The 60,857-nt window shown below is 32.8% G+C and overlaps 1 protein-coding gene across 1 annotated transcript; it reads left to right on the top strand.

Moving 5' to 3' along the window:
* Nucleotides 1-36,032: 36,032 nt before the first annotated feature.
* On the top strand, nt 36,033-36,692 carry LOC130900529 (craniofacial development protein 2-like). Its single transcript, XM_057811223.1, has one exon. It carries the CDS (start codon nt 36,033-36,035, stop codon nt 36,690-36,692), a length of 660 nt encoding a protein of 219 aa, XP_057667206.1.
* The last annotated feature ends 24,165 nt before the right edge of the window (nt 36,693-60,857 follow it).

The following is a 60,857-nucleotide window of genomic DNA, read 5'->3' as shown; positions in this document are numbered from 1 at the left end:
AAAAAATAATTGAGAATGTTTAGTTGAATTTGGTGATGGTAGAAGAGAATGAGGAAATTTGTTCATAGTAAGGGAATAGAATTTTTTAAAATGGAGCTATAAATTGACGTGGATAAGTATAATTGAAAATAAGGAGAAATGTAAGTCAATAAAGATGTAATTACATGCAATTACAGGAATAAGTATGGTCGCCGACTGAAAGAGTAGAAAGAAAATGTTAGGCTGTGAAAAAAATCGTTACATCATGAAGATGCAAACAAGAAAGAAGAGAAATAGTGAGAAAATTGAGAAGGATTCTCACGCTATCAAATACAATTACACTTGCTAGTTCAATACATCCTAGATAAAGGTGCTTCTTAAAATAATTCTAGCCTACTAACACCATTGTACAAAATATTTTATTTCAACTGATTATTCAACCGAAATTATCTATTCAATTTTAGCTACCTTAAATAGAATGTAATTCATACACAATGATCATCCATTAGAGAGAAATGGCGACGGGTGGAATGTAGACACAGTGGCTAGGTTCAGAGCATCCTGTAGCAGAATGGATAAGGACCACCCTACCAAACATAAGGAATGCAAGTTATCATATCCAGCAGAAGTTAAATTTATTTTTCTCATACATGAAACAATGATGTATTCAATGATGGACAAATGAGTGTTTTCGAAACACAATCATTTTATAAAGGTCAATGCTGAGGATGAAGCACGTTTCATACCCAATTCCTATGTTGGTCGGAACATAAGCTGTAGCACTGGCGATTTACAAAATCATATGCATTTTGAAAATTACAAAACATCTGTAACTGTAAAATCAATACCTAATTTACAAACCGAAAGTTCAGGTACGGCCGATCAGAACAAATTGAACGAAAGAATTCATCCACTGCAATAAGAAAATTAATTTTGGATAAATATTTAAGGTCCCGTACATTACCATTATACGAAGAAATATACAAACAAACATAAAAGTACAAAAATCTAGATATAAGACTTGATCATCTTTTTACCTCGCAAAGTCACAGCGGACTAAGATTTCCCTCTTATCAACCCACTTTGAATATTATTGAATTACTATTATTAGCAAGTATAGAATATGTTGTAAAATTCAAAAAATGTTTCTAATACAAATTCAGACACCGATAGCAGTGGAAAATATGATTATTTTGATTTATCGGTTATTGAAAAATTTAATGACAAAAATTAAACATCTACAAGCTGAGAGAGAAATTAAAAATTGGCATAAGCTGAGGTTATATTGAATTTGTAAATTTTGGTTTCAAAAATTCGAAATCGAGTGATAATCATTGTAAACAATTTAAATTTATTTTATTCTCAATTATTTGCACTTAGGTACCATTTTTTGGTCTAATTCTACTTATCTATTTTTTTAGTCTCTGCTCCCATTTCTCTCTCTCAATTATTTTAAGATTTTCTCCACAATCCACTTGTTTGTATACAGTAAAACTTCATATATCGCCAAGAAAATGCAATGTTCAATAAGAACTTTCTGTTAAGAAAAACGACTAGACGGTTTCATAGAAATGGAAATAACTACCACAAGACTGCAAAGAGCAACAAGGGCCATGAAATCATGCTCAAAGCTGCATTAGAATTGAGTCTAATTCTCTCACCTCTCCATATAGTACTGGAAAACGTGACATTAAAAACATCACTAAGAATGTTCAGAGAAGAGAAAGCACACAAATATGTAGTACTAAAAACAGAAAACAGCCCAAGAGCAAATTTATGCAAATTATCAAATTGTGTCAGTGGAAGACTCTTATAAAATTCCAACAAAGATGAGTTTTGATATTTGTTCTTAATTATATCACTGCACTGTAGATCAATCATTTCCATTTGAAGTTCCGGGGCTAGGGTTTCAATGTCAGTATCAAAAGGATTTTGAAATTTGATTCGCAATGGCATCAATGTCCGAGAATCGAGTATCAAAATTTATTTTTAAAGCACTCAAAGTTTCGATTGCAAAATCGATAGGAAACTCAGTCTCAGTGTTGTGGCTGAATATTTCACATGTTTTAAAATGTGAAAAACATTTAGGAGTACTTCGTAGTTGTGATTGAAACAGTATCAATTTCTTCCGGAATGATTTGATATTAGTGTATAAATCAGGAAGATGCTGGTTTTCTCCTTGCAATCTCAAATTCAGTTCGTTCACATGTTTTGTCAAATCAACATAGAATGCTAACTTCCACAGCCATGCGTTGTTTTGTAATTCAGTTAGTGGGCGATGTTTTTCATTCAAAAAAATTCAAAATTAAAAAAAGCGCTGAAGGACTTTCCCACAACTAAACCAACATACGGCAGTATGATAAGGTAAGTCATTATCTGCAATCTCTTCAATAAATTGTCGGTGATTCAGCCCAAAAGATCTGATAAAATTAGCAGTTGATATGACTGGTTTCAGAACTTCAGACATATCCAAACATTTTCCGCACAAAGACTATTGATGAATGATACAATGTAAGACTAATGGTTAGGTTATTTTCTACAGCCTTTGACACAAGAGCGACCACTACTTTATCTTTCCCACTCTTGTTTTCGCCTCCATCAGTTATAATACATTTCAAGTTTTTCCATCGAGGGTTCTTTTGATTGATGGCCATCAACTTTATAAATATCTGTACCAGTAGTTGTACCATGAATACTATACATATCAAGAAGTTCTTCATGCACTTCATAGCTTTTATCTAATTCTTGGAAATAAATCAACACCTGAGCAGTATCTGACACATCCGTTGACTCATCCAATGCCAAAGAAAACCACTCAACATGTCCATCTTTGTCGAACAGTTGAGAGGATATATTTTCATCGATGTTTGCTGACATTCTGACAGTTTTTAATAAATTTACCTTTTCATTTCTTCGGCTACTGCAATTATGCATTCTTTGATCATTTCTCCATCAGTGAATGGTTTTCCACGTTTTTCAATTTCAAGAGCCACAAGAAAGCTGGTACGAGTTGCAGCCTCTGGTTTAGTTTTGAGTTTTGTAAATGAAGATTGCTGCGACTTCAATCCGCGTTTCATAGCTTCGAATTTTTCTATCCGCAAATTTCTTTTATATTTTGAGTAATTTTGAAAATGTTTTGTTTCATAATGACGTTTAATGTTATATTCTTTGAGAACAGCTATGCTTTCATTGCCTCTTGATACTGGACTCAATTACGAAATACTGAATGTTCCACTGATCTTTGAATTTTCTGCATTCATTATCAATTTTTCGCTTCTTTTCCATACTAATAAATCACACACAAAAGTAACAATTCAAATCAAAATACTGTTACAAAGATGTCTTAAACTTAAACACGCACAAACACGTTTTAAGGAGGTACGCACTATTTTATTTCACAACAGTGTCATAGGAACTGACTTGTGGTTGCGCCACTAGCCTTCTTAAATATTCTAATTACTGCCATCTAGAACTGAGTGGAAGACACCAAAACTTTCTGGAACCAACGAGATTATTCTGTACGTGCTATTAGCGCCATCTGTTAGCGATATAAGGTACTACCTATTTCCGCTTGTGTCCACCAGATGTCGAGTCACGTAACTCCTCATGGCTCGTACTCTAAGACTAATCTAGAAATTACAAATAATGACAGGAAAAAAATAATATGTAGTGTTGCCGTTTTGCGTACTTTTTCGGACTTAATTTTTCATCAGTGGACTATTTCACTTTTTACCACCGGCAACAATGATAATATGGTTTTGGCCCTCGGAACTTACTGGAGTAATCAGTATGGCCCTAAGGCTGGAAAGTTTTGAGACCCCTGTTTTAGGGTATTGGTTGATAAAGAATTAATGTGATTTGAAAACCAGCCAATTAATTGTCTCCCTCGAAAATAAGTATATATAACTTCATATATTTTTAAATTTTTTCCAAGTGCCAAAATACTAGGGTCCCTTCTTTTTCCAACCTCTGATTGCTCTGTGCAGACGCTACGCGGGCAGAAAAAAGTAGTCGGCGTTGTACTACACCCACGTAAACATGTCCACCATTATTGTTGCTCCGGCAAGTGTGAATTGCGAAGAATGTTGTGCGTGATTTGTGTCGTAAGTTTAAAGATGGCTCTAATGATGTGCATGATGAAGAGGGCCAAGGACGAAAATCTGTCGTTTCAGATGATCTGATTCATCGAGTTGACAGAATGGTTAAAGAAAACCGCAGATTCACTATTACTGCTTTGTTTATGGTATTTCCAGAAGTTTCAAGGTCTGTTTTGTACTCTACTTGAATTAATTGGCGGCAACTTTATTTGAAGAGGGTATTGGTAAGCTTGTCCACATATAAGACAAATGTCTTAATCTCTTCGGTGATTATGTCGAAAAGTAACTGTAAGTGTACCAATCTTTTGGTGATAAAATTATTATATATATATATATATATATATATATATATATATATATATATATATATATATATTATAGCCTATCTGGAAAAAACGTATATTTCAATTCTGCATCCTGCATAAAAAGACTACATACAGCAGTTCAGGCATTTCAATATGACGAATGATCTCTATAAGAAGATAAAGCAACAAAATTCATGTACTAAATGCATATTAGATTATTGATATTCATGTAGAATCAAAACTAATGTCTATCATATTTTTGAAATTGGACCGCGAGATATCCAGTGCCAAATTTCCAAAACGAAAGATTTTCCTCATCCACACATAATACATTTTTAAATAAATATGCTCAGAATTCTTATATTCCTTTCATGTAACTCATTTCTTATCTTACGGCTTTCTTTGTGCCTTTTACTGTAATATCAAAATTTATCAGCTGATATATCTGTGCTAACATTACGTAATATGAAGTAATTTTTTTGTTTGTCTTGTACGTAAGTGCTTAACACCTCTGTAAGAAATATATTCATGTAACAATTTTATAGCTTTATTTTGAAACATTCTATTTGTAGGAACCACTTGTGACTAGTACGATAATTTGTTGATTTATGAGTTGATTCTCTTGATTTAAATTATGAGAAAATTCAACAATATTATACACTAGATTTGAACTAAGGGGTTGTACCCAGCTTATCTTATCAAATTAACAACTTAAAATTACTTTTTGAAATATAAACGAAATGATTTACAGTTTTTTTCGTGATTATGGAGAGGTTCTTTTAGGAAAGGACGTTGTGCTTTAATAGACTTTATTAAATATTAAAAACAGTCAACTATGAACTGATTTTCCAAATTGTCATTTGAAATTGGCAGTTTGAAATCACTATGAAATTATGACTTTTCTCTTTTCCATTTCCATTGACACTTAAACAGAAAACAAGTCAATTTTGGTGAAAAATCTATAAAAAAACCTAAGAAGGCTTCAATATATTCCTCGAAATTTAACTCCAAAAAGTGAATATAACGTCGTGGAAAAGGATGAACAATTGAACAAAACATTTATAAACGCATTACTTGCTAAGTATATAGCTAAAAGTTACATTTCAGAAAAACCTGAAGCCTTATACAAGAACTCAATGATATATTTATCGTGATTCACATCCTCTTTTCATAAGTATTTTTGTAGTCTATAAATTATTAACTTTTTATATTGAGTCTTGATCCAGAAATTTATTGTTAAATATGAAAAAGATGAGGTCGCTTAACTTCACTCGATAAATATTTTTTTCTTAAATTTTCTGACTATTAGCTTGTTTATAATGGACTTGAGAAAAAAAATAATAACTATAATCGACGCTGCAAAAGTATGTGATAAATTGTTTTTTTTTTTTTTGGATGTCGATAGGTCGATAGAAATCAGCAGTGAAATTGCTTTTGAGAGCTTAAGCAATGAACTGAACTGTCATCCGCTTCATGTTCGACGGCAATCGATTACAACTCGATCGACTTACAACCAAAGATTATATACTGGATAAATCTTCCACTCTGTATAAATATGAACTTGATTTCAATTTAAATATTTTTATGTTGATAAATAGTAAATATTACTCTAATCTTATCGCTTGCTTATTCGTGCATCCTGGTACACAGCAGGCCTTTACTCGTTAAGTAAGCACGACAGCACAATTCGCAACAAATAATAACTTTTAAATGCAACTTAGTTTCAGAATCCATATTGACAGAGATTCAAAAATAAAACACCAAAAAGTAAGCTTTTAGATGTGAGCCAGTAACAGAGATGGCGTTGAAAATCGTCCTGAACTCCTCCTATTCCAGTTCACAAGCCCTGCTTACAACCTTTTAGCATTACGAATAATTCAAACTGTCCTATTACCAATAATATGAATAAATGAAAAGAAACAAGATTTGGATGCCGATTTTCAAAAAAATAATCATATTTTTCAGCTGTGAAACTAAACACTGTACTCATTTCCCGAGGTATTTTTGAATCTAGGCAATTTCGAAAAAAATATAATATGTAACACGGCACTAGTCTCTATTTGTTCTCTCGTCTAGTTCGTTGCATTGGCTAAACGCCTCGGCAACTAATCTCCAGCCTCGTGACAAAAAGTATAACTTTAATGCCTTGATATGTAAATGACTATTGTTGAGTTGTCCACGATTTCGTTTTGTGATATTCCACTATGTCCTGTGGTACATACTATGTTTACCTCCTTACTAAGGTTTGTCATAGGCCAACATCAACTTCAGTTTTCTTCAACAACATTTTTTTAATATTCTATATCTATAACATTTGCTCATGTTAAATAAGAATTGTGTAGCAGAAAGATATCTTATATCCAATATTTTGTCTGTTGTTATAGCTTCCTATTATGATAGGTAACTTTTTCATTTCTCAATATTTAAGTTAGCAAACTTTTCCTTGCAATATCTTTGAATAAGTATATCTCTTCTTATGTCTAATACTTCTAATGGTTCTGTACATTCAAATTCCAGTACGTTTATCAGTGCTATTTAAAACATCAGTACGCATCAGATCCAAAACGATACTATACTACTCCGATACTAAGTCAAGTTACGAATGATTTGCATCGAAAATCTAATTTTTCTTGCCTGATACTGAAGACTTGACTTGGATTATTGTTCCATCAATTCATCAGTTATTCGTACGTCTATGTAAAGTTCAATTGTCTTAGCATATGTTTGAAATTTCTAGCTTCTTCATCTTTAATTTCATTGTTAGTTCACATAGAAATTATTGGGTTGATTTATCTACTCTGAAGCTATTGTGATTTTGCTAGTAGTTAATTTTTCAATTTTTCACACATTAATATTACAATTATAATGTAATATTCCCATTTTGTCGGTATTAATCAATTGGAATTTCGTTAAATATCCCTAATAGTTTTTCTCTACCAACTTTACATAATTGATGCAGCATTTTATAGTGTATATTATCTTTACCTGGACAGGAATTGATGTTCCGTTAGAGAGCTATATTTAATTCATTGAGTTTGAATTGTTCAGTTGATAATTAAGGTAATAGCGTGTTATTTCACAAAGAAAATCTGATACCCAATCTACAAAAGAATATATTACTCAGTTCTCATCTGTATTTCTAAATTCATTTATTTATTCTCAGATTTTTTCCATTGAACCATTTCCATTTAATTATAAACAATATGTTTCCCAATCCCCTTCTTTATGTTTTTTTGAACGGTGCATCAGCATTTTTGTGATCAATCAAATTTCCTCAATTAGTGTATTGTTCATATCTACTTAGTGATTCTTTTCGAAAGGAAACTAACCTTTTTTACTTTTCATTTCACCAAGTTTCACCTTTTATTCTGTTGTTTTCATATCACTCTTATTAGATTTGTCATCAGCTTATCTGATAATTTCATTACATGAATTTTGGTATTAGTATTCAATAATAGATATTCAATATTACTTATATTTGAAACTGCTACATTTTCGAAATATTTATTCTTGAATTTTTCAATTTTTCTCAATTTTCAATTTCAGTTTTGTGCTTAATTTAGTATTACCCTTGTTTACACAACACTGCTGGTTTAGCGTTAGGCATAAACTCTTTGTTCATTTAATAATACGATGTGGTTAATATACTACCAGGAAATTTTATTTGTGATAATATGGTTTTACGCTTTAACCACAAATTATTTTCATAATTCGCTAATAGAAAGGTGTTTCTCTCTATTGTGTAATGGTTTGATGAGGTGGATGCTCCTTTAAATTATATCTTGTAGTTTTAAATCGATTTTGTTTTCATGTTCATTTATTGCTTGTGGATTTATTGATGATGTGGAGAAGCTATTAAAAAATCCCAATTTATTTCATTATTTCACTTAAACTGTTCAGCTTTATTTGCATCGATATATGAACCATTTATATGTGACATATAATTTTTAATTTCAATTTGTTTTTTTTTTCGAGGCAAATTTTACTTTATACCTGAAAAATTTTACTTCTTCCATTTTTTCGTATTCTTAACGTACCGTTACAGTTGTAGTAAAATAAAACTTTTTGGTGATAAACTTCGACCTCAAACAAACATGCACTTAAAAGACACAAACAATTTTTTATATATTCTCAACGAATTTACCTTCACTGTCATAATCACAAGTATTATTTTAAAAATGTTTCTAATGCATATTGCATTTCTTAATATTCTTTATATTCTCAACCTATAAACCAAAAATTTAGGTATGTAAACCGCTAAATTATTTTTTCCCTCGAAAATAGATTCCATTACATTTCAACTCTGTTCCGTCCTATTGATTCAATTTGTTTTATTTTATTATTGATGTCTTTGTGATATGACTTCAACTACTTTTATTGGACTTAGTTTGAGTCCAGTTTATTATTCTCAACATAAACCTAAAATGAGTTTATATATGTTGCTTAATATGCTATTGTTAATCTATATTTTTGGTAGGCTCAATTTATGTTGGTCGTTGTTGCTTTTTTCATAATCACATTGTCACTTATCTTATTTTACTTCTAAAGGTCATTTCACTGTCTTGGCTCCATTTTTCTCGTTTCTTTTTCTTTTTTTATACAATAATAAGATGTGATTTAGATTTTCATTTATGAAAGAATAAGATCAAATTGGGCAATTTGCGAATGATGTTAAAAACCAGTAGTGTATTTAATTCATAGATATATTTAGAAAGTTTCGTCATGGATTGTCAAAACTCTTTGAATTGTAAGTAAAATCTAAACGCCAATAATTGTTCCGATCCCGATTTTTTGTAGTTACTGCTGGTGACATCAATAAATTTTTGTTAAATCATTTGAAACTGCAGGTTTACTTTTCACCTTTTGAAAATCGACATGATGAACACACTATAGATGTACGAAATTTTTATATAATATTAATCACTTATACACTTGTCTTTCCTCAATTTATCTTAGTTGATTTTTAAAATTCGATTCAATTGTGAGTTTTAGTGTATTAGTGTATTTAGTGTGTGTTAGTAGAAAAAATCTTTATGACTAATATTCCTTTTACGAATTGGTAATAAGAAAGAAATTTAACTCTTTTAACTGTTTTTATTTTATGTATATGGTTTACAATAACATATTTGACCGAAATCTTTTGATAAAAATATTGATCTACAGCAGGGGTGCTCAAACGGTCGATCGCGAATGCTTTTTGAGTAGATCTCGAGAGGAAAAAAATTTTTAATAAGTAGGTAGGTAACTAAACTACAAAAATGTATTACATAATAAAATAACACTGCTTGCGGCAAAAGGCGGCTTTATCAAAGGAACGCGCGTCAAAGAAAAGCCGCGTTGTTTCTAGACTAGACTGTACTGTCTAGTTTCGGGCGGCGCGTTTGACGGGAACATTCGAGACTTTCTTTCACGCCGATACAAATGTTGCGCCTGCATGAATTGGAGTCATTCTGAATTGTAACTTGATAGTGATACTACGTCGATAAAAAGTTTATTATTAAATAGTGGAAAATGAGTCCAGTGAAGAAATCTAAAACGTATCATTTTAATAAGGATTGGGAGGAAGAATTTTTCTTTTGTATGGTGAAGGATAAGTGCATTTGTGTTATTTGTCGTGCGTCAGTTGCAATACCTAAGCGTGGTAACTTAGAGAGGCATCATAAAACGGTTCATAAAAACTATCAAAAGGATTTTACGCTACAGAGTGAATTAAGAAAACGAAAAGTAAGTGATTTTATATCTTGTTTGAAAAAAGAACCATGTTCACAAGACCAGCCAAACAATCAAAAGCTGCTACGATCGCGTCATTTAAAATATCTCATATATTGGCGAAACACAAGAAACCATTCGAAGATGGATCGGTGGTGAAGGAAGCATTTATTGAAGCGGGTGAGACTTTATTTGGAGATTTTAAAAATAAAACAGTTATCTCGTCCGACTGTCACAAGGCGTATTGAAGTCATGAGTCAGGACATCGCAGATAAACTAAAACATGATATCATGGAATGTACATACTTTTCTTTACAGTTCGACGAATCCACCGATATGACAGACACTGCCCAGCTGTGTATTTTTATTCGGATGGTATTCAATGACATGTCGGCTAAGGAAGAATTTTTGACAATCATTCCTGTGAAGGGGAAGACCCGTGGCGAAGATATATATGAAGTTTTCTTTAATTTTGTAAAAAACTACGAGCTACCAATATATAAATTAGTGTGCATTACAATCGATGGAGCACCAGCAATGACTGGAAACAAAAACGGTTTTGTGGCATTGTTTCGAGCTAATGAAGAATTCCCTTCATTTTTTTCATTCCATTGCATTATACATCAACAAGTTTTGTGTTCCAAAGTTTTAAACACGGAGGAAATTATGGGCATTGCAACAAAAATTGTGAATTCCATCCGTGCACGTAGCTTGCAACGGCGGCTCTTTCAGTTGCAGTTGGAAGATAGGGAGTCAGCTGAACACACTGATTTAGTTCTTCACACAGACGTCAGGTGGTTGAGTCGCGGAAAGTTCCTACAAAGGTTTCAAGAATTATTGCCCGAAATAATAGCTTTTCTAGACGAAAGAGGTGATGACACTCAGATTTTGAAAAACGAAAAATGGCTGACTGATTTGGCATTTTTGACTGACATCACAATGCACTTAAACATCGTTAACTTGGAGCTTCAAGGTAAAGGAAAAACTATTATTGAGATGATTAGCGCAGTGAACGCATTCAAAAGTAAATTGCAACTTATGATAGATCAACTGAAAAGAAAGGATCTGAAACATTTTCCGTCTTTGAAAGCAAGGATTCCTCCTTATGATACGTATGAGGCTGAATTATTAAATATTTTGGGACAATTAGAAATGTGTTTTTATGATTGCAGTAAATTGGAAAATATAGCATCATTTATGAGTTATCCTTTTTCATGTAAAAACATTGAGGAATTAGCTACTGAAATAGCAATTCAATTTAATATGAACTCATGTTCTGTTGAAAATGAGTTGGTGCAGATTATATCAGATATACATCTCAAAGCTACAGCATCTTATACAAATTTCTGGTGTTTTATATCTGAAGATAAATATCCGAATCTAAGGCAAACCGCCCTTCAACTGACGGCATTGTTTGGGTCAACTTACTTGTGCGAGTCTGCATTTTCTGAAATGAAGATAATTAAGTCAAAATATCGTAATCGACTAACTGACGATCATATGTCATCATGCTTGCGATTAGTACTCAGTGGTTACGTACAATTTTATGAAAAGTATGCTGAGGACATGCAGTGCCACGCTTCAACATCCAAAGCCACTCTTTATTTAGGTTCAACACCATATGTAACTCTTTTGTTTTGTAACAATCAATAAACTCGCAATTTTGAATAACTATGAGTTTTTTCATTGATATTGTAGAGAAGAACCTAACTAAACCTAACCCAAACCTTGACTAAAATAATGTACCTATATTGTGCAGAAAGCTAATATCTATATATGCTACGGTACACCCTACCTGGGTAGGTAGGGTGTACCGTGTATGTACGACAACCCCGCATCACACATACTTGCAGCCTCTCAAAGTCGATCGTAAGTAGTCTAAAAATATTGAGGTAGATCACCAGCATTTCAAGTTTGAGCACCCCTGATCTACAGGGTGAATAAGCCATATTGGGTTATTTTTGTCTCTCAAGGGGAGCTCCATCTAATGTGAAAGTGAGGATACTCTATTTGCAAACATTTGTACTGATCTTTCCTCATTATTCCTTTTCCAACGTACAGACGACCAATGTTGTTGCTGTTGATGACTAACCAAATCATCACTTTGGTGGGATGAAGAAGCATTTGCGCTAGCATCTTGGAGTTGTGATTTTATCACCTTTGTGGCAACAAATCTATTTTCTAGACAAATTCTCTTCAAATATCTCTCTGAGCATGGAGTGAAAGTTGGCTTTCTACGACATTTTTCCTTTATTTTCGGGCTTATTTCTTTTTCTTGAAAATTTTCTTTTTCATGCGTCATACATTAGCTTCATAAACCTTCAATTTTCGTGATATTTCATGGTTTGTAAATGTTTTCGTATTCTCAAGGACAACTTTTTTACTTGACGAAAGATCGTCTTTTCTACCCTTAATGAAAATAAAAAAAATATTTTGAATATACTGGATAAAAAATAAACTTATAAATGAGTAGTATAACACTGTCAAACAATCACAGTCCATAAAGCCACAGAAACACGTCCTTACCTGTACGATTCCGATACAGGCTCGTACTTGTTCACGTTCATGTATCACTTTATTAAACGGGGTTGCCATAGGTTGAAAATGAATACAATTAGGTAGTCTACAACAAATCTTTTGAATGAAAATCAATAATATTATAGTTTAAATGTACAATTATATACAATTACAGAAGAAATATAAAGTTATTAAAAAAATACAGTGCTTCAAATAATTTGGCCAGGGACTTTACATCTTATTAATTCCTATTACAAATTTTAACTCTACTATGCTAATGAAAATTTCTTTATTTTTATTAATTGTAAAGGTTTTCTACACTCGTTCTGAGTATCGCAGTTGAATTTACCTGTTATCAAGGTAGCAAAAACTAGGAATAATTTCAATTGTTATTGCTCCTTGTTAGTAAACCAAAATTTTGAAAATAACCTCAAAAAGAGTTACTAACATAACCAAAACAGTTTGTATTTAGCTAATCACGTGTCTCAATGTTAAGTGATATGCTGATTAAGGCGAAAATTGAGTCGAAAATCCAAAAATATATTTGAGTTGAGTTTTTCAAGTGAAAATATCGGTCAAACTTTAGAAAAACTAGGGAAAAGTAGATTTTTTGCACGAAATCACTTTTGTGCTTCTAAATAAAAATCTAGTGAGTCCTGGAGTGAGTTTTTTTCGTTCAGCTAATATAGTTTTCGACCGTAAATAGTTTTGAAATATTTATGTTTCTAAGCAAATACGCATTTCAATTCACAAAGCATTTGAGAGAAAAGTACAAAATTCGTTTTTCAAGTCTTGTTTCCAGAAGGCATTATCTGAGTCTTTTTGCAATTCAAACTTCCTAATTTATGTGTATACATGTAAACAAGTGGTATAAATAAATTTAGATAAATCATTTTATATTGTATGAAATGATTATTCTTGCAAAAATTCAAACAAATTTTTGTTGTTTATTGATTTATAATTATGGCGCTCTTCCCAATATTAATTACAATCGCCATCTATTCAATATCATTTTCCAATTTTCTTCTGTTAATATAGTATAGGGTACTTAAAATCGTACAAAAGTGTGAAGAAATAGTAATTTATTCAATTATAGAATTATTTATCATGCTAATCACCATTTTTATGATCATTTAGTTGCCGCTATAATGTTTATCCATATGTTTATACCTATCAAATTAAACGTTGTAGTAAATTACGATTTCATCTTTTTATTTTCGAACGCATATGAATTTTTTCTTAAGATCCCATAATTTTTTATCATTCATTATATTATTATTCATTATATCTGCTTTCTAATCAATGTCAATGAATGTTACAGCACTCTAGTATATTTCTATTTATATCAGTTATTTCTTGAAAATGGTAGAGCCAGAAACTGAAGAGCAGATACGTATATATCGACAGAAATTTATTCATTAAGATGAGAAGAAAGATTGGTGGTGATGACGAAAAATAATTGAAAAAAATACGCGAATTAGAAAATCTATTTTGTCTTCTTTCAACTCCAGTATCTAGGATATTTTTCAATTTATTCAAAAATTTGACATTTTTGGCTCTTTTCACCACAATATTAATAACTTCGCGTTCAATATAATGATATTGATTCATGTTTGGAGAATCATTCAAATAGATTGTTTCCTTCGAAATCTTAATATATTTTTGATTTCATTAAAATTAATATCGATCGATTGAATCTGCACTTAAAAAGGTATATAAAAGTCAATAAAAAAATACTTCGGTAAAACAATGTCTATGGACTCGCTTGTATGCTTACCTCGACTGTATATTTGCAGGCTAGACTATAATAGGTACTTTATTCTTCGGCTTCGGTGCATAAATATTTATTTTCATAATACTTAGTAACAATTTGAAAGTATAATATCATAACATAAATAGAGAATTTCCAGAATTCAATAGATATTGAAATAGATTAGGCGATCAATAAAGTTGTATTGCACTATTTCATTCTCCGTTTACTTAATTCCTTCATAATATTCATTGTAATATTATAATAAAAGAAATAGATGAAAAATGCATGAAACCGTTTAGTTTTTGAAGAATACTTCAAATAAAATTTAGTCCAGTAGCTGCCTAAACTCCACTTATTCTCTGTAACAAGCTTCTAAATGACCGAAAAAGATTGATAATTCTTGCTTGAATTATTGGGTATTCAATACTTTCCATGAATTCTACGATTCATCTTAAAGTATTCAGATTCAGTTTATCTTGTTTTTATTATTAACACGCTTATATTTGCTTCATCTGTATTTGGGTTTGTGAGCTTGTTTGTTTGTTATTACTTATAGTATATCCCATCACTTCAATTGCGTTTGTTAGGCGAGCGGGCTAAGGCGTCAACCTCAAGATTCGCCGATCATAGGTTCAGAAAAATTGGTTTTTTGTTGGAAAACTTTTCTTAGAAATTATCACTGCCAATTTTGTTTTTACGTTAAAGCAAATATTACTTCCTTGCACCCTGGAGACTTACAATATTAATGACTAGAACTTGAAGAAATATTTTATTTTTGACAGTAAGAAGTGCAATATAAATATTGTTTCCAAAAACCAAGAAATCGCTTTCATAGCATATGGATCTGAAAAGTGAAGGATAAATATAGTGTAAAAAAATAAAAAACACGCTTCTATAGCACATCAAACTAAAAAGTTACGAATGATTTTTTAAAATAAGATTAAACAATAATGAATGAAAAATACTAGTAATTTTTAAATTTATTATTATTTTCAGCTTATTTTAAAAAATATGTTGTTAGTTTGATGTGCTTCAAAAGTATACTTTTTAGTTTTCTTAAACTATATTATAAACTTACCATCGTGTAAGACCCGAAATATTCTAATGATATTTATTTGCTATGTCGAGATTAGAATTTGCGTGTATTTGATTTACCAGCAGCAAGTTCAAAATTAATAGAAATTGTTTGTTAATTGTCTGTTAGTTTGAAAAAACTTTTTTGGATATTATTTTGACAAATTAGTAATTTTTCAGTCAACTGGAGGCTGTTACCTTGGGTTTGGTATTTTCTTGATGGAAAAAATATGATACAAAATTATTTCTCGATCTCGTTCAAAAATATCTTAGATTATGGAAGTTTTTATCAATTTTTGTTTTTAGGACAATCGGATACCTTTAGTTTGAACAATAGGGTTCAATATATAAGAAATATTTTTTATTATACTTATTTGAAAACACCTTATTCGCATATGTTTTTACAAAGACGTGTAGGTGACTTTTTCAGAACAATGCATGAAAAATTTTTCCCGATCTATGATTTTTGTTCCGTGCGCTAAATGAAAGTATACTATTGAAATTAATTATAAAAAACAATCATTTATTTTCCAAAAACAACAGCATAATCAGTATATTCAGAAATCGTTGGTATCAATACATTTATTGTACATTTTGTATTATTACAAAGTTTAGTCCCTTCGGTATATCATTCTTTAGAACTAAATATGTTGAAGCAGATAGTTCTATTTGTCTTTATTTTTATCTGTATTTATTCTTTTATATATCCTTCTGCTACGTTGAAAGGACGCCATCCTCCGTGCCTTTTCAGAGTCAGCAAATCAGCGCCGTTTTCCACCAGCATGGTTTTCGAAGAACGCCTTAGTCCATGTCTGGGTATGTTTATCAGGATTTTTCAATTTCAGGTATTTTGAAACAAGTTTAGGAACAGCGTTGATGGTAAGGCACCCAACATGTTGAGCGTAACATCTATGATTACGATATGCAATAAATAATATTCTGCTGTTCATATTTTAAGGCCATAGATCTCCATATTTACGGGCTCAAATGTACACTCTTCATTGGCGATGGTAAAACTTCTTGACATGATTTTTTCCTTCTCGCAAAAACACAACAATAAAGCGCCCATTATCTTCAACATCGTCTAAACTCAAACGTATTAAATCATCTCTACGACATGTGCTAAAGATCCCAAACACTAAAATCACTTTTGCCAGTAGATATTTTTCATCTGAAGCTTCGCTTGAAATTGTGGTTACTGGTTCTGTCATTAGTGCCCTGGACTTTTTTGATATATGACCCATAACCCGACACTTTAAAAAAGCATTAGTTTTTGGATATTTTGTGCTGCCAGCAATCTCTTTTATAACTAAAAAATTCTTTAGCATTGAGATTCGACTCCATAACGTAGAAGATTCTACATTCTTGGCTTTTTAGACAAAATAAACTAGAAGATAATCATCACTTATTATTTAAACTTTTCTGAGATCTCCCCTTTTCAAAAAAAGTTAATACTGGTGTCCATATTTCCACCTGGATTTTGCTGATAGCAAATCAGCACTGGCTTGTGCCGGTAGCTATAATATGTTTTTAGATATATCTTGATTTAAACAATGCCGATAATAAATATATATAATTGCTATAGAAATGTTAGTCATGTTCGGTACTATTAGGTATGATGATTACTTTGAGAATAAAATGTTCTAAATTCGGTTTTTATCCTTTTTTGAGTTGTTTCAAGATAAGTATGATAAAGAGTATCGTTTATTTCATGTCCAGAAAAGGATTGTACTGTACTTGCATGAGAATTTATCACGCGAGCACGGAAAAATACTTTTTCCCGGATTCCTAATGAAATATACTATTAATACTGAATTCATCCCATTAACACTAAGACGGTACTATTTGAAAAAAAGAGAAAGTTTCTATAAGATCCCCTCGATGCTAAAAAAAGAATTAAGTATCTTAGTGTAGTGTCTTATCTCCGTGAATACTAGAAATTCAACTGATTGATTCAACACATTGATAAGTAGGCCCGGAATGTAATACTACACTGTACAGAGCCCTTCCCCCTTAATGATTGATACATACTTGAAACTTCCTTTCGATGAGTCCGACAATTTTTTTATCTATTACTTTTTTCCAAACTGCTACTTTTTAGAGCAAGAAATCTCGAAACATATCGAATTCACGAGTCATATACGCTTAATTTTAATGCATTCCGTAGTTAATGTTGGAAGAAAAACGAAAAAAACATTGTCCGACAATAGAACTGCTGCATTGATCTTGTCCGACGTTTTGAATATGACGAGTATACGGTGTTAAAATTTGCAATTCATATATAGTTTAATTTGCTCCAATTGTTAAGTAAATGTATCAAACGCCCAAAGTGCTCGAAAAGTTCCCTGTTACGTTTCTGGAGTCCGGCGGCTTGAATATGACGATTTCGCGAGGTTTTGTTACGCAATTAGCGACCAAATTAATAAAAATTAAGCGTATATTCATCCCACAATAACTCGTAAATTTGACATGTTTCGAGAGGTCTAGCTATGAAAAACGGCAGTTTCAAAAAAGTCATAGACAAAAAGTTTGTCGGTCTCACCGAAAGAAAGATATATGCAAATTTTCAAGTAGGTATGAATTATTTAGTAGGAAGAGCTCTGTACTGTGGATTATAACTATTTCAATTGATATTGGATCTAGTAAACACGAACATTATATAGGAAAACATTGTAGGAAATCATGTTATAGGACAAAATCATATAATGCAACTCTCAGTGCAGGATGATATTTAGAATTTTCGCAAACAAATTAGTACCGCAATTGCCTCATCAATTCCTCTCAGTGCATTTTGATGTATTGAATAGATACTCCTGGTTTTAACACGACTTTTTTGTGATGATCTTCATGTGAAATTCCAGATAGATGGCTAGGTAGAGATGAAAGCCTATTAAAAGGTTAGCAAAATCTCTAGATCTAAATCCTTTTGACTTTTTTGAGAGGACTAGTTTAAAAGCAATGTTTCTAAAACTAACAAGATGAATGAGGAGGTAAATGGACAAATAAAAAATGATTATAGATTAATTTAGTCATTAGCAAAGTTTGAAACCAATTTCGGATATGATTAGTATTAGTGAAATGTTTAATGAACATTATGAGCACCTGCTTATATATTATATTTTGTAGTTATGATCAAATTCACACCATTTATGATGATAGACATCAAAGTAAGAGTGCTAAAAATAGTATCAAGTTCACTGACCCTTTCTGTTTATTTATATGCAAACAATGCTTATGAACATTTAAATTAAAGTTCCATTGTAAACATTGCAGGCAAATTTTTATTCGGTGTTGCAAGTTACACTAATTCGGTCGATTCTATATCATCTTTTTGTCAGTCCATTCTTCAGGTAATACTGAAAAATAATTTTTCAACAGTTGTATTTGTTAATAAGCTCTTGTAAGTAATTGAGTTTTACGCTTCCATTTTCTGAAGCTAATGAAACTGAAACCGTTAATTGTAGCTAATTTTTTCCTGAAAATCATACTATTGTGAGAATATAGTTCAATACTATATCAAACAGTTACATTTCTATCTAAGTTTCAGCTGCCAGTTGTCGTTACAACTTTACATTTTTAGTGAAACTATTTCCACCTTTGGCGTGAAGGTAGATTGAATGAATCCATTAACATAGTTTTTGTTAGAGAAAGTCATTATTTTCATCATCGTCAAGCTATAAATAACACCAAGATATCAATGTCGTGTCTGTTAAAATTACTTATCAATTGTATTTAAAAACATATCATATTGATTCGAATTCTAAGGTGAAACTTCTTGAACGATTCCTTTTCGTCATTATCACAAGCTGTAAATTACATCAATAAGAACGTGCAATTTTAATGCACTCTTGGAATACTTCCTCCCGAATGTAATCTGATGTAATCTTAATATCAGAGCCAGAATCCATATGTTACTAGGAGAACAAAAAGACTTTCAGTGGCTTAAACCATGCGAATCAAAATTTATGGCCCGTTGTCACGATGAGGAACAAAACAATTAGCATATAGTTTGAAACGTCCCAGTAGCCTCTTGAAAAAAATTCTGAGTCTACACTTACTATACATACAGTTCCTCGCTCTTAACTGACTCATTTCCAATTTTAAATCGCTCAAACACTTGTTAACAATTTTCAAATTTCTACATTATCACCAAAGACAGATTTTAATATTTCCTTAGCTTCTTTGACACTGCTTTCGACTAAAAATACAAGAAACTTTCATAGATTCAAAAAAGTAGCTATAATTCTAAACTAGAAAGCTAGAGATGATTAAAACTTTGCGCCACTTATGTCAACTCATGAGGGTATTGGATAAACTAGACGAAATAGATAAAGCTCAATACTTGCTGTCACAGATTATTTTTTTTATCCTCGTATATTCAATAAATAGTTATTTTCTAATGTAATCTGAAGTTTTCCCGTCGTTCTCTGGAAGATCTGCCTATTTACAACTGGCGACTATTTCTTTTTATTTCTTGTAACTAATCTACATTATATTTCCTCTTATTGAGCACATGGGGATAGTGAAAAGTAAAACAAACGATGTATTCAGGTAAATTAGTGTGTTAAGTACTAATGAATCGTTTAGTGGCAAGTATTAGTGAATGGCTTAGTGTATGAATGTTAGTGAATACTTAGTATTTGAATGAATTGCGTTAGTCGGATACTTCGAATGTATTAATTAACCCCATCTTTTTGTGATTAAAAACTATTCAAATCATAGCGAAATATGAAGTTGTAAAAAAATGTATTCAATTTCAAAAAAAAATGTATTATTTGCATCACTTTTCTATCTGGAAAACTTTGTGAAGTATTACGACAAATTTCCTAAAAGATAAACTCATTGCTGCATTTCCCCCGATAAGAAAACAATTATGAACTAATCTCTGAATCTGTACTAGTGCGGGATCCCGCTGCAAAATTATGACATGAAGAATGTACACAATCAAAATCTGATTTGGAGGTATTTTTACAAGTAGGAGAATGTATTTTTCATAAGGTGCCAATTAAAAATTACCCGCGAGTACTACTAATTAAAATCTAATTAATTGAATTTTATTAATACATTTCGTTTACATCTTATGGAAATTCAACCTATAACACTTTGAAACAGTGTATTTGAAAGATTTGAAAAGTCACAGTTGCTGCTGACTGCTTAGCCGCAACCTCTACGCAGCCAGGTGTAAACAGGTATGATTTTGTAAAAACTTCTCGTTCATTATGTATATTAATTTCATTTACACCAAATTAAAGCTAATTTTTTTCTGTATTTAATTTTATAAAGGTGCTTGTAAAAAGAAAACCGCAAATTGAAGCTTCCTTAATTTAAAGATGCCAGGTATTGGAAATAAAGAGACAAAGAGTGAGTGCACGACGTTACTGGTTAGACAAGGACGCTGAATGCCAGCTGTACGCGTTTTTTGAGCTATTGCGCATGCCTCGATAAATAGGGTTCTCATTCAAGTAGCTGAGCTAAAGTTTATATTGATTATAAATCCTAACCATACTCTTTTGCTGCTCGTAATACGTATTGCTTTTATTGTTGTTTAATAAATATTATTATTGTTTATGTGCGATGATAGTGAAAGCAGCGAGGAATCTGACTTTGAATAAATGACAAGGATTGAGATTTCATAATTTATTAAAAAAATTAATCTATTTTTTCTATCTGATACTTCTGTTTTATCTGTACAAAATGTTGATTATTCTGTAACTTATTATTAAAACTCTACAATCACCTGATATTGAGTGTCAATAATTTGTCATTTGTGACTGCAGTAAAAATTTAAATAAAATCTTAGAGCTTAAACAAAACTTATATATTAAAATTTTCTTTCAGATGAATGATCAAGATTTTATTTTTGATAAGTATGCTCTTGTGATTTTTTTTAATGAATTAGATTTTTTACTTTAACATAAAAGTTTTGTTACTTAATATGGTTTTAGAAATTACTAAACAAAACTTCATAAAGTCCAATTTTTTTCAGATTATGTACCCAACTTTATTATTATGATTATTTAATTATTTAATATTATTTTTTTAATGTTATTAATATTTTATCTAATTATTTTTTTCAGAGCATTTAGACTATTTAGACCGCTAGTTGAGAACCCTATTTATCGAGGCATGCGCAATAGCTCAAAAAACGCGTACAGCTGGCATTTAGCGTCCTTGTCTAACCAGTAACGTCGTGCACTCACTCTTTGTCACTTTATTTCCATAACCTGGAAACCTCAATTTGCGGTTTTCTTTTTACAAGCACCTTTATAAAATTAAATACAGAAAAAAATTAGCTTTAATTTGGTGTAAATGAAATTAATATACATAATGAACGAGAAGTTTTTACAAAATCATACCTGTTTACACCTGGCTGCGTAGAGGTTGCGGCTAAGCAGTCAGCAGCAACTGTGACTTTTCAAATCTTTCAAATACACTGTTTTAAAGTGTTATAGGTTGAATTTCCATAAGATGTAAACGAAATGTATTAATAAAATTCAATTAAATAGATTTTAATTAATAGTACTCGCGGGTAATTTTTAATTGGCACCTTATGAAAAATACATTCTCCTACTTGTAAAAATACCTCCAAATCAGTTTTTGATTGTGTACATTCTTCATGTCATAATTTTGCAACGGGATCTTAGACTATTCCGAAAAGAATTGATTGGTGAGAAATATATTATAAAATCGCAACGAAGTTTATGTCTGAGTTCCATAGAAAACCATTAGTAGAGTATACAATCTATTTAAGTTGTTCATGACATTTTAAAAAATTATGTCTGTAATCCATTAATTTTTAGATAAACTGTTCTGTTTTTGTTTACAACAATATGGTGTCATTTAATACCATTGATTGAAAATGACGAGAAAGTTAATAACACAAAACATCAGACGCAACAATGAAATACACAGTTATTGTAAGAAAACATTTTCTGATAATTTTCAACGGAACTCTGAATGTTTGTAAGAATATCATTTTCTAAGCATTTATATCGAATTAACGCTACAAATGACGTTATACTACCTATTGTAAAGATGGATACAAAACAAAAACATTTCAGTAAGTAATAAGTCTATATAAACATTTATAAACGTCAACATTTTAATGCGAATTCTGATTATCTCACTAATTGTAAGACTGTTGAACGTCATTCAGACACTAGGAGACATTGTCACGTATGAAAATATTTACTTACACTTAGTACTAATTAAATCAGATAAACATCAATAATAAATGACTTCAATTGATCTACGCGGAAAAATAAGCTCCAATAAGTCAATAATCCTAAATGAATACGTGATTGAGATGTTTATTCTAATGTTTACATATTTGTTATCCAACAATCTCCACGAAATAGAAAATAAAAATTCGTAAGAAATGTATAATACGTACAATTATTGCACATTTACATATATTATTTTTAATATGCGTACAGAAAAATAATCACCAATTTACGTAGGAATACTCAGGCAAAAATTCATAATAAATTTGGTAAAGCTCTGCTTAAATGAAATCTTCACCAACTGAGTGTTTTTCTTAACAGATTTACGAGTTGATATAAATTCTGCGAAAACTGCTTCATGGTCAGAGAGACCTGAATTAATTATTTAGTGATTCACATCATGGACTAGGAAGCCCGAAACTATGTAATCTAGAATTGAGGGAGTCAATGTTAAAATCACTCTTTTGCTCTTATAATAGGCAGAGCGTCGAATAATTTTAAAAGGTTCTCGAAAAAAGAATGGATATTAGATTGAGGAGGTTCATGAATACAAATTATATAAAACCGATAGTTCCGTTGTAAATATGGAAATCCCAAAACTAGTAGAAAATCATAATTTATTACAGCCGAGAAGTCCTCACCGGAAGACAAAATTAGTATTCTACCATGAACTGAATTACCCCTGTCATTTCTGCTAATAACTCTATATTTTTCAATAAAAACTGGTTATTTGCATCTAGCCAGTATTCAGTAACAGCAACTATCTGCGGAAAACCGAATTTCTCCAAAAACATATACAACTCATCCGTTTTGTTGCATATATACTGAATATTAATTAGAGCCATTCTCAAGTTACAGTCCTTAATTTGAGTGAGTAATCTAGTTCCCCTGGACACGTACTATTTTCTGAAAATTTCACCCACAAGCGTCGGCAATAAAGTAACGGCTATTACTCTCTCTAATTTGTTATTGGTGAATTCTCCGTTCCGAGGTGATGTAAGTTCTGTAGGTTGATAGATCATCATCCACCTCAACTGTGCTTATGCAATAAAAATCATGAAATTCACAAAAAATTGGTCTTAAACCAATGGGTTCAACGGGCAGACACTAGGATGCTAAAAACATCTTAACACTTGTGGAAGTATAATGTTCAAGGTTCTTAGTTGGTCATGTACATAGGCGAAGAAGAGCTTTAGAGACGTTAAAATAGTATGGAAATAATATAACGATTTCTCCCAATAGAGGACTCCTGTGTTAATCTGACCGTAGGAGTAATCATCGGGTCCAGAAAAAAGTCCAAGTGTCATTGTGTGAATATTTTGTGAACTAAAATGATTTATCACACAAAAAGGAGTTTGATTTACATACGTCTAAAGTTGGTTTGTCAAATGAGATGGATACTATTTCTGGACGAGAAAGGTCAGAATCTGTAGTGTAATAACATCGTATGTCTCGGTATTAGTTGGTACGCTGTTAGTCAAAGATTTCTTGGGAAATTTGATTTTTGATTAAACTAGAGACTAGAGACTAGTATCATTGAGGTATCTCAAATTATGATAGTTGTAGAGTATACAAAAGTGCACATTGAACTTTTGCGAAAATAGAATTTTTTAGTAGTTTCGACAAGTCCTGTACATGCCACTGCACCAAACTTATTATATTTATCATTTTCTTAAAAACTCATTACAGCAATTCCCATATTTGTTATGGGAATTGTATATGTTATCCAGTTCAAGGTCACTACAAGAACGCGCTGCTAGTTAATAATAACAAAAATGACATAAATCAAAACAAACCACAAACACGTATCAGTAATACGGACTACGAAAATAAATACAAAACGAACATAACCGAACGTTGCGACAATAAAAGAAAAACTGTGGATTTGTGAAGCTCACTATCTACTATCATCAGTCAATGAAGAAGTGCTACATCGGCTGCTGTTTGGATATTCTAGGCTCCTAGATGATGCTTCAAACATTATGAGCGGCTCTTCACCTCTTCAGTCTTCCCGTTCTCTTCTTCTATTGTGGAGATTCTTCTATCTCTTCTTTATTTGTGGTGATTTTCTTATTTATATTCGCTGGTAAGTTTTTTTGCATTTTTTATTGTTGAGCTCCCAATTCCAGTTAACTTTATGGATTTCCTTTTGTTTTAAGCAAATTTTGTTTGATAGTTTTCGTGTAAATTCATATTTTCTATTTATTTGGGGAAAAGAACGAATAGAACAGAATAGATTCCTGTTTGGTTATATTTAAAAAAATTCTTCTTTAATAATCTCCATCTGTGTTTCCGTTTCATTTCCCATTTTATTTTGTTCCTACAATTCTACAGTTTCCAGGTTGAAAGCTCAACCAAGGATTAAGCTGATACAACGCAAAAAATGAAACCAACGTCCAGCGTCTGGAAATCCAGTTGAAGACTGGAACTATTCCGGATTTCCATTGATCCCAGTTTTATCTTTAATATACAATACGGTCCATATGTATGAAATAAATTCAATTTTAGCGTTATTATCTACTATATGAAAAAAAAACCTAAAACAGGTCGATTTTTTATCTTAAATTGACAATTAACAATATGAAAATATTATCCCCCTCCAGCAGTCCCTCTGAATTGTAAGCACCCTAAATAAGAAAGGGGGTCTTGTGGCATCATGTTGGAAAAGTCCTATGCTCAGTAATATAAAGTTTTTTAAATTTAGTGCAATCATAACTGGGAAAACTAATTTTTAAGATATGAAAGAATTTATTAAAATATACTTTAGACTTCAAATAACCCCATAAGAAGTAATCGAGAGGAGTCACATCGGGGGATCTACCGGGCCATTCGATTATTCCACGTCTTCCAATCCACGTATTGGGAAAAAATCACGTTTGATTAATTTCCAGCTGTACGTGCAAATTGCGTCTTCCGTCTTGTTGGTAGTGAATAATCTCATTTGGATGATCATCAAGGAAAAGTCTTTTTACTGTAGGCACTAAGAAGTTAATAAAAAAATCTAGATAAACCTTGCCATTAACTGTACCAAAGAGCCAATAATTTTATTGTTAATGATACGATCCCAAACGTTCACTTTTTTAAGATATTCAGTGTGAGTGTAAATAGATACCAAAATACATGTATATTTTAATAGTTCAGACAAAATTTTTGATTTTAAAAGATAGGATAACGAAAGAAATTAACAAAATATCCCATGAGGTCATACAAAATATTGTACAATAATTCCTCGGTTACTGTCAAGGAGTGAATGGTGCTCATTTTGAACATTTTATTTAATTGTAAAGTACATTGAAAAATACATTCTAAATATTATGTGATATTATTATCTTCATTCTACGTGAAGTTTTGTGAAAGATTATCAAAATTTCACATCTCAAAGATTAGTTTTGTTAGTTATGATTGCACCAAATTCAAAAAACTTTATATTCAGAGGGGAGGCTGGAGGGGAATAATATTTTCATATTGTGAATTGTCAATTTAAGAATAAAAATCAACCTGTTTCAGGTTGTTTCACATAGAACATAATAATGCTAAACTTGAATTTATTTCATACATATGGACCGCATTGTATAGATAAATCTGATTTGTTTTTAATTTATTCGTGCTCTTTTGGATACGCAGTTATTGCTAATTATTTTTTCAATAAATTTATTTGTTACTAAAAATTTTTATTGTTCACAGCAATAAATATTAATTTGGAATCGTATCTGAAGATAGTTTTAGTATGTTTAATTTTTATTATTAATTTAATAAGGTGTTTCCAGCTTTTCCACTTTTTTTAATCACTCATAACGTCGTTCGTTGAACAGCTGGTGGCATCTAATTTAATATTAAATGTTCTCTCCATCTGAGTACCAGTTATTTACTTAAACTGATGCCGAATACCACATCCTGAGGAAGAGTCTACTGGGGCGGAGAATTAAGAATATAATTTTTTAATTTTTGTTATATTTCATCAGGGGTGGTGCGAAATCTAATATTAGGTAAGATGAAATCTGGAAATGTGTCACAACCCACATTAATGCAATGTTTCCAACCAATGTCCAAAAAGTTGATCAATATGACATATGTCACACAATAACATAATTTTTTTTATTTTAAAACCTGCAAAATCAAAGCTCCACACCATTTCTCCAGAAGTATTGCAAATTCAATGTACCAGGTGAATCAAACCTCGAAGAAGCGTTGTTGGTTCCATATATACGGAGTTTATCGAGGAAATTAAAGCTAAAATACGGAAAAAATATGTATTGATCTAACCACTGATTCTAGAGGATGTTATATAGATTATTTTTTCTTAGCGATAACATTCGGCCATAATCTAGCCTGATTGCTTCCAAAGAGTTAGGAAAAACAAATGCACTGACAATTACCAGATTTGTACAAGAGATTCTTTCAACATTCAGTCTTCCTACGCTTCCTTCGTTAATGAAAAAGCCTGGGCATAATCTGAAACTCTTTTACCCAACTTAATAAATGTAACATCTCCTTGCTTTTGATCTTGAAACGCCATAAAAAGCGACACAGAAATGAAACTACGATTTTCGTTTATAAACGTCATAGCTTTGTTCCTAAAACAATAACACAAATAGAGGAATCAAATTTTCTATTAACCCGAAGTGTAAAATAAATAAAATAATCTGAAGCAGCAAAATGTCACAAGCCAATCGGAAGGCATACTTTTGTAATAAACGCATATTTAGATTTAGTTTCGTTATATATTTCACATTTTTGTACATATTTTGACAAAATTTACATACTTATGCGCGTATTTTGTGCTTTTCAATTGCATTTTTGGGTTCCCTTACAAATAAATAAACTTGAATTCACTTGTTAATAAGCGAATAAGTCAATCGAGAACTTTATGTGGCTACACAGGTCAACAATATAGATGAATGTTCCTGTCGATAACAAACCAAGATGATAATCAACCATTCCCAAGTTTTCTATTTGAGTACACAATTTGACCTTCCAATTTTCTGAACCAAGTCGCCATAAGGATGTGTACGATAAATTTTAAGGCAGGTAAACTAATTTCATCATATTTCCATTGCAAAAATTGAATCCTATTCAGCATTCGCCATCTACTTTTTCCCTAATACAATATTCACCCATCATTAACCTCGATTTATACAAATATCTGGGTTGGATACTGAGAAAATATCTCTTCATCCTTTTCATATTAATCTTCAAATCTTCAAAGTTACTCCTTCTATTTGGGTCAACAACAAACATAAACCTTGGTGCTGAAGTATGAATTCTAGTTTGTACCTACTATTATTTCGAAAAACTATTAAAAACCACAAATGTATTTTTCTTCGTAGCAAAGTCTCCGATTATAATTAATCGAGTTAAAAAATTGATTATTGAATCTAAATCAAAATTTAAAAAATGATAAATAATCATACATCAATTTGCTCTGATTATGTTTTCAAATGTACGAGATATTTCCTGTATATTTAGGAAAACCTATACAAGGTGTCCCAGGACGAGTTAAAACACTCTGAATATGGCAAAATAATTGTGGTAAAATCATGAAAATTTTTACGTTTGGGTTTTCAGATACGATCTATTTAACTGAAATATTTTCAAAGATGGCCGACTTCCGGTTCTACCGAAATTCGATTGTAACTTTGTTATTTTGAATAGCCGTCACTGTATATTAATACATTTTTGAAATTTACGTGAAATTTTAATATACTAAAAACTTTCCTAAAAAAAAGGCATACTTTTTGAGTTATTAATTTTTTGTTAAAAATTTGACCGTTGCAGACCCTTATATATTATTTTTTCAAGAGAATACCGTTGAAGATATGGAAATAGATTTTGTACGGTGGCTTTCAGCAAGGTAATTGTATCTATGTTGAAAATTTTTTTAATACAGGGTGTGTATAAAAAGTGTTCAAAGTTTAACTTCATAAATATCAAATTTATGTATTTTTTTAATAGAACCACCCGGTTTTTTCTTTTTCAATGCATTCAGGGGTAAAAAATAAGGCAAATTCATGTATAATTTCCTATACCTAAGCTGTACCGTTATTCAGATATTAAATGTTTTCTGTAAATTTTTAGAGATGTAAATTTTATTTTGACGGGTTGCACAAGCACTAAGAAATAAAAAAAGTATTTTTCTTTATCAAGGTCAGCAAACTCGTTTAATAAAATCGGTTTGTTTTAAATTAGACCACACCCGCATCTCTAAAAATTTACAGAAAATATTTAATATCTGAATAACGGTAAGTTTTAGATATAGAAGAGTATACATGAATTTGCCTTATTTTTTACCCCTGGGTGCATAAAAATATAAAAAACCGGGTGGTTCCATTTGAAAAAATAGAGAAATTTGATATTTATGAAGTTAAACTTTGAACACTTTTCATACACACCCTTTATGAAATGAAAAATTCTCCAACATTGATTCAAATTCAATTTTCATATCTTTAAGGGTATTCTCGTAGAGAAAAAATAATTCATAAGGCTCAGCAACGGTAAAAATTTTTACAAACAAATTATTAACTCAAAAAGTATCCATTTTTCGAAAAAGGTTTTTCCATAAAAGTATACAAAAATTTTACGTAGATTTCAAAAGTGTATTAATATACAAGGTGTTCTATTTAAATAACAAAGTTACAGTCGACTTCTGGTAGAACCGGAAGTCGGCCATCTTTGAAAATATTTTAGTTGAAAAGATCGTATCCGAAAACCCAAACGTAGAACTTTTCATAATTTTATTTATCTTGCCATATACAGATAGTTTTAACTCATCGTGGGAAACACAGTATATTAAGAAATTCAATACTTTTCGTGAGTAAAACTTTTTCCATACCTAGTAATGATAGAAATATGTTCCATCTAATTTCAGATAATAAGATCACTTCCCGAATCTTATTACTGAAACAATATCATATGTCAACATTTTCAGGAGCAATATTATGTCTTAATATCATTATTTACGACACCTCATTTTGACTGGATCCTGAATTATAACCAGTCATGTTCAACACTTCATTATTATTCTGGTGAACAATTTCGATTTTCAAACACATAAATTGAATTATCGTGAAATAACTTGCCAGCTGTGAGAATTTGAATAGAAACTATTTTAAAATGCAAATTTGCAGTCACAATTGTCACATAAAATACATAAAGCACGGGTTGTGTGTTTTGTGAAAAATTTTTATCGCAGCAAAATGAACAAGGAACTATTTGTAGCTTTAAACAACAATAGAGTAATTTCATAACTTTCAGATTGAAAATGAAGATACGTTAAGAAATAAGTAGGTGCAAATTGGACACTTATTGGTATAAGTATAAATATTACTCCATCCAACCGACTCTAACACTAATGATAGAAAACCATATACCAGGGCTGATCCGTTTGCTCCGCTTTTGGCGTATTTATAAATCAATACAAACAGTTTTTAAACGTCATATTGTAACTTAGACGTCCGAATTCAAGTAACGTACGGTGATTGAATACGTACCTTTGGCACTAACGCAACTTCCCAAGAATATTGTAACAAATTATTGGATGTAGTTTTATATGAAATAGTTGAAAGATGGAGTAGATCATTGATTGACATGCAGGTGTAACCGATAACCACCGATACCACAGAAAAATATTGAAAAAATAGAAGATCGTGTTCTGTAAAATGTGTGTTGAATATTATTGAGTGGAAGTGAACATTTGTTTCACAAGTATTTTGGAAATCTGAATTTTGAATTCTGATACTCAAGTTAGTCTTGAAGATAGTCGGAAATTATGAGAAGTGAGAGGACGGATATTTTCTTTTCGATGAGTATCCTACTTCATTTTATTTGTAGGTAGTCCGGAATTGGAAAATGAGCGAGGAACGACAGATGTACAAATATTGACTCTACTAAAATGTAAGTAACTCCAAATCGAATTACATCCTACTCACTTGAAAGAAATTCCTAACATTAATGAATATATCATAAAAAATAAATAAATCATTTTGGGTCCATCTTTGTAAATAACATTGCCTTTTTGTAAATAAAACAACAGGACTGTTAAGTAAATAGTTGAAGATGTGGTTTTTTAAACCATTTGGAACATAATATATTCGTAACTCAAGACTACTTGAATCGACAATTGCATCTTTTAACAGAGTATACGTATGAGTAATAAATGGGGTGGGGGACTCTGAAATTTTTTTTCAATCAGGTCAAAACTGAACGGGTAGCCAAGTTGTAGTTTCATAAACTGGTCGCCCAGATTACTAATACTCCTATACAATTGGAGGTATGTGAACTCGATTGCATCCTTCTCGTGTTGATCCTGTTGAAACTGAATTTAGCTGATCTAGACCAGAAAGTCCATAAACACCCCTCGAATGATCGTTGGAAGATATCGTAGCGACGGATGAATGACAGCAGAGTGTCGAAAGATTCCCTTGGGGCACCGGGTCGCACCCAACTGTGTCCCGACCTTACTCCAGCATGCGGGGTTCTGCTGGAGTGGAACGGCTCTTTCCTAGCTACTCTTGGGAACAACCATGGAGAAAGAAAAAAAGATAAAACAAAAAAAAACGGCGGGAACAAACCGCAAAAACTGAGAAACCCTACATCTCTCAAGTGAGAATATTTCACGAGGGTAGGAGAACAGGAATTCCCATCTTCTTAAAAAAAAAACATGCTGGAACCCGAACTAGCCAAACAACCTAACCAAAGCATTGGAACTTCTGAGGTATCAGCTACAGTACAATAAAAAAAACCTGGGAAAGAAGGTGGATAGGAGCAATATTTTGTTGCACCGAAGACAAAACTAATTCTCATAAGGAACTCCAAAGCATACATTCTAGACATTTTAAAAGGATTGAGATTTATAGATCATTTGGATCGCAATATATATGATACTCCCCAATATCCACATAGATACATACATACATAAGTAATGGATCGATCACTATATTGCAGAGACCATTATGCATGATAGGGAGAAGAGAGAGAGCAACAAGAAGGAGTCTTTAAGAGGCAAGAACATGGTAACAATATTTTGAATTGATGAAGGAATAATTTCAGTAGATTACCTACAAAAGATAGCCACGATTAGTTAGATTCAGGTGATAGAAGAAAAAAGGCGGGAAAAGTTACGTACAGGCGTTCTCTTGCTTTAGGATAAGGTACATAGTCACAAGTCCGCATATGTTATAAATTCTATAGTATCGATAAGAAAAATGTTATACTTAATAGAGTTGTATTGAGAAAAATGATATGTTTGCCAATTATATATCGTAAAGGAATGAGGGACGCGAGTATTTATTCTAATTTTTTCGAGATAATTCTCACATATTCCTACCTATAACTAATATCAATACCCCAACTCTCTGTGTCTTAGAAAGGTTAATTTTGAAAATAGTAAAGCCAATATGTAGACAAGTAATAAAAATATTTTTGAGGAAATCTAGGGAACATAAATTTGAAATTAATCTAGCATTAAAGTAACTAATAAATAGTCATACATAATATGTTTTAACGACTAGTTATTATTTACCAAGCAGATGAATAATTCGATCTTAGTGGTTTTATATACGAAGGAGTACCTGATCCAAAATTTTAATTTTCGTTCATACATACATAGGAAATGGAATATAGAAATTTCAATCAAATATGAATAATAATATAGTCAAAATGAGAACCTTTTTATGAATTAAATATGTACACAAGTTTGCATAAATTAACAAACATTTGTAAGCATTACATTTCAATAAATGGCTTACAAACTATCCCAAATATCAGAACAAATTCTACATTAAGTCTCATCGTTGCCGATTATTTATTGTTTCGTGAGTTTCAGGCACAAAAATTATATTAGATATTAGAACTCATATCGCCCTCTCAAAAGTTAAACCAATTTCGAGTTGAGTATACATTACATATCCAAAATAATTTGTTAATAGGGATACATGTAAACATAAAGTTTGTATTTTGAGGCTTTTAAGCACATTAAGGACTTGATGTTTATTTCTGGCAACTTTTGTGTTTTATATCAGCGATAATTAACAACCTAGTAACTGTAAATCCCCGAGTCTTCAAAGCTAACGGTCACATAGTGAAGTTCCTGCTGTTATTTGCAACATGCTAATAACGTTTTTCTTCAATTATATTACTCTTCTCTTATTTAATTACCGTGGTCTCTTTTATTTTATAGTCACTTGAAAACTATAAAGTATTAATTTGTGATGATAGTTTTCACCATCTGCTAGGGCACGACTAGTCGTAACAGTGCGTAGCTCGGTCGCAGTTAGAAACAACAATGGATGAAGTATACGACTAGGATGGCTCAAGAAGATGACATCGCTATACTACTTCAATGAAAGCCATAGTTAGGCTACTGCCAATAGACCTACTAGTAGAAGAAATAATGCTTATAGGACAAAGAGACACCAAAAAAGAAACTTGTTGATTAATCTTGGACCAAAGGCAAGAAGTGTGGAAAAAAAGTGATACTAGTCTATCTTGAGAAAATGGAATAACTGAAAGCATGGTCTGGTAAACTATTTCTTAAGCCAATATTTACCTTAGAAGAACAATGCCAAGTGTATTTTCATCACTTCAAAATCAAATTGATTCAAGCATATACTGCAGTGGCAAAATACAATTGACCACACCTTCTTCGATTAATTGAGATGGAAAGAAGGAAGAAAGTAGAAGATTTTAGTCGAGGTAGCGCGCGTTATTGTTTGATGCCATATACAAGATCGAGCCAAGCATCGTTTACCCAGCAGTTTCCCCTCTTCAGAAAAAAATCCGCTATACCACTTGGAATATAGTTATACGAGGGCTGATACTTAAGTTTTGAGAGAGCAGGCAGCATTGATATGAATATATTAAATCTGACATCGTCATCATACAGTTCGAGAGTTTTAACTTTTAACTTTTGTTGGTGAAGCACCATCTATAGTCACCGTGTTTCGCTGTTTCCGAACTCAATTGTGGTCGCACTTCACTACAGGATGAATTTCGTAGAGGCTGGCAAAATCGGCTCAAATGTCAGAAAGCATCCATACCGTGCGTAAACTGATATTGCAAGATCGTCATGTGACATACCGTAAGATTGAGGCATAATTAGGCATTAGTTCCATGAGCATACATTTAATATTTTCTTCATTTCCTAGAAACACGTCTACAAAAAGTATTAATGACACCAGTATCTAACGGAAGAATGAATTAGAGAATGGAAAATTATATTAAACGGCTAACTCCATGGTAGCAAATGAATAATTTCGAATGAGCAATGTGAATTTTATAATTTTCCATGTGTTCTCATTTTTGTTAAGAGTTCACATATTTCATGACGAAACAATTTCTACGATTCACCGTTATCAAGTTACTTCCTATTGCTCAATCAGCCTACTTCTAATACTAGCTAAACTATAATAGAGACTATTAAAAACGATGTTAATACCCATTCTTAATAAAAACCAAGTTATTCCGAAACATGCTACCATCGAACAAGTACAAAGAATAACAAATGATCTGTAACACTTTGAACTACTTCACAAAACAGAAAATTCCTTCTTCTTAATTATTTCCTTATTCTCGAATCCAGCCTTTAAGATCGGTATTTCATGAATAAGTAACAAAACAAATATTGAACGATTCATGTAAAGAAAGGAGGTGTTCCCTAAGGTAGAGTTTTGGATCCGCTACTATAACTTATGTATACAGTCGATTTACCGACATCAGAGAGCACACTTAGTACAACATAATATACCGTTGACACTACTTCGCTAGCTTCATAGCGTGATTCAAAAATTGCATCACAAATTCTTCAAACAAAATTCGACAGACTACAGCAATGGTTAAAGATGTGGCGAATCCAAGTTAACGAGTCTAAATCCATCCACATGACCTTCACAAACAGACGAGAAAACTGTCCCTCCTCTACAATAAACGAACATGATATTCCACAAAGGCAGAAAGTCGAATATCTTGAAATTCATTTGGATAGGAGACTTTATTGTAGGAAACATCACTTCACTAAAAGAAAACAGCTTGGGATTAAACTTTGACAACTGTATTCGATAATAGGCGGAAAATTACTCTCTATCAAGAATAAGTTATTAGTATACAACAAAAAATTGAGCCTATCTGGACACATCAAATCCAGCTGTGGGGTTCAGCGTCTATATAAAATATTATTGAGACTTCAGTCAAAACTTTTGAAGATAGTAGCAAATGTTCCTTAGTATGTGTCCAATATCATCATTGCTAGGTATATATAAGTGCTCTCGGTAAGGGAAGAAATTAAAGTGAACAGTGAAAAGTACAATGAAAGAATTCAGTCTCATCCCTATCAATTGGCCGAAAGCCTAGTGCTAGAACCTATTATCCCACGTAAACTCAAAAGATTCACCCCGTATGATGGATTAGAAGTTTTAGTTAATAAATGTCCTCTACGTTTAGTATCACATTTTAGCATATTCAATTTTAAATTGACTAAGAAAGTTAATTATGTAATCCCCTCTATGCTAACTGTTATCTTTGAACAAACTTAACCAATTTTGATATAACTTTTTTCTAATCTATTTCACATAAAAGTTTGTGATACCGCTAGGTAGTTGCATAAACTATACAATTAGGGGAGACAACCACAGGGCTCTACTCCACAAGTCATTTTGTCATTGATTACTTAGTTAGCTCCCTTCTTAGGATTTCTCTTTAAAAATGACCCTCAAGTTCTTAATAAAAAATGAAGGTACGTGAATAATGTGCAGAGAAGGTAAAACTTTTCTTGGTAACGAAAACATTCGAGATATATTTTCTAGTGAAGTCTTTTATATTGAGTTCGAGCTTTAACACAATATATTGCAAGGCAATATTAGAGAATATCAATCACCAATTCAAATTATTGATTTATTCAGAATTGTACATAATTAGTCTGTAAACAAAAAATGAATTCAATTTCCCACAAATCATAGTCGTTTCAAAACGTAATAACAATTAACATGTAAGTAAAACTTCATGATAATTAAGTGAATGGGGGGCCTGGGACCTCTGCCTATAATCAAGGACTCGTATTTTTTCACTAGTATATTTACTTAGTGAAAATATAAAATCGTTTAATCGAATATTCCTCTCTCTAGGGGAATCAAAACCTTGTCGTTGGTGAGAGGGCTCAGTAACCTTATATCCAGGGAGCGATGCTGGCGGTAGCGTAGCTACTGGTAGGGCCACCCATGCCGGTAAGGTCTCGAAGTGATGAAGTTGAAACTAAGAAGATTCCCGCGCAGCGTCTGACCCAGAGTGGGCGGCTGCAAACAACGTCTGTTCTCCAGGTTAGGAGCGGTTGAAGCAGAACTAGGAAGGCAACGGGAAACCACCTAGTGTATTTTTCCCAGAGAACCACATGGATACATTCGAATCAAAATTTTCCGGAGTCTTAAATAGTCCCCCGACCGGATCTCTGGGGGGGACTGACTTGAATGTTTCAGAAGAAAGACTAAACTTACGTACAACTTTAAAAATTGGAACTTGGAATACCCAAAGCCTTTTCGAAGCTGGGAAATTGGCAAATCTCGTACAGGAAATGAGCAGACTCAGGATAGATATTCTAGGAGTTGCAGAAACTTGGTGGCCCGACTCTGGAATATGTCCCGTCGAAAATGGTGTCTTCTATTATTCAAGAAACCAGGACAGAAATCACAGAAAAGGGGTAGGAATCATAATATCCAAAAACCTGATAAAATATGTGGTAGACTTCGTCCCTTACCCCGATCGTACTGCTTTAATAAAATTTAGAGCTAAACCTGTCGACCTAAATATAATTCAGCTGTATGCATCAACAGCCGACTCAAATGACCAAGACATAGAAGAGTTTTACAGTGATGTGAAGGGTCTTCTAAAATCAACTAAAAAACAAGAAGTTAATATAGTCATGGGCGACCTAAATGCGAAGATTCTGTCAAGAAGAACATATGACAGTAACCAACACATGGTTCCAACATCACCCTCGCCGCCTATATACCTGGAAATCACCAAGAGACCAACCAGGGAACGTTACCCGTAACCAGATAGATTACATCCTTATAAACTCCAGATTTGCTTCTTCAGTAAAAACGGCATGCACATATCCTGAAGCTGATATAACCACAGACCATGTACTACTATCTGCCGTCATAAAAATATCCCTTTCAAGGGCTAAAAAGGAAGCACCAAGACGTACAATAGCACTAGATAAACTGCATAGTCCAACCATTAAATCCGTATTAACCAACCGATTAAACTCTCAGATACAGAAGTTAGATTCCACGGTCGAAGAGGACGACCCGTCAAAATCATGGGTAGAAATAGCAAGTGTTTTAAGAAATACCTCACAAAGTGTTCTAGGATTCAAATCTAGAAATAAAAAATAAAAATGGATGACTGATGAAATTTTGCTCTTAATGGATGAGCGTAGAAAACTAAAAAAGGACATAAATAAGTACAGAGACTCATAAGATCAAAAATTAGAGTTGCAAAAAATGAATGGCTTGAAATTGAGTGCAACGAAATAGAACAACTGCAACGAAGACACGATGATTTCAACCTCCATAAAAGATTGAAGGAAGCCGCTGGTATATTTAAAAAACGAAGTCTGGGTATAATAACCAACCAGGACAACCAGATAGTTATGGAAGATCATGAGAAATACAGGATATGGGAAGACTATGTAGAAAAACTTTTTGACGACAATAGACCAGACCAGCCCAGAGAACTCGATGCAGAAGAATGTCTAACTGGACCTTCTATTACCAAAGAAGAGGTAGAAAAGGTTGTACTAGTCGCTAAAAACAATAAAGCAGCTGGTCCAGATGAAATACCATCAGAAATACTGAAACTACTGGACGAAAGGGGCATTAGAGTGCTTCACAAGCTGTTCAACAAGATATATGATACTGATTATTACCCTGAACAGTGGCTATATTCAGTTTTTATTCCTATCCCAAAAAAATCGAATGTAAGAAAGTGTGAAGATCATAGGCTAATTAGCATTATGAGCCACTCCCTAAAAATATTCCTAAGAATAATACATCAGAGATTATATAGAAAATGTGATAATAATATAAGCGACTCGCAATTTGGATTTAGACAGGGGTTAGGTACAAGAGAGGCAATAGTCGCAACACAGGTCCTTGTACAGAACTGCTATGACCAAAGAAAAAATGTTTGTCTATGCTTCATAGACTACGAAAAAGCTTTCGATAAAGTTCAACATCACAAACTTATGCAGCTCCTCAAAAAATTGGATTTGGACGAAAAAGACATTCGTTGTATCGAAAATCTGTACTGGCACCAAAAAGTAAATCATGGTCTAACTGAGCACGTTCGGATTCGCAGAGGAGTACGTCAAGGTTGTATATTGTCGCCGCTCCTGTTTAATATATACTCTGAAGCCATCTTTCGAGAGTCACTTGAAGATAGAGACATTGGGATCAAAGTCAATGGATTCTGGGTCAACAACATACGTTACGCCGATGACACAGTACTGATTACAGATAATATAGATGACCTACAACAACTAATTAATATAGTAGGCGGACATAGCCAAAACATGGGATTAAATATCAATATCAAAAAAACTAAATTCATGATTATCACTAGGGAAGCGAATACGTTTAGAAAATCTAGAGTAACATATAATGGAAAACCTATAGAACAGGTAGAAAAATTTAAATATCTAGGAACATGGCTCTATGAGGAATGGTCGTCAGACGGTGAAATAAAATGCCGAATTGAACAAGCTCGAAGTACATTCATAAAATTTAAAAATGTATTTACATGTACCGACTTTGATCTTGATCTTAGACTGAGACTTGTGCAGTGCTACATTTGATCAGTGCTTCTTTACGGGATGGAGGGTTGGACCCTTAAGGTGGAAAACATCAACAAATTAGAAGCATTCGAAATGTGGGTATATCGTAGAATCCTGAAGATACCATGGACTGCTAAAGTGAGGAATGAGGATATTCTCAGGCGTATCAATAAAGACTGTGAACTCTTTAAATCGTGAAGAAACGAAAGATTGCATATCTTGGCCATATAATGCGAGGCCATAAATATCAATTCCTTCAGATGATAGTCGAGGGTAAGATTGAAGGTAAGAGAGGATTGGGACGGAAGAGGATGTCATGGTTACGGAACGTGAGGCAGTGGACGGGTATACAAGATATTCAGATATTGATCCATACCGCTAGAGATAGAGAAGCCATGAAAAATGTGGTCGCGAACATCCATTAATGGATAAGCATTAAAAGAAGAAGAAGAATCGAATATTCAATACAGATGGATAACACTTGTAAAAATCCATTTCATAATTACCGACGTGTATATTTTTTTAACTGTAATTGTTAATTTGAATTTTTTACGGTGCTGTTAGTAATCTCCTAAAATCTTGTTTTCAAGGACAATTGCACATAACAGCGCAATATTTGAAAAATTCTGTTGCAACAAATAGTCTCTAAAGTTTAAGGAAAAATGAAATTAGGACGTGATACTCCTAATAAATTTTCAATAGGCCGTTGTGTAGATTTTTTAACCTCACCACTGTCATATCAATAATAATACGACTGAGTGCAGTGATGAGTTCATCAAAAGATGGATCAGATTACCTAATATAAAGAAGAGGTCTTTATCCTTTTCGCTTTTTTAGGAATAAATCTGTATTTTCTGGATCCCTTGCGTCATACCAGACCATAACGAATTTATATAGGATTATAACAAAGTGATGCACAAATAACGTATAATGTTCATTTTTGTTAAAAATGTAATTCGTTATTTGATAAAGCTGTTTTTTCTGTAATATTAAGAAATAATTTAAGTAGGGGCTACATAAAAAAATTGATAAAAATCGGAGCGCACTTAATTTGAATGTTAACTTCCAAATTCACTAAGCAATCTGCTCAAACTGTGTCCATAGGCCAAAGCGATGATAAACCTAATTTACCGTTATTGCTCATCTACGGAGTTATATGAGTCAAAGTCATATCATGTCTAATTCGTTTCATTAAGTCTTCTAAATTGTCTGGTCAGTAAACTTGAATTAAGCTTTCAACAATCCACAAAGATCACGTGACCTAGGTCATCAATGATCCTCGTCTTTCAATTCACGTTCCTTCAAAATGGTTATTCAGAAACCTTTGAACATTAAGACCCATAATGTGATGGTGAACCAGGTCGTTGGGGTTATAAACTGATATCTAAGTTTTTCCTATAATTTGGATCCGGATTCACCGCAATTATGCTTTTAGAATTTTTTAGTAGCAGAGGATGTGTTTTGTTTGAATCAAGCAAAATGGTGCATTGTCTGAAAAAACTACACTATTGAGAGAGGCTGGATTTCACAACATTCCAAGCGTCTGTCCGAATTAACGAGTTCGTGAACGTACTGACTTTTGTATAGTCACCGTAGTTTTGTTCTTAAAAACTCCACTAAAATCGTATCGTAAAATTTTGTTATGTTGTATAGTGACAGCAACATATCTTACTTTGCATCGTCGCTCATTCCTGGTTTTTTAGTTATGCAGCATACCTCACGATCCTCGTTTCATTAAATTTTGCAACAAATTTTGCTTAATGTGCTTTCAGCAATATATCTTCAAAAAGTCTCTTGTTAAATGAAGCACATACTTCTTTATGATTATCTCTATCTCCGTAACCTACCATCATTAAAATTTCTATGTCTTTCTCCTTCGGTTAAAGGAACCATAATAATATAACTAGTATGACGCTCATTATGATACTTATACTGAGAAACTGTTGTCCTATTAAAAAAATTGAAACAGTGTTCCAACCAGTTAGATCTAAAGTTTTACTCTTTTAATTATGTTTTTTTTTCCATAAATTTTATCTAAAAACGTTGCATCATTATCGAGAACATTGAATTCGAATATTAGGATACTGACAATTCATTCTTTTACATAACACTCTTTGACTTCTTCTTCTTGAACTAATTGAAATCAAGAACTATTAGAAAAATATCACTGATCATCTAAATATAATTCACGAAATTTTTTTTTTTTTAATTGCAATTGTGCAGTAAAGTATCGAAATTAATTTTAATTTCATATTATAAAACTTTTCATGAAATCGCTATCCTAATGATATGTTGATTTATGTTCTGTACAGAAATTTTTCTGCAAAGTACAAAATTCCTTTATATAGATAGAGTACTGATACTTTCAAGAAAGTTGAATTAAAAAATAGCTTCGTCATTTTATGGGCAACTGAAGTTACTTAAATAAAATTGAAAAGTTCAGGCAACAGTCCATCCAGTTGCTCGTGAACCAGAAAATACTATGAAATCACTTCCAATCCATGCTTTAGTAATTCAATAATATTGACAATATTTCATATATTTCGTACTTAATATTCCATTTGGATATTGCCAGCAGCTTTTTATGTAAGCAGCATTCAAATGGTAAGTTATAATTTTCCTCTTTTCGTGAAATGATCAAATCTAGAAATTTTTGGATTTAATACAACCATAACTTCATCAAGTTCAATTGAACCTTATATGGGCACTGAACCTCGAGTTTTCAAGTTCTTACTATTCATTTTTGTCTCTATATCATATTGATGGATCCATAAATCATCCAATGTAACAGGTGTGTAGAACAAATACAATTTGATTTTATTTCACAATACAGTTGCCTTCAAGGGCGATACAATTACTATAACGATCAGGAACTTCTCGATACTATGTTTGAGGTAAGATTTGTCTTTAGCCTCAAAATGGACTTCATTATCGGTGACAACCTTTTTATCGGCGCAAAACGGCAACAAGCATCCTATGAGAGGGAAAGGAAATTCATGCAATTTAGCAATCGTTTAGATTTATTTGTGACATTTGGCTTCTTAATTAAATAAGGCCGTTTCAACGCGTCCTAAATTCCGTATGAAAGCGGCTTAGAATATAATATAGAGATATTTTATGATAAAAAGCTTGATATCACGTACTCAATGCTTGAACCAAGATAAAGACTTCAAAATATATACCTGCCATCAAACTATCCAAACGCATATATTGATATCGTTAGCGATTTTATAAGTTCATCACGTCAGCTGGTTGGGTTTTTCCAACAGGTCACAGACATTGATGTAACTTATTAATTAACCAGCCCCGATCAATATGGCTAGCCTCTTAGACCTATTTCTAATAAGAGACTCTAATCTGTATAACGTGACTGTACATGCACCACTCGAAAATCAGTTTACAAACTAATCACAGCAACGCGAGAACTAGAAATTCAAACTCGTGAAGCCTATATTCGTCAATCCTTCAAGGCCAATGCAGATAACAATCAATGGTTTGATAAAAACTGGACTAGAGGAGTCACCAACAGAAATGCTGCTTACTACAATTGGCGCTCGAAACCTAGTAATGGAAATCGTATAAAATTTGTTGTTTCGAGAAATACCTGCAAGCAGATCTTACATGCAAGGAACTATTTAAAGAGAGAGTGAGAAACAAATTTCTCAATTGCTCGAGCAGGTTCTCTGGTCTGTAACAAAAGCGGTCTATAGTCAATCAATAATTCCACTGTTGACTGAAGAAGATGGGTCAATCGCAATGACCGAAAAAGCGGACTTTTTAGCAAACCCTCTCTTCTATCATACTGGTCTCTTCCCTATAGATTGGAAACTTACTCGGGTTCAACCCTTACCAAAAAAAGACGGTTTCCAGCAATTGCTTTAATCCCAGCCATTTCCAAGATCATGAAGAAAGTGGTTAATCAGGAAATCTTGCGACATATCGAGTCTGCTAACTTCATCAGTGACCATCAATATGGCTTTCGAAAACATAGATCAACCGGAGATCTCCTGGCATATGTTGCCAACGTATGGACTGAAGTTGAAATCGTAAGATTTGTTATCCTCATTCATAGACGGGCTCATTAACTTCCTCAAAGACCGATCTATCTAAGTCGCTATCAATGGACACCCTTCAGAAAGATTTGAGTTCAACGCTGGAGTTCCCCACGGATACATCTTGTCATCTACTCTCTTTCTCCTGTACACCAACGATCTACTTGATAAAACTGTAAACACGATATATAGCTACGCCGAGGACAGTACACTGGTGTCGTCGCTGAAATTAGCCGCCCCAATAAACTCGTCTAGCACCCAAATCCATTGGCTGCAACAGTTCACCACCATCAATACCAATCTTGAAAACATCCTGGAGTTTAAAGTAGCAAAGACTAGGCTGCTATTTTTTTCAAAGACGGACACTGCCACTCAGGATTTGGTCTTGTCTGGACATAAAATACCAAAGTCACTGCAAATTTGCTTGTTTGGTGTTGGGGTTGGCAGCAATATGTCCTGGCATAGTCACGTGGCAGACTTAGGTAAGGGAGCGTCACAAAAACTCTTTCTAAAAACAAAAAGTTATATACCCTGCAACGCGTGTAATTTTCTACAAGGCCCAAATTCGTCCATCTTTGGAGTATTGCACGTACATTTGGAGCTTAGCTTCCAAGCATACCCTTAGAATGCTCGGATAACCTGGAGCAAAAAAGAATGGACGCTGACCAGATTCCTCTCTTTAACCGATACTATCACGGCAGATGCTTCTCCGAGCTGTCCAGCAAGAAGTACACCTGCAGGCTCCCAGAACGTCTATTTATCGGGTCGCCTTACTTTGGATAAGTACCAACCTATGAAATCATGTGCAAAGGCACGTTTTTCCGAACAATACAACCTACAGAAATTCAAAATCAATATCTACAGGGATCTCCACACGGCAGGCACCACTCGAACAAATTTCAATATGCAAATCATCTAGTGTTTCAAAATGTGTTACTAAAATTGCTCTTTCTCTCCTCTAAGCACGATTTGTGAAATTTGCATCGATAATAGCTTTTTAAATTAATTTCACTTCCAACTTTGTGATTTGCCAGTCAATATGTCAACTTCAAGTCTACTAAACTTTTCCACTGTCCAATTTTCAAAGAAGGTGAGTGATATCAGATCTTTCTAAAAGAAATATAACGAGGACAAGAGGAAAAAGACTGTTGAGAAGACAAGTTGCAGAAGGAAATAGAAATATTGAAAAAAAAATTATATTTGTCTATAAGACACCAAAGGCTATGCTACAGTACGTTTCTGGCAACTGTAACGGTAACAGTGAAAGTAACAGTTCCTATGAAACAACTCTTTTTAAATAATTATCACAATTCTAAAAATTTATAAAACTATAGATAGAAACTTTTGGTTTGGTATTCTGAACTCAGAGGAGACATATTAATGTAAGTAAAATCTCATATATTCATAGCAAAATAGTGAATTTGTTACACACAGCTATCAATTTTTCACCGGTTTGGAAGAAGAATTCGCAAAAAAAACAGCTGTTATGAACTTGATATGAAGTGGTCTGTGCCAACGTCAAAATAGGTCCGTACACGAATCAAAGCAGAAATATTTCCCAAATTGATAATGTCAAATACAAATGTTGGGACTACAGACTGACTACTGAAGCTCTCAGAATACAAACCCTACAAAAACAAACACATAGTCATTCACAATTTCCTACAAAACATCAAGCAATCGCTTTCCAGCTGTTGATAATCTGAAAATGCAAGATTACCTGATATCACTTGGAGAGCTAATCGATCCAAAAAATATTCTATTCACATCAAGGCTGTCAAACAATAGAATATGCATGTACCTCGCAAATGAAGATGACCTATCATGAAGGGCGGATAATTATTAACAACACTCCGATCCAAGCCCGAAAGCTTATAACACCTTCCGACAGATAAATACTCTGAAATGTATGCCCCACCATACAACCCTCAGCTCTAATTGATGAACTTAACAAAATAGGTCTCAATACATTCCCACCAATGTCGCTCCTCAAAATTAGGTCCACAATTCTATATAACCACATCTACAGATTCAGAAGACAAATCTTAATTCTACCACCCACAATCCAAATACCCGATTGTCTAATGATCACACACGAAAACACCAGCTACAGAATTTATCTATCCCAAGACCGTTTACTATGTTTTATATTCAAAAAACCAGGTCATACTGCAACAAACTGTAAGAACTCTCAATTACAAACTTATGGCGAACCTCAAATAACTGAACTACCACAAAACTCCACCGATCTTTCCCGGCAACCCTAAAATACCGAAGCCAATGCTCACCAAGCACATACCGAGATCTCATCAGAAACCCTTATAACACCTCACTCCCAGGAGGATCCTAAACATCAAAGAAATTCATCAAAGAAAGCGAATAAGAAACCTTCTTTCCCCAAACCAAATAGGCCAAGTAAAAAGCCTAAAAATAAATTCTCAACATCTCCACAAAAATTCTCATGAAACCAATTCATTTCAACAAAATCATTTCTGAACAGACTCCTCCTTTCAAATTGGACCACAACCAGATATCTGACCTTTTTGAAAATGTCAATGGTTCATCTGATCCAATAAGTAGGTATTATAAAGAGCTACACAAATGATTTTATTACATTAACAGACATGCTAAAAAAAATTTACCCTTTCTTTGAGCACAGATCTATCAAAAGCAGATGCACTAAACTCAAGAATAAACTGTTTTCTCACCTGCAATTAAACATATCAGAAACAGAACTCTCAGAAATAGAAAGTGAATCATCTCAAACAAGCATTAACCAACTGAACCAATAAATTACTTTGATATTTTTTTTCTTTCTTCTATTTTTCTCTGCATTCTCATGGACCCTACATCTATTCTACAATGAAATATCAATGACTTCTATAACAACTTACCAATGTTGCAAACCATCCTATCCAAACAGAAGTGCAAATTTATTTGTCTTCAAGAAACCAATTTCAAATACACTAACAACGAACCGCTCAGGCCATTTAACAGCTTCTACAAGAACCGAATAAACACTGAAATAGCTAACGGAGGAGTAGCAATATTTGTGGAAAAATCACTCCGCGCTGTAGAAATCACGATCCTTACAAACCTAGAAGCCGTAGCTATCGAACTACACAGTAATCCAAAAGTAAATGTCTGCAATGTATATATTCCTCCAGCATATCAAGTAGATGCTGAAGAATTAACTGAATTATTGAAACAAATTCCTCAACATAGGATAATAATCGGGGACTTCAATGCCCATAACACCATGTGGGGATCCACATCAATTTAGATTTAACATACAGTCAGTGCAGGATTCTTGTATTGACCTTACTATTTGGGACTCATTTTTGATTCCGGCTGTTTCCTGGAATCGGCTGGACTATTTATTTAGAACAACAGAAAACAAAATCACAATCACGACTTATATCCAAAATGGAACTTGAAAAAAGCAGACTGTGCTCTTTTCAAAACAATTATTTCGAATAGTTTGACAGCTTACATAATTCCAACAGATATAGACGAAGCTTTAGAAAACCTTATCGGTATCTTTTAGCGAGCAGCAGACATATTGGAAGAACTACGAGCCTGATACTACGCAATCCTGTACCGTGGTGGAAAAACTACTGCGAATTGGCAATTAAGAGCAACAAAAAAGTTAGATATAAAAGATACAATACACCAGAAAACAAAATCAAATTCTTGACAACTTGACCCGAAGCTAGACGTACCAAAAAAATGCTAAACGCAAATCCTGGATAGGATACGTCTCTACAATAAATTCTGAAACACCCATGGCGAAGGTATGGGAAAGAGTGAAAAAAATATCTTTACAAGAAATGCTGGAGAAAAACGGATGCACAACCACAGATAACTGCAAAATAGTTATAATACTAGCTAGCACCTACAAGAACCGCACCATCACATGTAATTACGATGATACTTTTATTACTCATAAAAGAAAAGAAAAGGATGAGATATTGATACAGTTCGATAAAAAAAACCAAAAATTTACCCTTCACCACCCAAGAATATGATGGAGCCTGAATGAAACGTCACCAGGACCAGATGAAATACAGTTGTCTTCTTGAAATATCTCCCCTTAATTGCTCACGAATACATCCTCAACCTGTTCAATACCATTTGGCTGCAGCATAACTTTCCTGAAAATTGACATGAATCCATTATAATTCCAATACTAAAACTACAAACCAGTAAAGCCCATCCTGAATCCTATGAACCTATATCTCTCGCATGTGCTATGTGCAAACTAATGGAAAAAATTGTAAACAACAGATTGCTCTGGACTCTAAAAAACGAAACCTTATTATACCGGAACAAAGCGGATTTAGACAACATAGATCAGCCCTGGATAATATCATAGAAGTGTAATCAACAAAGCATTTGTTCTGGAAAACACCTGTCTAACTATTTTATTTGATATTAACCGAGTTTTTGACATTGCATGGCATGATTACATAAAAATTACATAATAACATAAAAAAATATACGAACTCAATATACAAGGTCACAGCCTGGTTTTTATCAAAAACCTGAGAAATCAAACATTTAACGTTAAAACCAACGGCACCATAAATTGGTTTTTTCAACTACAAAGACACTTTTACTATTTGATCACACACTAAGCTGGAACTCCACCATGGACAATAGAAAGCACCAAATTCATTACCCAGCTCATCTCATTAGACAAACACCACACCAACCATAAGCTAATCGTAGTACACTTTAATAACATACTCAATGAGTACAAAAACTTTATACACATTTATACAGACGCATAGAAATCTCAAGACGATACGGGTATCGCAATCATTACACCAACCCCCAAATATATGCTAAGAGCTCCTCCAGCCCCATCACTGCTGAATTATATCCAATATATTGAGCTACACACATAAGCGTTTCATCAAACGAACCTAATAACCTCTTACCCAAAGATTCCCTTAGCTCAATTCAAACTTTTCAAGTAAAATCAACTGCAAAGCAACAATAAAAAAATTGGATTTTGTTGGATCCCCTCACACATTGGAATAGAAGGAAACGAAGAGGCAGACCTGGCCGCTAAGGAAACTGTAAATATTGAGAGTGCGGAGTGTGTGAACTTTTTTACTACTGCCGATATTAAATCAATCCTAAAGCGTAAAGTGCTCAATGAATGGGAGAGCAAATAGTCATTGTCTACACATAAACTTCGTAAAGTGAAAGACTCAGTAAAACCATTGCCAATACTACCGAAAAATCGCAGAGATGAAGTTCTTTTAACACGTCTTCGCCTAGGCCATACTCTACTGACCCATAGCTACTTATTTGATGCGAAGCCTGAACCAAGATGTAGCAACTGTAGCAACTATAATTACAAATTTACTATAAAACACATAATAATATAATAATAACATAATAATAATGTCCATCTCTTAACTCAGGAAGATCTTCATCAAATCTACCATTTGGAACAATACATGAAATTTTAGGACCCAAATACAATATAACTTACTTTAACAAATATAGATAAAGCACTTAATTTTTACTGAATCGCTAATAACCAGCATACGGTTGATGCGAATTTTGTGATAAAAAAAACCGTTACAGTGCAGATCAGTAAAACAAAGTATCATCTATGAAAGTAAGTATTTAAGACAAAAGTCTTAGATATATAAACAAATATTCAGTTGTCAATATAACGAATTAACGCATAAACATTTAGATTATATCATTTATTCATAAAACCCTAATCCAGATGATATATTGTAATCATGTACTCTTTCCAATACATTATCTTGGTTACATTATGAATTAATTGTTTTTGAATATATATTTTCTTGGGATTTTCTCCTCAGAAGATTCAAACATAAACATATTTCTTCCAAAATTCCGTGAGCGTTTTTCATTAATTGTTGTGCCCTTTTAACATTGTGATTATAGATTATTCTATTTAAGGATTAAATTAGCGCATGCACATCTTACATTGACAAAGAAACATTATAATTTTTTTTATTTTAGTTTAACGTGCCTCGCGCTGGTCATTGGTGCACAAAAACAATCATAAGTTAAATACATTTGAATTAATTAAAAATAGTATTACAGTTAAACACAGTTACATACAAAAAATAAAATCTATTACAATGTATAAATTAAACTATATTTTTGGTGACTTTAAGGAACTGCACCATTTTCCTCATTTCCGTCGGGCAGTTAAGTGTCTCCTTGAGGTTGGTTTTCATATCAAACTTTGATATGCGGTAGAATATTCTCTGCAGTCGGTGAGGATGTGCTTAACAGTCACAGGAACTTGACAACTTCGGCAGACAGGACGACATTCTGACGACATCAAACAGCCGTGAGTAAGTTTCGTGTGGTTGATGCGAAGTCTTCTTATTGTCACATCTTCTCTCCTATTCAGAAAGTTTAGGGAAATGTGAGAAGCAGTTGGATGGATTTGATGTAGTGCTGTAGTACTCTTGCTCCATGTATCGTGCCAAGATTTTTTAGGGAGGTGTTTGAAGTTAATCTTCTGATCATTGGCCAGATGTACTGGGATTTCAAGATGATTATTTGTGGCTTCTTTGGTATGGCGATCGGCACATTCGTCTCCAGCAATTCCAGTGTGCGATGGAAGCCAGATGAGAGAGACTGTTATATCAAGAGCAATGAGAGTTTGGTAGGTGTCATGAATGTTTTGGACTATTGGATGGTCGGTGAATATGGTTGTGATTGACTGTATGGATGAAAGAGTGTCAGTACATATGGCGATATGTTTATGGGGAGGAGAAATATATTTGAAGGCTTGAAGGATACTGTATAGTTCACCAGTGTAAACACTACATGTCGAGGGTAAGCGGAAAGAGCTTACGAGTTCGTGTTTCCCACACCGGATTCAGCTTTGGAGGCATACGTATAGAGAATTGGGTCGAAGGATTTTTTATGCATAATTTCCAAGAATGTTTTCTCTACAAGAACGCTAGGGGATTCGTGTTTATTGTAGATAGTTAGTGAGGTATCTACCATGGGAATATTTTTTATCCACGGGGGAGAAGAAGGCAAAGAAAGTGGAAAGGTCAACGAGAGGTTGGTATTTTGGAGTAGAGGTGTGAGCAATTGAGGGATTGAATACAGTTGTTCGTGAGTTGTTAGATACGGAAGTGGTGGTAAGTAGCGAATGGACAGGATTAGAAGGTTTGGAAGATACTTTAGCAGCATATGACAGGAGAAGATATTGTCGTCTTAAGAATAGTGGTGGCTCATTAGCTTCAACATTGACACTAGCGGCGGGGCTTGAGCGAAAGGCACCAAGACAAAGGCAAAGAGCGGTGTTGTGTACAGAGTTCAACAAGTCAGTTTTAGACTTGGAAGCGGACATATAGATAAAACAAACATAGTCAAGCTTTGAGCGTATGAGAGCTCTGTAAACTCTTAGCAGTATAGTTTTATTGGAGCCCCATTGAAGGTAGCTAAGGACATTAATTATGCTCAGCCTCTTTACGCAAATGCCTTTTACATCATGAATATGGTGATTCCAGTTGAGTCGAGAATCAAAAGTCATACCAAGGATTTTGCATTGATTCACAATAGGTAGAGGGGAGTTATCAAGGAAAATTTGGGGTGAGTGAATAGATGTTCTTCGAGAATTTTATCAGCATGGATTTGTTTCGGGAAAATGATAATCCTAGGTAGGGGGCATTATAATTTGTCATTGCTACATTATTTAAATAATCCCCCCTCTAGCATATTAATTTGTTTCAACACACCGTTTACTTGTCAATCCTAATGTGTTCGGGATGACATCAGATTATTTACTGACTTCCTCGCTATTAAACAGGCGAGTATTTATACAAAACGGATTTCTGGATTTTTCAACTCTAAAACAAAGGAATTAAAAGGCCATTTTGAAACAATTGTCGAAGCATTTTCTCTATTCCGATTGAGATACTTCCAAAACTATGATTTGAGCGCATCAACCGCTTCTTCGTAGAGAAAGGTATACTCCGCAATCTCCATGTGATCAGCGGTCCGTCCACATCGAAAGTTAAGGAAAATAATCGCACGAAAATGTTGGCGATCTAATTTACTCATTATTTCCATGTGATTTTACAATTTGTTTTCCATACGAAACTTATCCAGATAATAACCGACATTTGAAGAAATGGTAAAGAAATTATGTGTCTACACACATTTCTGCCCATATGTACATCATTCTGAAAAAAATTTGTTTTTGATTGTAATTCTAGTTGATTAGCCTATAACTGAAAAAAAAAAGAATATATTTATCATAAAAAATTCAATTTAGAATAATCTTTTTTGTGTGAATGTTAAAGTAGACCTTGTAATAGAAAACTTCATATTTTAATTCATGATCTCTATCAATCCTGATCCTGCTCCATGTCTCTTAATAGCAATTCCCCTGAATTCTCTAGCTATTCAAATAATTTTGATATACCAACTGATCCATTGTATATCTCAAAACTCACGTATGTCAATTGTGTGGTCACAACAATCAATATAATCAAATTGTTCATTTCTGCACCGGTTTCCCGGAAACGGAGATTATTTTGAGTAACTCATCCAAGGTGAACGAGGTTGTAGTCTCTCGTATATAATACATAAAGTGATTGTAAAAGCAGAGGAGCATTAAAACGGTGTTTTATTATTCTTTATTACTTAGCAGTAATTTTTATAATAAAATTCACATAAAATACTTCATGTTTCCATTATTTATGGATTTGAAATGCAGTCACATCACATATAATTGATTATTTATTTTGTTGTCAATTATCCGTATTTATTAACTATAATTGAAGTAATTACTCGGAAATGAATAAATAAAAATCCCATTGGATCTGTTAGGAGATTCTAATAAATTCATTAAAAATGTTAATATGCAATGACAAATTATCATTTGGACTTCGGGACATTTATACGAAATTAGCCATTTATACAATTAGCAGAAAAAATATACTAATTGACATAGAAATCCGATACCCAGTAGAAATTATTTTTGTATCGATATTATTTGGAATACATAATAAAAGGAGAAGAATTTAAAACTGGTTATGGTAGTCCAAGGCTTGTCTAATTACATGTGGCCTTTACAAATTATTGAGAAGTTTGCAGAAATTCCTTCTGATGCGTATGCTGCCTGTAGTCTCTCTGCAAACTTCTCCACTTCAGTTGCTTAACTTGTTTCATCCTTAACATTTCGACGTACTTCATTTAGTTTAGCCAGGAGAAGACTAGGATTATCTCCTCTTATTCCAGACTTCAGTTTATTTCTAATGTCTGGAATTATGTTTCCTGCATTCATCAATCAATTATTAATGCCGCATTTTCTTCCTGTTGCGTTTGATTTTAATATATTTATTGCATCCAGAAGTGATTGTAACTTACCGCTTCACCATTCAATTCAATAGGTAATACCTTGCAAAATTAAAGAAGTAATTAAAGCCATTTTCACTTCATAGCCTATTGTTTATAATACTACTATTCTAATTTATTGGAATATTGATACAGGCAATTAATTACTACAATTTAACGCTTCGAACGACCCAAATATTTTATCTCTAATTATATATACCAATAACTAGATTATTCCAATTTCTAGTCATTAATATGTTTCGTACAGTTAGTAAATTGTTAATTAATTTAATTAATTTAGTTTCAGAATTGGCTGCCACAAAGTATACTACGCAATAATGGTGGGCCATTTTTATTATCCGATAATAATAATAATATACTTTCAAATTTCAAAACGGCAGATTTCATAGTTGGTTAACAATAGATACCTAAATAGATAGGTATAAGGCCTTCAATACACAGAAACTCAGGTCTGGTCAAATACATACATGTAGTCGTTCACAGACTCTTGGACTATACTATTTGTATTCAATAGCACACAAAATAGAACCTCAAAATTTTTGACGGTTCGTAAACCTTTTACTAAATTGCATTGACATATTGTCCAATTAATTTGTTAATAAAGGACTCCTTGTTTTTTTTTTGTAAATACACTATGGCTACTGAATTTCGACACGCTGTGAAATATTTTATTTTGGAACCATACAATTTCTCTTATTATCACTTAAGAAACTTAAGAAACACAAGAAATTGTACGGCCTGAGATCCGGCGGATGGGTCGGATTGAAATGCTAATTTTAACTAGAAATTTCTTGACGGATAATGCGGATTGTTCCGGCGTGTATTTTGGGTGGAGGATTCATGACTTGTCTTTCAACATTTCTGTTTGCTTTTTTATTTTAAAATTGCATATAGAATACATTCCTGCATTATTCGCCCCAATACGTCACTGATAGTCAAAAACAAATGAACTCAGCACTTTTTGCGATATATCCATTTGTTTTTGACTGCTACTTCACCGAGAAGTATCTACAAAGTTTTTTGGACTATCCTGGAAACGCTTTAGTCATACAAAATTGTCATATACTTGTTACAATAAATATTAGGTTCAGTAAGTTATTCGTTTGGAGTATCAAGATATATATAAATATATTAGCGCCCTGGATTGACAGGGAATTATCAAAAAACCGAAATACCTTTTGGAAAACAGTTCCCCATATAAGTAGACCCTAGATAATTCATAACAATATATACCTTATCACGTTATTTTAAAACTTTGATGATATGAATAAGAATGTCATTTTCACACCCCTGAATTACATGGAATTATTAAAGCAATCAATCATTCTCCCATGTCGGTATTAACGTGCTCACGTAGTTGAATGCAACCTATTAGAAGAGACTATTAGATACTGTGCATTTAATAGACAGCGTCATCAAAATTGAACGTGGTAGATGGAAAAAGCTGAATTTAATAATTAATGATCGCATTCTTCTGGGACTGGATGAGTTTACCAATATAAATAGCTACTGTCCGTTACAATTTTAGTGCTCATACAAAACATGATATTCCGTGTGTTGTCGAATGGATTTGAAATCAATATACTCAAAATTATACGAAAAAAGCAAGTAATTTGAAATATACATACAATAGTGTATTGTCTACATATTAATGGGAAAAGAATAGAAAATCTCAAATGTTTCCCATTTCAGTAATGGAGGAAACGTTCACAGATTTTCTAAAAAAAATTACATGAAAAACCTCATTTTGGGGTCAGAACGATTTCAAATGTCGTATTAAAATTGCTTTAGCGAAAACTAGGGGTAAAAAATGATATGATATTCATATTTATTATGAAAACTTTCAGCTCTAATTATAAAAATTAAGAGTTTATCATAAAAACTTTTATAAATATCATGAATTTTCTTTCTACGTCCGTTTTTATTAATTCATTTGCATTCATAAAGAATGTAATTTCTAAATCGGTCAGAAAGTGTGAAAAAAAGTATGGTAGCGGTTCCTTTTTCACGCTTTTGCGTTAAAAGAAGTACCTTAACGTGTCATTTTTAACGCAATTATAGAATTGTTTTATCAAAATAATGGGCTGTGAACGCTTTCTTTCACATCTCAATTCGTTTCTCCGATAAACTGTCACACTTTTATTTCTAGATATTCGTTCAAGAAAACTCGTTTTGTGTGTAATTGAAACTAGTGTAGTATTATTATCAGTGATGGATAGTAATAGTGAAGATAGTTTAAACTGCACACCAGAAGATGTTGTTGAATCGGTAACAGCAGCGACTATCAGTCTTCTACCTGAGAAATTCAGGGAACAGTATTCAAAGGACTATAATTCTTTTATGGACAGGCGTACAAAAAATGGGATAGACAGCTTTAAAGAAAGAGTGTTACTAGCTTACTTTTAAACTAAATCCAAAAGTGGAAGTCTTCAACTGGTCGACTTATTCAAAACTGAAAGGCACCCTAATGGTAAATAACGACGTAGACATCTGTAAATACTCGAAACTCATTGCATATTTGCATCAGCCGATCATTCGGCTATAAACCCAAAGAATCTAAAACATTTGCCCGAGGAGAAATTGATAAGGTCAACGACATATTTTTTCGCCAAATTCACTCCTTTCTAAGCTGCGTTAAAGAATATATTATAATTCGATAAGCGTCTGTTATTTTATAATTTTATACATCCACTTCTATCAGTAATCGTAGCCGATGGACTGAAAAGAAAATATTGATGAGAATTTCTTGACATAATAAGGCATTTGCAGAACATTCGATATTTTAGGCAATAATGTCGAAGATCTCAAGAAAATGGCGTATAGGCTAATATTATTATTAGCTCGTAATTATATCATGGAATTGTTTCAAGATTCTCGGCACAAAACTTTAATGGCTAAAAATTCAGACTTCAGACTTTCAATACTATTAATCACTACCACGGGTGAACTCAATCTTACTTCATTAGGTTTCTCATTATATTGTTATTAAAAATTAGAGTCTCCATTAACTATGTATGCTATACTTATAACAAGAAACCATTGTATGTTATCTTATGTATGTATGTGTTAAAGAGTCTATTGTTTTGGGTTTTTGTGTCTTACTTCCCTAGGTGTTAGTACTACTCCTTCGAGGTACTTGTGCCTTTCAGCGAAATATGCAGGACATTCGCAAAGTAAATGCCTTGCTGTTTCCATGGTTTGCGCAGAATCTGCAAATGTCGTCGTCTGCCATGTCCATCGTCTAAAGTTGTGCTTGATGGGGGAGTCACATTTTTTTAAGACTTCTTAGCTGATATATTTATGAATCTTTCAGATTGTCTTAGGCCTTGGGTGTTTTTATAGTAAGACTCCATCTGATTCTTCAACCTTTCGTTTAGAGTCTTTTATACTCCCACGCCAGTTTGGACGTGCCCTCGATAGCTTTTAGCCCCTTTAAGGCCGCTTGGCTATCTGAGAGAATGTAGATGTGCTTTTTAGAAAGGTTTCTACCGAAACACTTCTGACCACATTTATTTATTGCTAGCAATTTTACCTGAAAAATGGTTAGTGATGTTCCTAGAGGTATGGATAGCTTGAATTTTAGTCTAGAAATGCTCAATCCAGGTTGAGGGTTATCAATTATACGGCGGTGTATTTTTGAAGATAGTCGAAACTATCCCAATAAACGATTGCCATATCTCTTCCTGTTGATGAAATTGCCTTTTGCTATTTCGAAGTAGGTTTGCCTTCGCTAATCCATGAATGTAGATAATCATCTACAGTTAGGTATCGACTTGTGTTTTTTGACCGTCCCGAACGCTTGTAGTCAGTAAAGATGATACGGCCACGGCTGAATTCAGATGTCCGATTTTTTTCCATATCCAGAAAAATCTTCACAATGACTCACTTATACACCTGCAAACAGAAAATAAGCATCTAAAGTAGTGGAAATTTCAGTGGGAAACTATTAACGCTTGCACAAATATATTTCCCTACTTATGTTGCTGCTGACATCTTTAAGTTTAAATTGGAAAGTTTTTAGGTAATCCTAATGTCAAATTACTAAGGCCCCCACTTCGTATCGCACCAGAAATTTTTCGGCAATATGACTGACGGTTCTCAATTAGAATTGAAGATGGGTTCAGAGAGCGTCTGCAGTAACGTATTTAATTGTAGGAACCAATTAGCTGCATTAGCAGTTTAGCATTAGAGGGTGTTGGTCTAAAATGAGGTATTGTAGAGAAAGTAATTGTCACAGTGAATAGCAATTTAGAAAGCGAATTTACTAAATCGTGATTTGAAAACACATAAAGAGGCAGCAATTTTTTCATACCATAAAAGTCGGATACTTATTACAGTTATTGGTAAATCAAGTGATAATTTTCACAAACTCTTGAAAGGATGAATGATCATTTAGTTAGAAAAAGACACAGTACTTTTTGATAATGTGTCTGACAGATTTGTGATTCACATGTTTTCAAATAATTTCGGGAAGCCCCAGTCGACTTAATTGACCTTCCTTGTCTTCATTTTATGGGATAACAAAAGGATTAGCAATAAGGACTTATTGATTATGAAGAAGATTATTCCATTCATTCCAAATATGGTGTGTATACTCGTAGAAATAAATTAATAAAAGATAATCTTTAAATGTTTACAAAGAGAAGGTGAAGATGTGGAAGCTTTTGTTATATTGATTGTAATATTGAACCAGAAAGCCGTAAAAAATAGTAAAATTAAATGTGCGATACGATAAAGCAAAAACATACAATTCGAGTCGATCAACAAACACGCTAAAATATAACAAACCTTGTAATTATAAACTTTCGATTAAGTAAGGTCAAGATAACTAATATTTTGTATAAATACCTTATTCATCATTATAAATGGAGAGACAGTTGTATCGTTATCAAAGATTATCAGACGTTAAGTACTGTTAGTTGTTATTAAATATGTAAATATACCAATGATTTTCAAGATATAGTTTTATTAAGTTCTCACTGATTAGAGACCGCTCACTTGCAATCAATGCAATTCAGTACTTGATTGGAATTTATTTATCTTCTTTCTCTATAAACAGATATTTGCTTTGATATAATTTTGTGAGTTTTTGGCGGCTAATCTAAAAAAATCTATCATTGAAATTCATAACTGCAAACAATTTGTGATGTAAAACGTAAATAATCCGAATTCTGATGATGGCTATAATTGCATATTATATAATTGAATAATTTTAAAATAGCCTTTCGTCAGGAATTGAATTCATTTTCCCCCTTACCTGGCTTTGAAACTTTCGTATCTGATTGTTACTTAAAAGAAGGTGAAAACAGTACTACGACCGCAAAGTAAAACGGTCATTTTTAAAAGGTACACCAGAATTTTTTTGCCAGTGTTCGAAAAAATTGATGAAACTAATCGCAGAAGATGTATCATTCCTCGCCACGACAATGCGGGCTCTCACATATCAGTTCAAACAAAAAAGTTTTTGAACAGTCAAAACATCGAATTGATGTAAGCTATAATTTCACCGTTGATGATATTTATACTGAACATATTGTTTACACCACCTTTGAACCAATACTTACAATTACACTGTCTGACGCGCGTTTCGATAACCAAGTTATTATCTTCAGAGACTATAAGTGAACTGTTATTGTATTGTATAATTGTGAGTGTTGGTGTGGTGTAAACGGTGTATTCAGTATCGAATTGATGGGTCAAATGACATTTTCTTGGACAATTGGTTCACATGCGTGCAATAGTGTATTGATCTTAATGTAGAATATTTTGAAAAACAATAGAGCCGTATCCAATTTTAAATATCTTTAAATATATTTTAAATGTTTGTGTATCTCAAAACTCAGCCCTCGTATATATTTCTCAATTCAAGGCTTATACATTTTTAGACGTCTTCTTGAATAGATGGCTTAGTAGAGTAATTTATTGTTGTATGTGAAATAGTATCAGGAGCACAAATAGAGCGTTATAGGTTTTTGCAATTTAATAACTTCTCACATTGATGTTAATAACTACCAATAAAAAATCATAACCCAATTTAGTCTAATCAAATTTTTCCAAATTGACTCTAGCATTGTCGTATTAAAAGGATGATTCAGAAATGTATGTGTCTATATGTCTTATTCGAACATAGATACAAATGGTTTTCATATTATCACCAAAATTACTTTTAATATTGATGTTGAAAGGCTTCATGATTACATAAAGTGATTCGTACATTTGGATATATATACCCTGCTTGCTTTTCACAATAATATTCAACTGTATAATTGTAGATTATAATAAGATGTTTTCTTGAGTACTGTTGACTATATCAAAAATAGAGGTCGAATATGAATTGCTCTGATGGGAAATATTGTATGTACAAGTAACAGTAATCTGTAAGGGAACATTAGAGAATTTGACAATTGAGAAACTTTTATTCAGTTATTTCTAAACAAGTCTTAGTCATGATGTAGAGACACATCTTCGAAATGCCGATGTTAGTTGGGTGGTAGTAAATGGATAATTGTGAAAGGCACATCAATAATATAAAAAGAGTCCAAGTATAACCATCTGAGGTCATATAACTTTGAGAAATACATTCCTAAGAGAGTAAATTGAAGATCAAAAAAGCACAAGGTTCAGTTTTTTTGTAAAGATAAAGTTCAATATGGCTATGAACACAAAGTTTCAAATTAAGAATGTGGCTAAACTATCTATAATACTGTCTTGAAAACATGTAGAAAATACTTAACAACGAAATATTTAGTTATTTCAAATACAACCACTCCAATTAACCCAATCCGAGTAAAAATCTGAAAACAACCTGAACTCGAGTTTTAAATTATTATGCTCTTGAAAATAATAAATCATTTATATCTCAAAAGGCGAGAGAATATGTTAACAAACAAAACCTTTTTAATCCGATTTCATCACTCATGCCGTTCTTAGTAGATAAGGAGAAAGTTGAAAGACGCATACTTCACTCCAAAATGTGAGACAAATATTCTCAAGAGATAAACTCTAGACGAATAAAAGACTGCTATTTATATTTCTGGCCTAACAAGTTTTTATGATTGAAACTCATCTCATTATTTTCAAAATATTTTCCAAATATTGGTTCGTGTTTTGCATTCCAAATACAATAAAACTACACTACGAGGATTGTCCCAGAAGTACCTAGTCTGACCCAGAAATAGCGGTAGTTGCTTGACACTGTATTAGAAAGTACACACTTTCACGCGCCATGTTCTTTAGTATTTGTTTGGTATCTATCAATAGTGAACGTTTTCATTGAATTTGTAAACATGGAAAAAATTGATCAGCGTTATCTGATACAATACTATTATTTGAAAGCTTTAGCTCAACCAACAAAAAAGCTGGACAAGATCCTTCTCTGGACGAGACAGTTCTTTCGTTAACAACAATGAAATATTGGATAGCAGAGTTTGAACGAGGCCGTACGACCTGCAAAGACCAGCATCACTATGGTCGATCAAATAAGCTGACGACTCTAAAAATGTTGGAGAAAATCCATAAAGCGGTACGTCGACTGAAAGTGCCCGAGCTAGTAGACATAGTAGCCATTCCAAAAAGTGCGGTACATCGCATATTAACTGAAAATTTGGACATAAGAAAGCTGGGCGCTAGATGAGTGCCGCGTTTGCTCACAATGGAAAGAAACAAGATGTTTCCATCGAGTGTTTGGCAGTGTTTTACAGAAAAAATCCAAATTTCTGCGCTATCTATCAACGGCGAGTGTTATGCGAACATATTGCAGCGTTTGAACGAAGAAATGAAGCAAAAATTTGGCTAAGAAGAAAGTGTTGTTTTATCAAGACAATGCACCAGTTTACACATCCGTTATGGCGATAGCCAAAATTGATTAATTACAGTTTGAATTGTTATCATACATCCCATTCGCCATATTTAACCCCCTCGAATTATTTTCTGTTTCGAGACTAGACAAAATGGCTCGCTTGTCAAAGATTTTCGAACAATGAAGAAGTGATGTCGTCAGTTAATGCCTATTTTGAGGAGATAGGCGGTTCTTATTATAAAAAGTTAATTGGACTTATTGAACATCGCTGGAAAAAGTGTATGGAGCTAAAAGGGAATTACGTTCAAAAATAAATATATTTGTTCTTCGTATACTCCTCACAAATTTTGTACGAAAAGTATTTCTAATTCAAAACTTAATAAAAATATGATTACGAATATCTAGGATTATAGTTGAATCTAAGACAATTTCAGTGAGCAGTCTCGAAATGATTAGCAATCACTAGTTAAGGACATTTATTATAATAGAAGACCTACCTTAAAATTTGTGTATAGATTCTTGCATTCTTCATATTCTTGATTTTACATAAGTTTTAATATGCAAAAATTTATTTCACAGCTCACTTATGGAACCGATGTATGGATTCTCAAAGCAATGTAAATATTATAAGATTGAATCCACTTGTTTTTTATATCCCTCATCTCACCAACGGGTTTTTTGTTGCAATACCTTCATGCTTTTTACAGCAACTTCTCTAACCTCTTTTAAACAAATTGACGGAACGCCCAAAAATTATTTCTTCCATTTACCAGATTGATTTCATGTCCGTTTTCATAATAATAAGATAAACGTAAATTATACAAAAAAGTACTAATCTCTACCTCGTGTTATAATTCTTAGAAGACTTTAGGTTACTCTTCTTTTTTTATTGTACTTTACAAAAGTGACTACTCACTAACATCCTAAATATCTCAACCCTCCTCGAATTGGAAAGTTACGTGAAAATGGTTCATATACAAAAAACTTGTATCATTGTATAAATTTATTAAGCGTTTAAGTTTGTTTAAGTTTAAGTTAAATTTATCGATTACACATTTCACTAAGGATTAATAACAAACTTTTGCTTCAAATAAAAATATATTACTGATATGTTTAACAAATATTTTCATTTTTTCAAAATGTCAGCAA

The sequence above is a fragment of the Diorhabda carinulata genome, chromosome X (assembly GCF_026250575.1).
Source record: "Diorhabda carinulata isolate Delta chromosome X, icDioCari1.1, whole genome shotgun sequence".
NCBI lineage: Eukaryota > Metazoa > Arthropoda > Insecta > Coleoptera > Chrysomelidae > Diorhabda > Diorhabda carinulata.
This window is presented reverse-complemented; position numbering and strand designations above follow the sequence as displayed.

Coding starts and splice junctions, on each gene's coding strand:
- LOC130900529 (XM_057811223.1), top strand. CDS start 36,033: ATGGATACATTCGAATCAAAATTTTCCGGAGTCTTAAATAGTCCCCCG.